The 63,791-nt window shown below is 43.1% G+C and overlaps 3 protein-coding genes across 5 annotated transcripts; 2 read left to right on the top strand and 1 right to left on the bottom strand.

The window, feature by feature from the left end:
- Nucleotides 1-3,392: 3,392 nt before the first annotated feature.
- Nucleotides 3,393-5,683, bottom strand: polr2k (RNA polymerase II, I and III subunit K). The gene is made up of 4 exons (XM_024405193.2): nucleotides 5,552-5,683; nucleotides 4,943-5,011; nucleotides 4,581-4,673; nucleotides 3,393-3,621 (listed from the first exon to the last, which is right to left on the bottom strand). The coding sequence occupies exons 2-4, from the start codon at nucleotides 5,001-5,003 to the stop codon at nucleotides 3,599-3,601; spliced, it is 177 nt and encodes a 58-aa protein (XP_024260961.1). The 5' UTR covers nucleotides 5,004-5,011; nucleotides 5,552-5,683; the 3' UTR covers nucleotides 3,393-3,598.
- A 1,029-nt stretch (nucleotides 5,684-6,712) lies between these two features.
- Nucleotides 6,713-41,889, top strand: LOC112236591 (serine/threonine-protein kinase 3). Of its 3 annotated transcripts, XR_006078536.1 has the most exons (12): nucleotides 6,713-6,880; nucleotides 8,761-8,841; nucleotides 9,140-9,268; nucleotides 12,729-12,843; nucleotides 12,989-13,153; nucleotides 14,588-14,755; nucleotides 17,324-17,461; nucleotides 25,776-25,895; nucleotides 31,538-31,733; nucleotides 33,385-33,569; nucleotides 40,684-41,419; nucleotides 41,457-41,889. XR_006078536.1 is itself a non-coding variant. In XM_042295045.1 (11 exons), the coding sequence occupies exons 1-11, from the start codon at nucleotides 6,858-6,860 to the stop codon at nucleotides 40,843-40,845; spliced, it is 1,482 nt and encodes a 493-aa protein (XP_042150979.1). In that variant the 5' UTR covers nucleotides 6,713-6,857; the 3' UTR covers nucleotides 40,846-41,889. The 3 variants fall into 3 exon arrangements, 2 of the variants coding, with proteins under 2 accessions (XP_042150979.1, XP_042150980.1); XM_042295045.1 differs by having other exon boundaries at nucleotides 40,684-41,889; XM_042295046.1 differs by having other exon boundaries at nucleotides 6,714-6,880; nucleotides 40,687-41,889.
- A 13,015-nt stretch (nucleotides 41,890-54,904) lies between these two features.
- Nucleotides 54,905-58,277, top strand: LOC112236597 (60S ribosomal protein L30). The gene is made up of 5 exons (XM_024405194.2): nucleotides 54,905-54,997; nucleotides 55,113-55,161; nucleotides 55,929-56,074; nucleotides 57,126-57,256; nucleotides 58,182-58,277. Exons 2-5 carry the CDS (start codon nucleotides 55,141-55,143, stop codon nucleotides 58,232-58,234), a joined length of 351 nt encoding a protein of 116 aa, XP_024260962.1. The 5' UTR covers nucleotides 54,905-54,997; nucleotides 55,113-55,140; the 3' UTR covers nucleotides 58,235-58,277.
- Nucleotides 58,278-63,791: the final 5,514 nt, after the last annotated feature.

Consider the following 63,791-nt stretch of genomic DNA (forward strand, 5'->3'; position numbering starts at 1 on the left):
CCTCAGACTCAGGAAAGTTAAAAGCACCCTCAGACTCAGGAAGGTTAAAAGCACCCTCAGACTCAGGAAGGTTAAAAGCACCCTCAGACTCAGGAAGGTTAAAGCACCCTCAGACTCAGGAAGGTTAAAAGCACCCTCAGACTCAGGAAGGTTAAAGCACCCTCAGACTCAGGAAGGTTAAAAGCACCCTCAGACCCAGGAAGGTTTAAACCGCCCTCAGACTCAGGAAGGTTAAAAAGCACCCTCAGACTAAGGAAGGTTAAAAGCACCCTCAGACTCAGGAAGGTTAAAAGCACCCTCAGACTCAGGAAGGTTAAAAGCACCCTCAGACTCAGGAAGGTTAAAAGCACCCTCAGACTCAAAAAGTTAAAACCACCCTCAGACTCAGGAAGGTTAAAAGCACCCTCAGACTCAGGAAGGTTAAAAGCACCCTCAGACTCAGGAAGGTTAATAGCACCCTCAGACTCAGGAAGGTTAAAAGCACCCTCAGACCCAGGAAGGTTTAAATGCCCTCAGACTCAGGAAGGTTAAAAGCACCCTCAGACTAAGGAAGGTTAAAAGCACCCTCAGACTCAGGAAGGTTAAAAGCACCCTCAGACTCAGGAAGGTTAAAAGCACCCTCAGACTCAGGAAGGTTAAAAGCACCCTCAGACTCAGGAAGGTTAAAACCACCCTCAGACTCAGGAAGGTTAAAAGCACCCTCAGACTCAGGAAGGTTAAAAGCACCCTCAGACTCAGGAAGGTTAAAACCACCCTCAGACTCAGGAAGGTTAAAAGCACCCTCAGACTCAGGAAGGTTAAAAGCACCCTCAGACTTAGGAACGTTAAAACCACCCTCAGACTCAGGAAGGTTAAAAGCACCCTCAGACTTAGGAAGGTTAAAACCACCCTCAGACTCAGGAAGGTTAAAAGCACCCTCAGACTCAGGAAGGTTAAAACCACCCTCAGACTCAGGAAGGTTAAAACCACCCTCAGACTCAGGAAGGTTAAAACCACCCTCAGACTCAGGAAGGTTAAAACCACCCTCAGACTCAGGAAGGTTAAAAGCACCCTCAGACTCAGGAAGGTTAAAACCACCCTCAGACTCAGGAAGGTTAAAAGCACCCTCAGACTAAGGAAGGTTAAAACCACCCTCAGACTCAGGAAGGTTAAAACCGCCCTCAGACTCAGGAAGGTTAAAACCACCCTCAGACTCAGGAAGGTTAAAGCACCCTCAGATTCAGGAAGGTTAAAACCACCCTCAGACCCAGGAAGGTTAAAACCACCCTCAGACTCAGGAAGATGTAAAACGTTCCTTTTTATTCTATGAGTTTTAACTGCCCATAAAGTCTGTTTTGACAGAGTATACTTTTTAAAGAATGTCTTCGGTGGGGTAATTGGTATTACCAAAAATAAAACCAAAACCTTTGTCAGCCATGCCGTTCTAAAGAGTTTTATTCTCCCTGTAAGATTCATGGAAGTTTATTCCTTTAATTAGATCTGCTTTCATGTGGTTGAGTAATGGAATAAAGTTATCTTTATATATTTGTTGGCACTTATTAAGAATCCTAAGTATTTTATATTTTTTGCGGACCACTTAAAGCACAGGTGTCAAACTCATTCCACAGAGGGCCGAGTGTCTGCGGGTTTTTGCTCCTCTCTTGTTCTTGATTGATGAATTAAGGTCACTAATTAGTAAGGAACTCCCCTCACCTGGTTGTCTAGATCTCAGTAAGGAACTCCCCTCACCTGGTTGTCTAGATCTCAGTAAGGAACTCCCCTCACCTGGTTGTCTAGGTCTCAGTAAGGAACTCCCCTCACCTGGTTCTCTAGGTCTCAGTAAGGAACTCCCCTCACCTGGTTGTCTAGATCTCAGTAAGGAACTCCCCTCACCTGGTTCTCTAGGTCTCAGTAAGGAACTCCCTCACCTGGTTGTCTAGATCTCAGTAAGGAACTCCCTCACCTGGTTGTCTAGGTCTCAGTAAGGAACTCCCCTCACCTGGTTGTCTAGGTCTCAGTAAGGAACTCCCCTCACCTGGTTGTCTAGGTCTCAGTAAGGAACTCCCCTCACCTGGTTGTCTAGATCTCAGTAACGAACTCCCCTAACCTGGTTTTCTAGGTCTTAATTGAAAGGAACAACCAAAAACCAGCAGACACTAGGAATAATGGAATAAGTTTGACACCCCTAACTTAGAGGATTGCTGTAGATCATGAGTTATGCTTTCTTTCTTTTTATCCACGTTAATTTCATATCCTGAGATTTTAGAACATTCTGAAAATATTTTTAGCAAGGGGGGTCGAGTTTTCAATATTGGTCAGGTATATGAGGGGGATCATCTGCAAATATGTTTAGTTTATATTCATGTTTATCAATACTGATATGTTTGTGTCCTGTCTAATTCTTTCTGGAAGCGGTTCAATTTCCAGTGCAAACATGAGAGTGGACAACATCCCTGTCTTGTTCCCCTTTCTAAAGCAATTTTATCAGATAATGTATTCTTTGTGTATATTTTTGATTTAGCACATTTAAAGAAATGTTTTTATTAAATGTATTATTTCAGCTGGAAAGTTAAAAGCTTCCAAAGTTTTGAATAGAAAAGGCCATTCAAGATAGCCGAAAGCTTCTTCGGCATCAACAGCCATTATTGATAAATCTAGATCTTGTTTTTTTAGCGTATTGTATTAAACTGAAATATGTTCTTGTATTTGTTTGTGTACATTTTTAATAAACCCTGTTTGATTGATATGTATCAAATCTGGTAAGACTTTTGCCATTCTATTGCTTATGAGCTTTGTTATTATTTTGTCACAATTTATTAAACTTATGGATCTATAATGAGCAGGGGACTCTCCAGATTTTAACATAAATGAAATAACTGTTTCATACAAGGAAGTAGGAAGTACTGAATTGGGCGGCAGGGTAGCGTCGTGGTTAGAGTGTTGGACTAGTAACAGAAAGGTTGCAAGTTCAAATCCCAAGCTGACAAGGTACAAATCTGTCAGTCTGCCCCTGAACAAGGCAGTTAACCCACTAGGCTGTCATTGAAAATAAGAATTTGTTCTTAACTGACTTGCCTAGGTAAAAAATTGTGTGTTGTCATATGTGTAAATAGGGGGGCTACTTTGTCCCAAAATGTTAATTCTATGAGAAAGCTGTCCATTCCTGGTGCTTTTCTCCATGCAAATGTTTTAACAGTGTCCAATATTTATTTTGGGTGATATCTATTTTTTGTGATTATTTTTTGTCTGCTGATAGACTCAACAACCCTGAAGCAACTAAGGCCAACTGTTGTTTAAATCTGATTTATATAGATTCTGTTGTTTCTAATTAACACATTTGCATTTCTTTGTATTTTCAAATGATAAAATATTGTTCAGTTTCATTTCTTGATGTGCAAAAACCACAAGTTCAATCAATCAGGATGTATTTTATAAACCATATCTATCATTGATTACAGTTGCAGGAACATAATCAACCAACTGGGCACCCATACTGGCACTGCTTCCCAAGCCTGTGGGATTTCCTATAAAGAATATGAAGTGTTGGTGACTTGGTGCAACACTGTGACACACTAAAAACTAACAGAACAAAAATGAGTCAATGTTGTAGTCGTCCACTTCACCGCGCGTCAAACACAACCACTGGAGTCTGGGAGTCGAGGAATAGCAACAAGAATGGAAAATATTATTTCATATAGTAAGTAGCCTTGCACGAGTCTTGGCTTGTGCGAGCCATAACGGCTAATATGAGCAGGAGCCTATCTCCTGTTTTTGTAGCGTGAGTCAGCTTGATGTACAAGTACACCCCCTGGACAGGATGTTAGTCTATCACAGGGCAATTTTCTATAATGTACAGTAATGATTGGGTGCATCCTAGAATTATTATGTAGAAGGACCGAAGATCCGTTCTGGTGACCTTTTAAAAGGTCATTCTACTCCAAAATGAATGACAATAAAATTATGCAAACACCATCTAAAATAGAATTTCCACCTCCAGAAATGAGCCCAATAACAAATTGGTAAAATTATTTGTTAGAATTCTTTTAACATTTTGGGGATATTTGTTTTTGCGACTGCAAGAATTGTTGTTCATTGACTGCTTGTCAGAATCCATATTCCCTAAGGCACTCATAAAATAAATTAAATATGTAAAAAAAAAAATTGTACCCCTTTTTCGTGGTATCCAATTGGTAGTGACAATCTTGTCTCATCGCTGCAACTCCTGTACGGACTCGGGAGAGCAGTGTGTCCTCTGAAACACAACCCAACCAAGCCGCACTGCTTCTTGACACAATGCCCTATGGCACTCATAACTTGAGCCATAATAGAATATTCCTTTTGCATAGAACACACAACAAGCCAACTAGGTAAATAGACCAACTATTCTACTATGGGCTTGTCAGAGTTTTCTATTAATCACTCATTTCATTTGCACAGGAAAAGTAAAATGTCTACTGTTCTAGCATCTTCAAAGTGTGCCTCAGCAGAAATATATTTTCACATTAAATTTTTTTTTTTTTGCTTGGCGGCAATGATTTTTCTGTGGAAAATAGCAGCGAACAGGAAAATAAGTGCAGCAGAAACACTATTTAAAAGGATACATCTCTTTGTTCTCTTCTTGTACATGATTCTGTATCCACACTCTCTGCATCTGATTGGATCACGAGCCTTAATTTCATTTTCAGTGTGGCATTCTGTTTGGAGAGAAAACAACATTTCAGCCACTACTACAGCAGACATACTGGTAAGCATTCTATAAGGCAGGAGCTGCAGTAGTACATCAACCACGTAGATACATGTATAGATATGGGTGAATAAAACAAGGGTAGACAACTGAGGGGGCATGTTATGAAAAGTTACTAATAGTCTTAGTTACAGTACAAAGACAAAGCATGGCTTTTTAGAAAAATAGCACCCCATGTACAGTATAATAGAATATTAGTTTCAGAACAGCAGACATTACCCCCACATATGTAGATCATAGGCTGTTGCTTGGGGGGTTGCACATCTTTTTGAGCGTCCATGCTTGAATCTGGAGAAAAATCAGATTAAACATCGTCAGTACCGTTTGGGAGTGTATTTGTATGTATTATGAATCCCCATTAGCTGTTGCCTTCCTGGTGTGCAGCAAAATTAAGGCAGTTATGCAATTTTAAAAACAATACATTTCACAATAAGTGTATGCCCTCAGGCCACTCCTGTACTACCACACAAAATAATTGTGAACATGTGTATAGTGTGTGTGTGTGTGTGTGTGTGTGTAGGCATTTGACACATTTCTGAAATAGCCGAACCAGCATGGCTTATAAATGAGATTGTAATGACTAGCTAACATATAACAGGTTTGCAAAGTGAGCCAAAAGCATAATTATCTCACAGCAATTTAGCCAAATATTATGATAACTAACCCCTTGTATCTGTGGTTTAGCCTTAGCTAGTTACCCTGCTATGAATGGTTTCCTGGCTAGCGTTAGCAGGCTAACTTCAACATAACAACTGAGAAATATCAATGCATATATCGCGTGTTTAAAACCAATTCAACTTGAAATAATTAGTCATTTAGGTAGCCTACCGGTTTAGAAAGTTGATAAATATGTTTTTTGTTTCTCTCATGCCAGCGTGCGTAGTCGAACTGGACGTCGCAACAACGTGATTCGTGATTGGTTACCTAATCCTCCATTGTAATTGGTCCATCAATGCTTGGCTAGATTTGATTTTTTATTGAACCTTTATTTAACTAGGCAAGTCAGTTAAAGAACAAATTCTTATTTACAATGACGCTTTATTCAATATATTTTCTAGCAGTTTGATGTCAAATTAAATATAACAATCGGTACATAGGAGTCTTTCTATGTTTGTCACAAGCCATACTTTTTCTCGATGGGACTTGGATGATTTTAGGTTCACAGATCCAGAACAGCAGAGGGCGCTGTTCGGTTCATGTAAGCGCCGTTACACACTGCAAATCCGAAGACGATATCGCCACAGATAGAACAACGAGACAGATATTTTACCGGATGTATAAATGTGAAGCATCCGTTTGGCGTTTCCACTCACTACCAAATATGGTGATGAGAAGAAGCCCAGTGGCGGGCAGTGTGGGAAGATGGGATGAGATGGAATTCTACAAAATGTTGTCATCGTTGAAACATTTGATCTCAATACAGTTTCTGTTCCCAAAACTAAAATATGTTACAAACAGAGTGGACTAAGTATTGTAGATTTCACCCTTTGCCAAAGTTTAAGACAAACGCAAAAGGCCTCCTGCGTTTGTCTTTTGGTAGTCCATCATTGTAAATAAGAATTTGTTATTAACTGACGTGCCTAGTTAAATAAAGGTTAAATCAAATAAAATAGAGTTATTGCACATGAACACTTCACAGAGCAGGCGTTCCCTAACGGAAAAAATGAAAATATATGCTAGAACACGCCAATAGGCTAACTCGTGCATGGCTCTGCCCCATCCTTGCGTGTTCTGCCCACTATGACTACTATGACTAGGTCTAAGAGAGTGGGAGGATGAGGGTACGCTTGAATCGGTTAAAAAAGGGAGATGGTATGTTTAAAGAAGAATGGTAGAAAGTGTAAGCAGAGTGAGCTGATGACAGGAGGAGAAATTGAAGTGAAAGCAGGGTGAAGTGTCGGAGGTGGTCGGTGTGGTGTGGCCTCACACTCCCGTACAGTAGGTGGCGTTGTATGCGCATCAGTTGGTTGCGATTCCCCCGATAAAAGTTAAAGAAGAATAAACCTTTGACACTACAGCTGACCGGACCTCTTGCCTAAAAACAACGACATAAACAGAAAATATCACAAATATTAGTTTGAATTTGTTATATTTTAGCGTTTTAAACAAGGGTGACTATTTGAAGTTGTAAAGCATGGAGCCGACAGCGCCCAAAAGGTGTGTGGGAGTTAGACACATTTAGCAAGTTTACTAACAATATTTGTCATGTTTTATAAGCTAGCCAGCTAGAGTGTTAGCTTCAACATTATGAATCAAAGTTTGACTTGTAGGTATCTAACTAGACATGTTATGCTTTACCTTAATGTAGTTACCGGCGGGCTAGTTGTCTAGTTAGTTACCGGCGGGCTAGTTGTCTAGTTAGTTACCGGCGGGCTAGTCGTCTAGTTAGTTACCGGCGGGCTAGTTGTCTAGTTAGTTACCGGCGGGCTAGTTGTCTAGTTAGTTACCGGCGGGCTAGTTGTCTAGTTAGTTACCGGCGGGCTAGTCGTCTAGTTAGTTACCGGCGGGCTAGTTGTCTAGTTAGTTACCGGCGGGCTAGTTGTCTAGTTAATTACCGGCGGGCTAGTTGTCTAGTTAGTTACCGGCGGGCTAGTTGTCTAGTTAGTTACCGGCGGGCTAGTTGTCTAGTTAGTTACCGGCGGGCTAGTTGTCTAGTTAGTTACCGGCGGGCTAGTTGTCTAGTTAGTTACCGGCGGGCTAGTTGTCTAGTTAGTTACCGGCGGGCTAGTTGTCTAGTTAGTTACCGGCGGGCTAGTTGTCTAGTTAGTTACCGGCGGGCTAGTCGTCTAGTTAGTTACCGGCGGGCTAGTCGTCTAGTTAGTTACCGGCGGGCTAGTTGTCTAGTTAGTTACCGGCGGGCTAGTTGTCTAGTTAGTTACCGGCGGGCTAGTTGTCTAGTTAGTTACCGGCGGGCTAGTTGTCTAGTTAGTTACCGGCGGGCTAGTCGTCTAGTTAGTTACCGGCGGGCTAGTTGTCTAGTTAGTTACCGGCGGGCTAGTTGTCTAGTTAGTTACCGGCGGGCTAGTTGTCTAGTTAGTTACCGGCGGGCTAGTTGTCTAGTTAGTTACCGGCGGGCTAGTTGTCTAGTTAGTTACCGGCGGGCTAGTTGTCTAGTTAGTTACCGGCGGGCTAGTTGTCTAGTTAGTTACCGGCGGGCTAGTTGTCTAGTTAGTTACCGGCGGGCTAGTTGTCTAGTTAGTTACCGGCGGGCTAGTTGTCTAGTTAGTTACCGGCGGACTAGTTGTCTAGTTAGTTACCGGCGGGCTAGTTGTCTAGTTAGTTACCGGCGGGCTAGTTGTCTAGTTAGTTACCGGCGGGCTAGTTGTCTAGTTAGTTACCGGCGGACTAGTTGTCTAGTTAGTTACCGGCGGGCTAGTTGTCTAGTTAGTTACCGGCGGGCTAGTTGTCTAGTTAGTTACCGGCGGACTAGTTGTCTAGTTAATTACCGGCGGGCTAGTTGTCTAGTTAGTTACCGGCGGGCTAGTTGTCTAGTTAGACAGAAACGGTCTGAAAATGTATAATATGTTCTTGTCATGTTTACATTTATGCCTGGAAAGCTAGCTAACTACTTTGACATAAATTACATTACAATCCATGTAGACCCAGTTCCACAATGCCAGTCATGTTCATGCTGTAGAAATTGAAATGAATAGAAAGATATTGAACCCTCTTAACTCTGGCAATTTGACGAGAAAACTAATGAGCCACTCTAATGGCTGCCTGGTGTTGTGATGCCATCATTTCCATGCTAATTAAACATCGCTTAAAACTGATGCTGGATTTGTCATGGTAACGTAGAATACTAATTCATATGATGCTAACTGATGTAGCTCATGGAATGTATTTTTTTGTTTGTTTAATCAACAAATCACAATGCAGATTGAATGGTACACTTCCTGCTTTTACTTCCAGGCATGGGTACACTGTGTGGTACTGGTTATAGTGTGGGGTCTGCCAGTCTGCCATAATTGACTTGAATAGGGACGCCTGTTCTATCCATTATATTTCTGTTGTTCATGCTCAAACTTCCTCCACAGCAAGCTGAAGAAACTGAGTGAAGACAGTCTCACAAAACAACCGGAGGAGGTCTTTGATCTTCTGGAAAAACTAGGTGAAGGGTGAGAATATTCATTCATTCATATATTTTCTTACAGCATTATAACTTGAATAACACTTATAATGAAAATAGATGTTCATGTAAATTGACATTATAATAATGACTAGATTATTTATGAAACAGCTGATGGAACCACTAATATGTATCTTAAGATATTGTTGAGGTATTACCCTTACAAACTATCTCATGAACTTCTTATTTTTTCTTAAGATGCTTACGTTTTCACATGTGTTTTGTGAATCTGGGCCCTGGTCTTTGGTACTTTCTGCATCATTTCCACTGTCTTTCTTAATCTCCAGGTCCTATGGCAGTGTGTTTAAAGCCATCCATAAGGAGTCAGGCCAGGTGGTGGCTATCAAACAGGTGCCTGTTGAGTCAGACCTCCAGGAGATCATCAAGGAGATATCCATCATGCAGCAGTGTGACAGGTATTCTGTATGTAAGAGAGGAGAGACTCTCTGGCCCAGACGTTCATCAGGCAGAGCTAGCATGGCTCCAGAGGCTAGTGAGAGGAGAACGGTCTCCTCCTCCACAATCACATAACCAGTACCCCACACTCTGTTACTATAACCAGTACCACACACACTACCCCACACTCTGTTAAATCAAATCAAATAAAATTTTATTTGTCACATACACATGGTTAGCAGATGTTAATGCGAGTGTAGCGAAATGCTTGTGCTTCTAGTTCCGACAATGCAGTAATAACCAACAAGTAATCTAACTAACAATTCCAAAACTACTGTCTTATACACAGTGTAAGGGGATAAAGAATATGTACATAAGGATATATGAATGAGTGATGGTACGGAGCAGCATAGGCAAGATACAGTAGATGGTATCGAGTACAGTATATACATATGAGATGAGTATGTAAACAAAGTGGCATAGTTAAAGTGGCTAGTGATACATGTATTACATAAGGATACAGTCGATGATATAGAGTACAGTATATACGTATGCGATGAATAATGTTGGGTAAGTAACATATAAGGTAGCATTGTTTAAAGTGGCTAGTGATATATTTACATCATTTCCCATCAATTCCCATTATTAAAGTGGCTGGAGTTGAGTCAGTGTCAGTGTGTTGGCAGCAGCCACTCAATGTTAGTGGTGGCTGTTTAACAGTCTGATGGCCTTGAGATAGAAGCTGTTTTTCAGTCTCTCGGTCTCAGCTTTGATGCACCTGTACTGACCTCGCCTTCTGGATGATAGCGGGGTGAACAGGCAGTGGCTCGGGTGGTTGATGTCCTTGATGATCTTTATGGCCTTCCTGTAACATCGGGTGGTGTAGGTGTCCTGGAGGGCAGGTAGTTTGCCCCCGGTGATGCGTTGTGCAGACCTCACTACCCTCTGGAGAGCCTTACGGTTGAGGGCGGAGCAGTTGCCGTACCAGGCGGTGATACAGCCCGCCAGGATGCTCTCGATTGTGCATCTGTAGAAGTTTGTGAGTGCTTTTGGTGACAAGCCAAATTTCTTCAGCCTCCTGAGGTTGAAGAGGCGCTGCTGCGCCTTCTTCACGATGCTGTCTGTGTGAGTGGACCAATTCAGTTTGTCTGTGATGTGTATGCCGAGGAACTTAAAACTTGCTACCCTCTCCACTACTGTTCCATCGATGTGGATAGGGGGGTGTTCCCTCTGCTGTTTCCTGAAGTCCACAATCATCTCCATAGTTTTGTTGACGTTAAGTGTGAGGTTATTTTCCTGACACCACACTCCGAGGGCCCTCACCTCCTCCCTGTGGGCCGTCTCGTCGTTGTTGGTAATCAAGCCTACCACTGTTGTGTCGTCCGCAAACTTGATGATTGAGTTGGAGGCGTGCGTGGCCACGCAGTTGTGGGTGAACAGGGAGTACAGGAGAGGGCTCAGAACGCACCCTTGTGGGGCCCCAGTTTTGAGGATCAGCGGGGAGGAGATGTTGTTGCCTACCCTCACCACCTGGGGGCGGCCCGTCAGGAAGTCCAGTACCCAGTTGCACAGGGCGGGGTCGAGACCCAGGGTCTCGAGCTTGATGATGAGCTTGGAGGGTACTATGGTGTTGAATGCCGAGCTGTAGTCAACGTTATCTGACGCAATACGAAACATATCCCAGTCCACGTGATGGAAGCAGTCTTGGAGTGTGGAGTCAGCTTGGTCGGACCAGCGTTGGACAGACCTCAGCGTGGGATCCTCTTGTTTTAGTTTCTGTCTGTAGGCAGGGATCAACAAAATGGAGTCGTGGTCAGCTTTTCGAAAGGGGGGCGGGGCAGGGCCTTATATGCGTCGCGGAAGTTAGAGTAACAATGATCCAAGGTATTTCCACCCCTGGTTGCGCAATCGATATGCTGATAAAATTTAGGGAGTCTTGTTTTCAGATTAGCCTTGTTAAAATCCCAAGCTACAATGAATGCAGCCTCCGGATAAATGGTTTCCAGTTTGCAAAGAGTTAAATAAAGTTCGTTCAGAGCCATCGATGTGTCTGCTTGGGGGGGGATATATACGGCTGTGATTATAATCGAAGAGAATTCTCTTGGTAGATAATGCGGTCTACATTTGATTGTGAGGAATTCTAACTCAGGTGAACAGAAGGATTTGAGTTCCTGTATGTTTCTTTCATCACACCATGTCACGTTAGCCATAAGGCATACGCCCCCGCCCCTCTTCTTACCAGAAAGATGTTTGTTTCTGTCGGCGCGATGCGTGGAGAAACCCGTTGGCTCCACCGCCTCGGATAGCGTCTCTCCAGTGAGCCATGTTTCCGTGAAGCAAAGAACGTTACAGTCTCTGATGTCCCTCTGGAATGCTACCCTTGCTCAGATTTCATCAACCTTGTTGTCAAGAGACTGGACATTGGCAAGAAGAATGCTAGGGAGTGGTGCACGGTGTGCCCGTCTCCGGAGTCTGACCAGAAGACCGCCTCGTTTCACTCTTTTTCGGAGTCGTTTTTTTGGGTCGCTGCATGGGATCCCCTCAGTTGTCCTGTTTGTAAGGCAGAACACAGGATCCGCGTCGCGAAAAACATATTCTTGGTCGTACTGATGGTGAGTTGACGCTGATCTTATATTCAGTAGTTCTTCTCGACTGTATGTAATGAAACCTAAGATGACCTGGGGTACTAATGTAAGAAATAATTCGTAAAAAAACTAAAAACTGCATAGTTTCCTAGGAACGCGAAGCGAGGCGGCCATCTCTGTCGGCGCCGGAAGTACGTTACTATAACCAGTACCCCACACTCTGTTACTATAACCAGTACCCCACACTCTGTTACTATAACCAGTACCCCACACTCTGTTACTATAACCAGTACCCCACACTCTGTTACTATAACCAGTACCCCACACTCTGTTACTATAACCAGTACCCCACACTCTGTTACTATAACCAGTACCCCACACTCTGTTACTATAACCAGTACCCCACACTTTGTTACTATAACCAGTACCCCACACTCTGTTACTATAACCAGTACCCCACACTCTGTTACTATAACCAGTACCCCACACTCTGTTACTATAACCAGTACCCCACACTCTGTTACTATAACCAGTACCCCACACTCTGTTACTATAACCAGTACCCCACACTCTGTTACTATAACCAGTACCCCACACTCTGTTACTATAACCAGTACCCCACACTCTGTTACTATAACCAGTACCCCACACTCTGTTACTATAACCAGTACCCCACACTCTGTTACTATAACCAGTACCCCACACTCTGTTACTATAACCAGTACCCCACACTCTGTTACTATAACCAGTACCCCACACTCTGTTACTATAACCAGTACCCCACACTCTGTTACTATAACCAGTACCCCACACTCTGTTACTATAACCAGTACCCCACACTCTGTTTGCTCACCTTTCATCAATAATTGTTTGTTCTGTCTCTCCTCCTGTCCAGTCCCTATGTGGTGAAGTACTATGGCAGCTACTTTAAGAACACAGACCTGTGGATAGTGATGGAGTACTGTGGAGCCGGCTCTGTTTCAGACATCATCAGACTACGCAATAAGACGGTCAGTATATTTACGACGTATGACAATGAAGATGACCTTTGGTGCTTCGGTAACCTTTTAACATTCATTGGTCGTGATTTTAATGTGTATTCGTAGACTACTGAATTATCAGAATGAATCATTTATACCATCTCCTCTTGTAAAGCTCACAGAGGATGAGATAGCCACCATCCTCAAGTCCACATTGAAAGGTCTGGAGTATCTGCATTTCATGAGGAAGATCCACAGAGACATCAAGGCAGGCAACATTCTCCTCAACACAGAGGGCCATGCCAAACTGGCTGACTTTGGAGTAGCGGGACAACTCACGGTCTGTCTACCCGTCTGTCTGTGTCTGCCTGTCTGTGTCTGCCCGTCTGCCTGTGTGAGTCTGTCTGTGTCTGCCCGTCTGCCTGTGTGAGTCTGCCTGTGTGAGTCTGCCTGTGTGAGTCTGCCTGTGTGAGTCTGCCTGTGTGAGTCTGCCTGTGTGAGTCTGCCTGTGTGAGTCTGCCTGTGTGAGTCTGCCTGTGTGAGTCTGCCTGTGTGAGTCTGCCTGTGTGAGTCTGCCTGTGTGAGTCTGCCTGTGTGAGTCTGCCTGTGTGAGTCTGCCTGTGTGAGTCTGCCTGTGTGAGTCTGCCTGTGTGTGTCTGCCTGTCTGTGTCTGCCTGTCTGTGTCTGCCTGTCTGAGTCTGCCTGTCTGAGTCTGCCTGTCTGAGACTGTCTGCCTGTCTGAGTCTGTCTGCCTGTCTGAGTCTGCCTGTCTGAGTCTGCCTGTCTGAGTCTGCCTGTCTGAGTCTGCCTGTCTGAGTCTGCCTGTCTGAGTCTGCCTGTCTGAGTCTGCCTGTCTGAGTCTGCCTGTCTGAGTCTGCCTGTCTGAGTCTGCCTGTCTGAGTCTGCCTGTCTGAGTCTGCCTGTCTGAGTCTGCCTGTCTGAGTCTGCCTGTCTGAGTCTGCCTGTCTGAGTCTGCCTGTCTGAGTCTGCCTGTCTGAGTCTGCCTGTCTGAGTCTGCCTGTCTGAGTCTGCCTGCCTGTCTGAGTCTGCCTGCCTGTCTGAGTCTGCCTGCCTGTCTGTCTGCCTGTCTGAGTCTGTCTGCCTGTCTGAGTCTGTCTGCCTGTCTGAGTCTGTCTGCCTGTCTGAGTCTGTCTGCCTGTCTGAGTCTGTCTGCCTGTCTGAGTCTGTCTGCCTGTCTGAGTCTGTCTGCCTGTCTGAGTCTGTCTGTCTGCCTGTCTGAGTCTGTCTGTCTGCCTGTCTGAGTCTGTCTGTCTGCCTGTCTGAGTCTGTCTGTCTGCCTGTCTGAGTCTGTCTGTCTGCCTGTCTGAGTCTGTCTGCCTGTCTGAGTCTGCGTCTGCTTGTCTGTGTCTGCATGTCTGTCTTCAACTCTCTCTGTCTCCCTAAAGTGAATTCTGACTGTCTAACGATGTAATCTGGTGTCAGTTTGATCAGGCGTTCTTATTATCCTTGTAGTGATTGTAGCAGTAAATCACAGAAGTCTATATATAGATTATCTTGACTTTATTGTCGTGATTGTAGCAGTAAATCACAGAAGTCTATATATAGATTATCTTGACTTTATTGTCGTGATTGTAGCAGTAAATCACAGAAGTCTATATATAGATTATCTTGACTTTATTGTCGTGATTGTAGCAGTAAATCACAGAAGTCTATATATAGATTATCTTGACTTTATTGTCGTGATTGTAGCAGTAAATCACAGAAGTCTATATATAGATGAGACTAATGCTCGTATTATTCTGTCCCTGTCTAGGACACGATGGCAAAGCGGAACACGGTGATCGGGACTCCGTTCTGGATGGCTCCAGAGGTCATCCAGGAGATAGGATATAACTGTGTGGCAGACATCTGGTCCCTGGGCATCACCTCTATAGAGATGGCTGAGGGCAAACCTCCCTACGCTGATATACATCCCATGAGGGTGAGTCTGAGTTTGGGCAGAACAGTTCAGTGTGGTTAGTCTACATGTTGATTATAATTCACCTAGCTGGTGACTATACCTGAAAAATAAGACATCTGGGATACTTCACAAACACCTGGATGTCTCAGAATCACAAATAAACATTCTTCCAAATATATTTTATAACCCTTTTTTGGTAACTACATGATTCCATATGTGTAATTTCAAAGTTTTGATGTCTTCACTATTCTACAATGTAGAAAATAGTTCAAATGAAGATAAACCCTTGAATGAGTCGGTGTCAACTTATGACTGGTCAAAAGTGTTTCTTTATTTGGACTATTGTCTACATTGTAGAATAATAATAGTGAAGACATTAAAACCATGAAATAACACACATGGAATCATGTAGTTACTAAAAAAAAGTGTTAAACAAATCAAAATATAGTTGAGATTCTTCAAAGTAGCCAAGCTTTGCCTTGATGACAGCTTTGCACGCTCTTGGCATTCTCTGAACCAGCTTCATGAGGTAGTCACCTGGAATGCATTTCAATGAACAGGTGTGCCTTAACTTCATTTGTGGAATTTCTTTCCTTAATGTGTTTAAGCCAATCAGTTGTGTTGTGCAAGGTAGGGTTGGTATACAGAACATAATCCTATTTGGTAAAAGACCAAGTCCATATTATGGCAAGAACAGCTCAAATAAGCAAAGAGAAACTACAGTCCATCATTACTTTAAGACATGAAGGTCAGTCAATACGGAACATTTCAAGAACTCTGAAAGTTTCTTCAAGTGCAGTCGCAAAAACCATCAAACGCAATGATTACATTGGCGCTCATGAGGACCGCCACAGGAAAGGAGGACCCATAGTTACCTCTGCTGCAGAGGATAAGTTCATTAGAGTTACCAGCCCCAAATAGCAGCCCAAATAAATACTTCACAGAGTTCAAGTAACAGACACATCTCAACATCAACTGTTCAGAGGAGACTGCATGAATCAGAAACCACTACTAAAGGACACCAATAATAAGAGATTTGCTTGGGCCAAGAAACACGAGCAATGGACATTAGACCTGTGGAAATCTGTCCTTTGGTCTGATGAGTCTAAATTTGAGATTTTTGGTTCCAACCGCCGTATCTTTGTGAGACGAGGTGTGGCTGAACGGATGATCTCCGCATGTGTATTTCCCACCGTAAAGCATGGAGGAGGTGGTGTGATGGTGTGGGGGTGCTTTGCTGGTGACACTGTCAGTGATTTATTTAGAATTCAAGGCACATAACCAGCATGGCTACCACAACATTCTGCAGCGATACACCATCCCATCTGGTTTGGGCTTAGTGAGACTATCATTTGTTTTTCAACAGGACAATGACTCAAAACACACCTCCAGGCTGTGTAAGGGCTATTTGACCAAGAAGGAGAGTGATGGAGTGCTGCATCAGATGTCCTGGCCTCTACAATCACCCAACCTCAACCCAGTTGAGATGATTTAGGATGAGTTGGACCGCTGAGTGAAGGAAAAGCAGACAACAAATGCTCAGCATATGTGGGAATTCCTTCAAGACTGATGTAAAAGCATTCCAGGTTAAGCTGGTTGAGAGAATGCCAAGAGTGTGCAAAGCTGTCATCTAGGTGAAGGGTGGCTACTTTGAAGAATATAAAGTATATTTTGATTTGTTTAACACTTGTTTTTGTTACTTCATGATTCCATATGTGTTTCATAGTTGTGATGTCTTCATTGCTATTCTACAATGTAGAAAATGGTAAAAAGAAAAACTCTTGAATGAGTAGGTGTGTCAACTTTTGACTGGTACTGTGTGTGTGCATAGAGTCCGTGGAAAAAAGGGTCAATGCAGGTAGTCCGGCTAGGCATTTGATTAGCTATTTAGCGGTCTTGTTTAGCAGTCTTATGACTTGGGGGTAGAAGCTGTTCAGGGTCCTGTTGGTTCCAGACTTAGTGCAGCAGTATCGTTTGCTGTGCGGTCACACACAGAACAGTTTATGACTTGGGTGGCTGGAGTCTGACACATTTTTAGGACCTTCCTCTGATACCGCCTGATATAAAGGTCCTGGATGGCAGGGAGCTCTCGGCCCCAGTGATGAACTGGGCTTTACTCAACACACTTTGTAGCGCCTTGCGGTCGGGGGCCTTGCACGTGCCGTACCAAGCGGTCTATAGACATTCATTAGGGTTACAGAGAGGTTCCGTACCAAGCGGTCTATAGACATTCATTAGGGTTACAGAGAGGTTCCGTACCAAGCGGTCTATAGACATTCATTAGGGTTACAGAGAGGTTCCGTACCAAGCGGTCTATAGACATTCATTAGGGTTACAGAGAGGTTCTGTACCAAGTGGTCTATAGACATTCATTAGGGTTACAGAGAGGTTCCGTACCAAGCGGTCTATAGACATTCATTAGGGTTACAGAGAGGTTCCGTACCAAGCGGTCTATAGACATTCATTAGGGTTACAGAGAGGTTCCGTACCAAGCGGTCTATAGACATTCATTAGGGTTTACATTGAGGCTTCTATACTACCTGCTTAACTAGGTGTTTTCTGTCTCTTCTTCCTCTGTATTACTGTCAGGCTATTTTCATGATCCCAACCAACCCTCCACCTACGTTCAGGAAGCCTGAGCTGTGGACAGACGACTTCACACACTTTGTAAAGAAATGTCTGGTGAAGAACCCAGAACAGAGAGCTACAGCCACGCAACTACTACAGGTGAGATACACACAACTACTACAGGTGAGAGATACACACACACAAACGCTGACACTACACATCCAAATATATCGAGGGACCAAATGATAAAAGACCAGAATTGTATTTTTGAATTCTGTAAAGTCAGTATGGACGAGGTTAAAAATGTATTGTTGATCAACAACGACAAACCACCGGGGTCTGAGAATTTGGATCGAAGATTACTGAGGGTAATAGCGGACAATATTGCAACTCCTATTTGCCACATCTTCAATTTAAGCCTACTAGAAAGTGTGCCCTCAGGCCTGGAGGGAATCAAAGTCATTCCTCTACCTAAGAATAGTAAAGCCCCCTTCACTAGCTCAAATAGCCGACCAATCAGCCTGTTACCAACCCTTAGTAAACTTCTGGAAAAAATGGTGTTTGACCAGATACAATGCTATTTCACAGTAAACAAATTGACAACAGACTTTCAACACCCTTATATGGAAGGACATTCAACAAGCACTTACACAAATAACTGATGATTGGCTGAGATAAATTGATGATAAAAAGTTTGTGGGGGCTGTCTTGTTAGACTTCAGTGCAGCTTTTGACATTTTCGATCATAGTCTCCTGCTGGAATAACATATGTGTTATGGCTTTACACCCCCTGCTATAATGTGGATAAAGAGTTACCTGTCTAACAGAACACAGAGGGTGATCTTTAATGGAAGCCTCTCCAACATTATTCAGGTAGAATCAGGAATTCCCCAGGGCAGCTGTTTAGGCCCTTTACTTTGTTCAATCTTTACTAATGACATGCCACTGGTTTTGAGTAAAGCCAATGTGTCTATGTATGTGGGTGACTCAACACTATACACGTTAACTATTACAGCGACTGAAATGACTGCAACACTTAACAAAGAGTTGCAGTTAGTTTCAGAATGGGTGGCAAGGAATAAGTTAGTCCTAAATATTTATAACACTAAAAGCATTGTATTTCAAATCAAAATCAAAGTTTATTTGTCACGTGCGCTGAGTACCACAGGTGAAATGCTTACTTACAGGCTCTAACCAATAGTGCAAAAAAGGTGTTAGGTGAACAATAGGTAAGTAAAGAAATAAAACAACAGTAAAAAGACAGGATATATACAGTAGAGAGGCTATAGAAGTAGCGAGGCTACATACAGACACCTGTTAGACAGGCTTATTGAGGTAGTATATACATGTAGATATGGTTAAAGGGACTATGCATATATGATAAACAGGGAGTAGCAGCAGCGTAAAAAGATTTGGGACAAATCATTCACTAAACCCTAAACCTCACCTCCATCTTGAAATGAATAATGTGGAAATTGAGCAAGTTGAGGTGACTAAACTGCTTGGAGTAACCCTGGATTGTAACCTGTCATGGTCAAAACTTATTGATACAACAGTAGCTAAGATTTTTTACATTTTATTTCACCTTTATTTAATAGGCCAGCTGAGAACAAGTTCTCATTTACAACTGCGACCTGGTCAAGATAAAGCAAAGCAGTGCAACAAAAACAACAACACAGAGTTACACATAAACAAACACAATATAATCATCTGTATACAGTGTGTAGATGGGGAGAAGTCTGTCCATAATAAAGCGCTGCTCTACCTTCTTAACAACATTATCAACAAGGCAGGTCCTACAGGCCCTAGTTTTGTAGCACCTGGACTACTGTTCAGTCGTGTGGTCAGGTGCCACAAAGAGGGACTTAGAAAAATTGCAATTGGCTCAGAACAGGGCAGCACGACCCTTGGATCTACACAGAGAGCTAATATTAATAATATGCATGTCAATCTCTCCTGGCTCAAAGTGGAGGAGAGATTGACTTCATCACTACTTGTATTTATGAGAGGTATTGACATGTTGAATGTACCGAGCTGTCTGTCTAAACTACTGGCACACAGCTCAGACACCCATGCCTACCCCACAAGACATGCCACCAGAGGTCTCTTCACAGGCAAAGGGAGTGTCATGTCTTTACTATCATTAAATTGAAGACTTCGTTTTTATCGAAGATACTCAAATTGATTAATCATGTTGATAATCAAATTGATTAATCATGTAGCTGTAATTAACTAGGAAGTCGGGGCACCAAGGAAAATATTCAGATTACAAAGTTATCATTTCCTAAAATAACTTTTCAGATATTTTATCTGATCAATTAGTCTTCGAATTAATGAATGATTTACTTTACCTCACGTTAGTCTCATTCCAAACGTCGTAAATTGTTGGTTATCTGCACGAACCCAGTCTTCACTATGAGTCATCCATACATCAATTGTCTTAAATCATTTTTTATTACTAAGTAATTCACAGAAATGCATAAACAAAACAACAAGGTAAATATGGTTACAAGAAATGATAGGGGAATGTGCCCTAGTGGGCTGAACCGGCATGGCGGCTTGTTAGACAAAAGGGGAAGTGGGTGTCGACTAAAGTCACTACAGAGTGATAATTATAACAATTGAAATGCTAATCCTTTGCACATGAACGCTCACTCATTCGGGAACAATTGCAATCAATATATATATTTACGCTCAGTGTGTCGTCTTGATCGCTGGTGAAAAGTTGTTTCTTTTGTAGAATTGTCCGTCTCTCTCTCTCCGTCGTGGTTAGAGGGGATAGTTCAGAGTGACATTCATTCATGTTGTAGGATGGATGTTTCGGCGGTTGTCGTTCTTCGCATTCAATGATACCGAATTCTTAGCTGCAGACTAGTAATTAATAACAAAGACTTGTTCTTATTCTGTCGGTATCAATAGTCTAAGAGTTTAACCACGTGGTATGGTTTAAAGATTCACCAATGGTCTACAACCTTTGTCCTCTCCTAATGGAGAAAAGCATGGTCTGGTGATAATTTCTCAAAGTTCGGTCTTATTCGGAATTTCAGAAAAGGGGCTGTCCCAGGATGCCTGACCCTAACTGGGCACAGGGGCGGTCCTCTGATTTAGTTCAAATCAAAAGGGAATTGGATTTTCCTTCATTAAACAGTTCAAAATCATATTACACAATTTTACAAACAGTATCATACTCATTCATTTTATACAACAATTAGATGTAAACCTCATATCTGAGACTATTATATAAACAGCGTTATGGTAATGTGGCCACACCATCTCCCATGAGCTTTCCCAAGTTGTAACAAACGGACCAGTTCGTAGCTGGATTCTTCACCGACCTTTTATACCTTGTCCGGAACATGAAATTTGTTCGGACCTCCAGTTCTGTGAGGTGGAAGAAATTCCTTTGTTCTCTATGAAACTTCACTCTCTCTCTATACTGTGTGGTCATGAGGCAGGGTCTTCTCAGGAATTTACGACCTTTCTCTGACCACAGCAGCCTAGTTGAAGGAGGCAGGGAGAGGGGGATGGGCTTGCTGTACCAAAAGAGGGCAACGTCATGACAGGAGGCACACAGTACTACATAGAGCCATGACTACATGGAACTCTATTCCACATAAGAGGAACTGATGCAGCACTAGAATCAGATTTAAAAAACAGATAAACACCTTATGGAACAGCGGGGACTGAAGCAACGCAACCATTGGCACAGACACATGATAACATGCGCACTATACACACACATACACATGGATTTAGTACTGTAGATGTGGTAGTGGTGGAGTAGGGGCCTGAGGGCACACCGTGTGTTGTGAGATTTGTGAAGGTATTGTAATGTTTTAAAGTTGTATAAACTGCCTTAATTATGCTGGACCACAGGAAGAGTAGATGCTGCCTTGGCAGGTGAGACACAGACAGACAGACAGACAGACGACTACCACAGGTGAGACACACACACACAGACAGATGACTACCACAGGTGAGACACACACGCGCACACACACAGACGACTACCACAGGTGAGACACAGACAGACAGACAGACGACTACCACAGGTGAGACACACACACACAGACAGATGACTACCACAGGTGAGACACACACACAGACAGACGACTACCACAGGTGAGACACACACACACACAGACGACTACCACAGGTGAGACACACACACACACACAGACAACTACCACAGGTGAGACACACACACACACACACACAGACGACTACCACAGGTGAGACACACACACACACACACAGACGACTACCACAGGTGAGACACACACACACACAGACGACTACCACAGGTGAGACACACACACACACACACAGACGACTACACAGGTGAGACACACACACACACACACACACACAGACTACTACCACAGGTGAGACACACACACACACACAGATGACTACCACAGGTGAGACACACACACACACACAGACGACTACCACAGGTGAGACACACACACACACACAGACGACTACCACAGGTGAGACACACACACACACACACAGACGACTACCACAGGTGAGACACACACACACACACAGACGACTACCACAGGTGAGACACACACACACACACACACAGACGACTACCACAGGTGAGACACACACACACACACAGACGACTACCACAGGTGAGACACACACACACAGACGACTACCACAGGTGAGACACACACACACACACAGACGACTACCACAGGTGAGACACACACACACACACAGACGACTACCACAGGTGAGACACACACACACACACAGACGACTACCACAGGTGAGACACACACACACACACAGACGACTACCACAGGTGAGACACACACACACACACACACAGACGACTACCACAGGTGAGACACACACACACACACACACAGACGACTACCACAGGTGAGACACACACACACACACACACACACAGACGACTACCACAGGTGAGACACACACACACACACACAGACAGACTACCACAGGTGAGACACACACACACACACACAGACAGACGACTACCACAGGTGAGACACACACACACACACACACACACACACACAGACAGACTACTACCACAGGTGAGACACACACACACACACAGACGACTACCACAGGTGAGACACACACACACACACAGACGACTACCACAGGTGAGACACACACACACACACACACAGACGACTACCACAGGTGAGACACACACACACACACACAGACGACTACCACAGGTGAGACACACACACACACACAGACGACTACCACAGGTGAGACACACACACACAGACAGACAGACGACTACCACAGGTGAGACACACACACACAGACAGATGACTACCACAGTGAGACACACACACACACACACACACACACACACGCGCACACACACAGACTACTACCACAGGTGAGACACAGACAGACAGACAGACGACTACCACAGGTGAGACACACACACAGACAGATGACTACCACAGGTGAGACACACACACAGACAGACGACTACCACAGGTGAGACACACACACACACAGACGACTACCACAGGTGAGACACACACACACACACAGACGACTACCACAGGTGAGACACACACACACACACAGACGACTACCACAGGTGAGACACACACACACACACACAGACGACTACCACAGGTGAGACACACACACACACACAGACGACTACCACAGGTGAGACACACACACACACACACACAGACGACTACCACAGGTGAGACACACACACACACACACACAGACGACTACCACAGGTGAGACACACACACACACACACACACACACAGACTACTACCACAGGTGAGACACACACACACACACAGACGACGACTACCACAGGTGAGACACACACACACACACACAGACGACTACCACAGGTGAGACACACACACACACACAGACGAATACCACAGGTGAGACACACACACACACACACAGACGACTACCACAGGTGAGACACACACACACACACACAGACGACTACCACAGGTGAGACACACACACACACACAGACGACTACCACAGGTGAGACACACACACACACACACAGACGACTACCACAGGTGAGACACACACACACACACACACACAGACTACTACCACAGGTGAGACACACACACACACACAGACGACTACCACAGGTGAGACACACACACACACACACACAGACTACCACAGGTGAGACACACACACACACACAGACGACTACCACAGGTGAGACACACACACACACACAGACGACTACCACAGGTGAGACACACACACACACACACAGACGACTACCACAGGTGAGACACACACACACACACACACAGACGACTACCACAGGTGAGACACACACACACACAGACGACTACCACAGGTGAGACACACACACACACACACAGACGACTACCACAGGTGAGACACACACACACACACAGATGACTACCACAGGTGAGACACACACACACAGACGACTACCACAGGTGAGACACACACACACACACAGACGACTACCACAGGTGAGACACACACACACACACACACACAGACTACTACCACAGGTGAGACACACACACACACACAGACGACTACCACAGGTGAGACACACACACACACACAGACGACTACCACAGGTGAGACACACACACACACACACAGACGACTACCACAGGTGAGACACACACACACACACACAGACGACTACCACAGGTGAGACACACACACACACACACACACACAGACGACTACCACAGGTGAGACACACACACACACACAGACGACTACCACAGGTGAGACACACACACACACACAGACGACTACCACAGGTGAGACACACACACACACACAGACGACTACCACAGGTGAGACACACACACACACACAGACGACTACCACAGGTGAGACACACACACACACACAGACGACTACCACAGGTGAGACACACACACACACACACACAGACGACTACCACAGGTGAGACACACACACACACACACACAGACGACTACCACAGGTGAGACACACACACACACACACACAGACGACTACCACAGGTGAGACACACACACACACACAGACGACTACCACAGGTGAGACACACACACACACACAGACGACTACCACAGGTGAGACACACACACACACACAGACGACTACCACAGGTGAGACACACACACACACACAGACGACTACCACAGGTGAGACACACACACACACACACACAGACGACTACCACAGGTGAGACACACACACACACACACACAGACGACTACCACAGGTGAGACACACACACACAGACGACTACCACAGGTGAGACACACACACAGACGACTACCACAGGTGAGACACACACACACAGATGACTACCACAGGTGAGACACACACACACACACACACACAGACGACTACCACAGGTGAGACACACACACACACACACACACACAGACGACTACCACAGGTGAGACACACACACACACACACACAGACGACTACCACAGGTGAGACACACACACACACACAGATGACTACCACAGGTGAGACACACACACACACACACAGACGACTACCACAGGTGAGACACACACACACACAGACGACTACCACAGGTGAGACACACACACACACACACACACAGACGACTACCACAGGTGAGACACACACACACACACACAGACGACTACCACAGGTGAGACACACACACACACACAGACGACTACCACAGGTGAGACACACACACACACACACAGACGACTACCACAGGTGAGACACACACACACACACACAGACGACTACCACAGGTGAGACACACACACACACACACACACAGACGACTACCACAGGTGAGACACACACACACACACACAGACGACTACCACAGGTGAGACACACACACACACACACAGACGACTACCACAGGTGAGACACACACACACACACACAGACAGACGACTACCACAGGTGAGACACACACACACACACACACACACACACACACACACACACAGACAGACTACTACCACAGGTGAGACACATACACACAGACAGACGACTACCACAGGTGAGACACACACACACACAGACAGACAGACAGACGACTACCACAGGTGAGACACACACACACACACACACAGACAGACGACTACCACAGGTGAGACACACACACACACAGACGACTACCACAGGTGAGACACACACACACAGACAGACGACTACCACAGGTGAGACACACACAGACAGACGACTACCACAGGTGAGACACACACACACACAGACAGACGACTACCACAGGTGAGACAGACAGACCGACTCCTATATACTGGTAGAACATCATAGTGTGGTCTTCTGTAGCTCATCAGAGCCTAGCACCTTGACAGTTATCTGTCTATGCTGTCCCTTCCTCTACCAACATGTTAAACCACTGGCAGGCATGTGGAGCTTCGTCAACTAACTGCCTTCCTCCTCTCGCTCTCTCCTGTAGCATCCGTTCATCACAGCAGCCAAGCCAGTCACCATCCTGAGAGACCTGATCACTGAGTCCATGGAGATGAAGGCTAAGAGACAACAGGAGCAGCAGAGAGAGCTGGAGGAGGACGACTCTGTACGTATAGTCCAAGGTGGCATAGCAGTTCAGATGTCTTTTGTCCTCTTCTTGTCGTGTCCTGTATATATATATTTACCACTTTTTTCACATACATTTTATTTTTATTTTCCATCAACTCATCTTCAAAACACTCTCCTGCAACCCGCCTCACCAATTTATATTTATAAAAAAGTATTATTTACCTCAAATCTGTAATCCTCCAAGAAGCTAGCCTGAAACTAGCCAGAAGCTAATCAGAAGCTAGTTCAGAAGCTAGTTCGCTTCTTTACTGGCAAATCGTTAGTATACAGCTAACCACGGTTTGTGGTCATCGGCTATCCTTTAGCTCGAAAATCTATCGCCAGTTCTGTATGGCGCAGCGCGGCTCGGAACGGAACATACCGGACCAATTTTTCTCTCCATGTCCCTGGATTTCGACTGCTCTCTGGACATTCATACCCGGATCTCACAGCTAGCTAGCTGCTATCCGTGTGACTATCGGCCTTCGTCGATTCTGGAGCAAACATCAATTATTCCGGAGCTAGCCAGCTTCGTCAATCACTCCTGAGTTCCATCAATCACTCCTGGGCTGCAGTCACCTATCCGGACCCGTTTTACTGCCTACGCGGAGCCCCACCGGGCCTTCACAACTGGACTGCCGACGTTATCTACCCGAAGGAGATCCGGCTGGCTCCTCCGTCGCGATGTTACCTGAACGCCGATCTCCGGCCTGCTAACCGTTAGCTGTCTTACCGGCTGCTATCTGAATAGACAATCGGACAATTTATTTATTTTTATTATTATTATGTTTTCTTCTTGGGCCTCTATAACTATATCTATTGTTTTTATTTTTGTTGTTGTGTGATTTGGATTAATCCCCTCTACCACACGGAACCCCACTAATGTACTGACGGAATGCAAGAGGTGGCTAACAACAGACCTCCATCCTATGCTAGCTTGCTACCGATGGCCTGGCTAGCTGTCTAAATCGCCGTGACCCCCAACCAACCTCTCCACTCACTGGACCCTTTTGATCACTCGACTAAGCATGCCTCTCCTTAATGTCAATATGTCTTGTCCATTGCTGTTCTGGTTAGTGTTTATTGGCTTATTTCACTGTAGAGCCTCTAGTCCTGCTCACTATACCTTATCCAACCTATTAGTTCCACCACCCACACATGCAATGACATCTCCTGGTTTCAATGATGTTTCTAGAGACACTATCTCTCTCTTCATCACTCAATACCTAGGTTTACCTCCACTGTATTCACATCCTACCATACCTTTGTCTGTACATTATACCTTGATGCTATTTTATTGCCCCCAGAAACCTCCTTTTACTCTCTGTTCCAGACATTCTAGACGACCAATTCTTTTTGCTTTTAGCCGCACCCTTATTCTACTCCTCCTATGTTCCTCTGGCGATGTAGAGGTGAATCCAGGCCCTGCAGTGCCTAGCTCCACTCCTATTCCCCAGGCGCTCTCTTTTGACGACTTCTGTAACCGTAATAGCCTTGGTTTCATGCATGTTAACATTAGAAGCCTCCTCCCTAAGTTTGTTCCATTCACTGCTTTAGCACACTCTGCCAACCCGGATGTTCTAGCTGTGTCTGAATCCTGGCTTAGGAAGACCACCAAAAATTCAGAAATTGTAATTCCAAACTACAACATTTTCAGACAAGATAGAACTGCCAAAGGGGGCGGTGTTGCAATCTCCTGCAAAGATAGCCTGCAGAGTTCTGTCCTACTATCCAGGTCTGTACCCAAACAATTTGAACTTCTACTTTTAAAAATCCACCTCTCTAAAAACAAGTCTCTCACCGTTGCCGCCTGCTATAGACCACCCTCTGCCCCCAGCTGTGCTCTGGACACCATATGTGAACTGATTGCCCCCCATCTATCTTCAGAGCTCGTGCTGCTAGGCGACCTAAACTGGAACATGCTTAACACCCCAGCCATCCTACAATCTAAACTTGATGCCCTCATTCTCACACAAATTATCAATGAACCTACCAGGTACCTCCCCAAAGCCTTAAACACAGGCACCCTCATAGATATCATCCTAACCAACTTCCCCTCTAAATACACCTCTGCTGTCTTCAACCAAGATCTCAGCAATCACTGCCTCATTGCCTGCATCCGTAATGGGTCAGCGGTAAAACGACCTCCACTCATCACTGTAAAACGCTCCCTGAAACACTTCTGCGAGCAGGCCTTTCTAATCGACCTGGCCGGGGTATCCTGGAAGGATATTGATCTCATCCCGTCAGTAGAGGATGCCTGGATATTTTTTTTAAATGCCTTCCTAACCATCTTAAATAAACATGCCCCATTCAAGAAATTTAGAACCAGGAACAGATATAGCCCTTGGTTCTCCCCAGACCTGAGTGCCCTTAACCAACACAAAAACATCCTATGGCGTTCTGCATTAGCATCGAACAGCCCCCGTGATATGCAGCTGTTCAGGGAAGCTAGAAACCATTATACACAGGCAGTTAGAAAAGCCAAGGCTAGCTTTTTCCAGCAGAAATTTGCTTCCTGCAACACTAACTCAAAAAGGTTCTGGGACACTGTAAAGTCCATGGAGAATAAGAACACCTCCTCCCAGCTGCCCACTGCACTGAAGATAGGAAACACTGTCACCACTGATAAATCCACCATAATTGAGAATTTCAATAAGCATTTTTCTATGGCTGGCCATGCTTTCCACCTGGCTACTCCTACCCCGGTCACTGCACAGCACTGCACCCCCAACAGCAACTCGCCCAAGCCTTCCCCATTTCTCCTTCTCCCAAATGCATTCAGCTGATGTTCTGAAAGAGCTGCAAAATCTGGACCCCTACAAATCAGCCGGGCTAGACAATCTGGACCCTTTCTTTCTAAAATTATCTGCCGAAATTGTTGCCACCCCTATTACTAGCCTGTTCAACCTCTCTTTCGTGTCGTCTGAGATTCCCAAAGATTGGAAAGCAGCTGCGGTCATCCCCCTCTTCAAAGGGGGGGACACTCTTGACCCAAACTGCTACAGACCTATATCTATCCTACCCTGCCTTTCTAAGGTCTTCGAAAGCCAAGTCAACAAACAGATTACCGACCATTTCGAATCTCACCATACCTTCTCTGCTATGCAATCTGGTTTCAGAGCTGGATAGTAGGACAGAACTCTGCAGGCTATCTTTGCAGTAGATTGCAACACCGCCCCCTTTGGCAGTTCTATCTTGTCTGAAAATGTTGTAGTTTGGAATTACAATTTCTGAATTTTTGGTGGTCTTCCTAAGCCAGGATTCAGACACAGCTAGAACATCCGGGTTGGCAGAGTGTGCTAAAGCAGTGAATAGAACAAACTTAGGGAGGAGGCTTCTAATGTTAACATGCATGAAACCAAGGCTATTACGGTTACAGAAGTCGTCAAAAGAGAGCGCCTGGGGAATAGGAGTGGAGCTAGGCACTGCAGGGCCTGGATTCACCTCTACATCGCCAGAGGAACATAGGAGGAGTAGAATAAGGGTGCGGCTAAAAGCAAAAAGAATTGGTCGTCTAGAATGTCTGGAACAGAGAGTAAAAGGAGGTTTCTGGGGGCGATAAAATAGCATCAAGGTATAATGTACAGACAAAAGGTATGGTAGGATGTGAATACAGTGGAGGTAAACCTAGGTATTGAGTGATGAAGAGATATTGTCTCTAGAAACATCATTGAAACCAGGAGATGTCATTGCATGTATGGGTGGTGGAACTAATAGGTTGGATAAGGTATAGTGAGCAGGACTAGAGGCTCTACAGTGAAATAAGCCAATAAACACTAACCAGAACAGCAATGGACAAGACATATTGACATTAAGGAGAGGCATGCTTAGTCGAGTGATCAAAAGGGTCCAGTGAGTGGAGAGGTTGGTTGGGGGTCACGGCGATTTAGACAGCTAGCCAGGCCATCGGTAGCAAGCTAGCATAGGATGGAGGTCTGTTGTTAGCCACCTCTTGCGTTCCGTCAGTACATTAGTGGGGTTCCGTGTGGTAGAGGGGATTAATCCAAATCACACAACAACAAAAATAAAAACAATAGATATAGTTATAGAGGCCCAAGAAGAAAACATAATAATAATAAAAATAAATAAATTGTCCGATTGTCTATTCAGATAGCAGCCGGTAAGACAGCTAACGGTTAGCAGGCCGCAGATGGGCGTTCAGGTAACGTCGCGACGGAGGAGCCAGCCGGATATCCTTCGGGTAGATAACGTCGGCAGTCCAGTTGTGAAGGCCCGGTGGGGCTCCGCGTAGGCAGTAAAACGGGTCCGGATAGGTGACTGCAGCCCAGGAGTGATTGATGGAACTCAGGAGTGATTGACGAAGCTGGCTAGCTCCGGAATAATTGATGTTTGCTCCAGAATCGACGAAGGCCGATAGTCACACGGATAGCAGCTAGCTAGCTGTGAGATCCGGGTATGAATGTCCAGAGAGCAGTCGAAATCCAGGGACATGGGGAGAGAAATTGGTCCGGTATGTTCCGTTCCGAGCCGCGCTGCGCCATACAGAACTGGCGATAGATTTTCGAGCTAAAGGATAGCTGATGACCACAAACCGTGGTTAGCTGAATACTAACGATTTGCCAGTAAAGAAGCAAACTAGCTTCTGGATTAGCTCCTGGCTAGCTTCTGGCTAGTTTCTTGGAGTTTCCGGCTAGCTTCTTGGAGGATTACAGATTTGAGGTAAATAATACTTTTTTATAAATATAAATTGGTGAGGCGGGTTGCAGGAGAGTGTTTTGAAGATGAGTTGATGAAAAATAAAATGTATGTGAAAAAAGTTGTAAATATATATATATATATATATATATACAGGACACGACAAGACGAGGACAAAAGACGTCTGAACTGCTATGCCATTAGTGTGTAGAGGTCAGTGTGTAGAGGTCAGTGTGTAGAGGTCAGTGTGTAGAGGTCAGTGTGTCAGTGTGAGAGGTCAGTGTATAGAGGTCATTTCGTCAAACTTGTGAGGCTCTCTCGTCTCCATGCTCATTCAACATACAGTGCATTCCGAAAGTATTCAGACCCCCCAGAAATACCTTTATGTAAATAAGGTAGTTTCAAAGTTACAAAAATGTCAACCTGTTTTTGCTTTGTCCTTACTGGGTATTGTCTGTAGATTGATTTGAAATCATTTCATCCATTTTAGAATAATGCCAGCTAGCTCATGTCCAAATGCCAGTCCTACATTCTTCCACAAAGAAGGTTTGAATCCTAAGCAACCTGCCTACATAGTGTTGAAGTACAATAGACCAACATAACTACTGTAGTAGGTTAAAGCTGTGTGTTGGAAAACCTTGGTAGAGCATGGGTGGATTACACATTAGGGCTTTTGTTGCTTAAGACCAATGCTTATTTTACACTTAAAAGGTTGTTTTTGTGTTAATAGATACCTAGTATGAAAGCAGAATAATGGGCCCTCACACATTTGAAATATTTGCAGTTGATACTTTGAACGTAACTTTTTATTTCCTGGGTAACATGTCCTTCTACACAGCTCAGGTTTGGGCCTGCACATTCCCCAGTTAGTGGGTATTTGTATGAATGAATCCCAGCACCTTACTGTCCACCTGCTGATGTAAAAAGGACTTTACAAGTTAGTTTGATTGACCTGACTGTCCTCTCTCTCTCTCTGTCCAGGAAGAGGAGGTGGAAGTAGACTCCCACACCATGGTGAAGTCTGGGTCAGAGGGGGCTGGCACCATGAGAGCTACCAGCACCATGAGTGACGGAGCTCAGACCATGATCGAGCACGGCAGTACCATGTTAGAGGCAGACCTGGGAACCATGGTCATCAATAGTGATGAGGAGGACAACGATGAAGGCTCAATGAGGAGTGAGTAGAGCTTGTCAGGATAGTACCGTAGGCTGTAACATAGTATATTTTGTGATCATTTAGTTATATTTATTATAGTGAGCTGTCAGCGTAGTACCCATTAGGCTGTAGCTGACATTATCTAGTTTTTGTGATAGATTTTTATTTGATTTGAGACTAGATGCACATGGAGAAAGACTTAAACCCCCAACCTCAGGACCTTCGTCCTGTAACTGTCTCTGTCTTTAGTATGGTAGTGTTGCTACTGTAAACAAATATATCAACGCAAAATACAACAATTCCTGAGTTACAGCTCATATAAGGAAGTCAGTCAATTCAAATAACTTCATTAGACCCTAATCTATGGATTTCACAAGACTGGGCACAGCCATAGGCCTACCCACTGGGGAGCCAGGTCCAGCCAATCGGAATTAGTTTTTCCCCCACAAAAGGGCTTTATTACAGACAGAAATATTCAGTTTCATCAGCTGTCCGGGTTTTTATTTATTTTATTTTACCAGGCAAATTCTTAAGAACAAATTCTTATTTGCAATGACGGCCTAGGAACAGTGGGTTAACTGCCTGTTCAAGGGCAGAACGACAGATTTGTACCTTATCAGCTCGGGGATCTGAACTTGCAACAGTCCGGTTACTAGTCCAACGCTCTAACCACTAGGCTACCCTGCCGCCCTGGTGGCTGATCTCAGAATATTCAGCAGGTGAAGAAGTCGGATGTAGAGGTCCTGGGCTGGCGTGGTTACATGTGGTCTGCGGTTGTGATGCCGGTTGGACGTACTGCCAAATTCTCTAACACGATGTTGGAGGCGGCTTGTGGTAGAGAAATGAACATTCAATTATCTGGCAACATCTCTGGTGGACATTCCTGTAGGCAGCATGCCAATTGCACACTCCCTCAAAAATATAGATATCTTTGGCATTGTCTTGTGACAAAACTGCACCTTTTTAGTGGCCTTTTATTGTCCCCAGTGCAAGGTGCACCTGTGTAATAATCATGCTATTTAATCATCTTCTTGATATGCCACACCTGTCAGGTGGATGGATTATCTTGGGGGGGAAAGGCTCACTAACTGGGATATAAACAAATTTGTGCACAGCATTTGAGAGAAATGAGCTTTTTGTGCATGTGGAACATTTCTGGGCTCTTTTATTTCAGTTCATGAAACACTTTACATGTTGCGTTTTTATATTTTTGGTCAGTATATTTTAAAACCTTATCTATTCCTCCTAGATATAAATCTTCACAGTTAGAAAATTATTATATTCAAGGGATACATCAGGATTTTGGCAATGAGGCCCTTAATCTACTTCCCCAGAGTCAGATGACCTCGTGGAAACCATTTTTATGTTTCTGCGTACAGTTTGAAGGAAGTTGCTAACTAGTGTTAGCGCAATCACTTGGAAGTCTATGGGAACAGCTAGCATGCTCGCAGATACCCATAATGCTAGCTGATACCCATAGGCTTCCAGTCATTGCGGCTCACGAAACTACCTCCAACTTCCTTCATACTGGAAACAGAGACATAATGATCCGGAAGTGTCCCTTTAACATGTGTTCATTACTCCAACATGCCTAGCTCTACCTCGCTCCACACCGTGTGGTTTTGTTATTCATTAGGAAGAGTAGAGTAAATGTTTCCTTCTCTCTGCCCAGGACACCCCACCTCCCAGCAGGCCCTGAGACCCTCCTTCATGGACTATTTTGACAAGCAGGACTCTAAGGTCCAACAGGGGAGCTATAACCATAACCGGCAGCAGGAACCAGGCTATCACATCAGCCAGGCTAAGAACGTCTTCCCTGACAACTGGAAGGTTCCTCAGGACGGAGACTTTGACTTTGTGAGTTACACCTAATCACCCTTCCATAAAACAACATATAGAACCATCCATAGAACAACAAAAATAACCATCCATGGAACTACATATAGAACCATCCATGGAACTACATATAGAACCATCCATGGAACTACATATAGAACCATCCATGGAACTACATACAATGCCTTGCAAAAGTATTCGGCCCCCTTGAACTTTGCGACCTTTTGCCACATTTCAGGCTTCAAACATAAAGATATAAAACTGTATTTTTTTGTGAAGAATCAACAACAAGTGGGACACAATCATGAAGTGGAACGACATTTATTGGATATTTCAAACTTTTTTAACAAATCAAAAACTGAAAAATTGGGCGTGCAAAATTATTCAGCCCCTTTATTTTCAGTGCAGCAAACTCTCTCCAGAAGTTCAGTGAGGATCTCTGAATGATCCAATGTTGACCTAAATGACTAATGATGATAAATACAATCTACCTGTGTGTAATCAAGTCTCTGTATAAATGCACCTGCACTGTGATAGTCTCAGAGGTCCGTTAAAAGCGCAGAGAGCATCATGAAGAACAAGGAACACACCAGGCAGGTCCGAGATACTGTTGTGAAGAAGTTTAAAGCCGGATTTGGATACAAAAAGATATCCCAAGCTTTAAACATCCCAAGGAGCACTGTGCAAGCGATAATATTGAAATGGAAGGAGTATCAGACCACTGCAAATCTACCAAGACCTGGCCGTCCCTCTAAACTTTCAGCTCATACAAGGAGAAGACTGATCAGAGATGCAGCCAAGAGGCCCATGATCACTCTGGATGAACTGCAGAGATCTACAGCTGAGGTGGGAGACTCTGTCCATGGGGCAACAATCAGTCGTATATTGCACAAATCTGGCCTTTATGGAAGAGTGGCAAGAAGAAAGCCATTTCTTAAAGATATCCATAAAAAAGTGTTGTTTAAAGTTTGCCACAAGCCACCTGGGAGACACACCAAACATGTGGAAGAAGGTGCTCTGGTCAGATGAAACCAAAATTGAACTTTTTGGCAACAATGCAAAACGTTATGTTTGGCGTAAAAAGCAACACAGCTCATCACCCTGAATACACCATCCCCACTGTCAAACATGGTGGTGGCAGCATCATGGTTTGGGCCTGCTTTTCTTCAGCAGGGACAGGGAAGATGGTTAAAATTGATGGGAAGATGGATGGAGCCAAATACAGGACCATTCTGGAAGAAAACCTGATGGAGTCTGCAAAGACCTGAGACAAATTTGTCTTCCAACAAGACAATGATCCAAAACATAAAGCAAAATCTACAATGGAATGGTTCAAAAATAAACATATCCAGGTGTTAGAATGGCCAAGTCAAAGTCCAGACCTGAATGTCGAGAATCTGTGGAAAGAACTGAAAACTGCTGTTCACAAATGCTCCATCCAACCTCACTGAGCTCAGAGCTGTTTTGCAAGGAGGAATGGGAAAAAATTTCAGTCTCTCGATGTGCAAAACTGATAGAGACATACCCCAAGCGACTTACAGCTGTAATCGCAGCAAAAGGTGGCGCTACAAAGTATTAACTTAAGGGGGCTGAATAATTTTGCACGCCCAATTTTTCAGTTTTTTATTTAAAAAAAGTTTAAAATATCCAATAAATGTCGTTCCACTTCATGATTGTGTCCCACTTGTTGTTGATTCTTCACAAAAAAAATACAGTTTTATATCTTTATGTTTGAAGCCTGAAATGTGGCAAAAGGTCACAAAGTTCAAGTGGGCCGAATACTTTCGCAAGGCACTGTATATAACTACATATAGAACCATCCATGGAACTACATATAGAACTACATATAGAACCATCCATGGAACTACATACAGAACCGTCCATGGAACTACATTTAGAACCGTCCATTGAACTACATATAGAACCATCCATGAAACTACATATAGAACTACATATAGAACCATCCATAGAACTACATATGAACCGTCCATGGAACTACATTTAGAACCGTCCGTGGAACTACATATAGAACTACATATAGAACCATCCATAGAACTACATATAGAACCATCCATAGAACTACATATGAACCATCCATAACTACATATAGAACCATCCATGAAACTACATATAGAACCATCCGTGGAACTACATATAGAACTACATATAGAACCATCCATAGAACTACATATAGAACCATCCGTGGAACTACATATAGAACCATCCATAGAACTACATATAGAACCATCCATAGAACTACATATAGAACCATCCATAGAACTACATATAGAACCATCCGTAGAACTACATATAGAACCATCCGTGGAACTACATATAGAACCATCCGTGGAACTACATATAGAACCATCCGTGGAACTACATATAGAACCATCCATGGAACTACATATAGAACCATCCATGGAACTACATATAGAACCATCCATGGAACTACATATAGAACCATCCATGGAACTACATATAGAACCATCCATGGAACTACATATAGAACCATCCATGGAACTACATATAGAACCATCCATGGAACTACATATAGAACCATCCATGGAACTACATATAGAACCATCCATGGAACTACATATAGAACCATCCATGGAACTACATATAGAACCATCCATGGAACTACATATAGAACCATCCATGGAACTACATATAGAACCATCCATGGAACTACATATAGAACCATCCATGGAACTACATATAGAACCATCCATGGAACTACATATAGAACCATCCATGGAACTACATATAGAACCATACATGGAACTACATATAGAACCATACATGGAACTACATATAGAACAACATATGGAACCACCCATAGAACTACATCCATAACTACATATAGAACCATCCATAACTACATATAGAACCATCCATAACTACATATAGAACCATCCATAACTACATATAGAACCATCCATGGAACTACATATAGAACCGTCCATGGAACTACATATAGAACCATCCATGGAACTACATATAGAACCATACATAGAACTACATATAGAACAACATATGGAACCATCCATAAAACTACATATAGAACTACAAATAGAACCATCCATAACTACATACAGAACCGTCCATGGAGCTACATTTAGAACCGTCCATTGCACTACATATAGAACCATCCATAGAACTACATATAGAACCGTCCATGAAACTACATATAGAACAACATATGGAACCATCCATAGAACTACATATAGAACTACATATAGAACCATCCATAGATCTACATATAGAACCATCCATGGAACTACATATAGAACCGTCCATGGAACTACATATAGAACCATCCATGGAACTACATATAGAACCGTCCATGGAACTACATATAGAACCGTCCATGGAACTACATATAGAACCGTCCATGAAACTACATATAGAACCGTCCATGAAACTACATATAGAACAACATATGGAACCATCCATAGAACTACATATAGAACCATCCATAGAACTACATATAGAACCATCCATAGAACTACATATAGAACCATCCATAGATCTACATATAGAACCATCCATGGAACTACATATAGAACCGTCCATGGAACTACATATAGTTAGGGTAGCCTAGTGGTTAGAGCATTGGACTAGTAACCGAAAGTTCAAATCCCCGAGCTGACGAGGTACAAAATCTGTCGTTCTGCCCCTGAACAGGCAGTTAACCCACTGTTCCTAGGCTGTCATTCTGCCCCTGAACAGGCAGTTAACCCACTGTTCCTAGGCTGTCATTCTGCCCCTGAACAGGCAGTTAACCCACTGTTCCTAGGCCGTCATTGAAAATAAGAATTTGTTCTTAACTGACTTGCCTAGTAAAATAAATAAAAAAAATATAGAACCGTCCATGGAACTACATATAGAACTACATATAGAACCATCCATAGAACTACATATAGAACCATCCATAGAACTACATATAGAACCATCCATAGATCTACATATAGAACCATCCATAGAACTACATATAGAACTACATATGGAACTACATATAGAACCATCCATGGAACTACATATAGAACCATCCATGGAACTACATATAGAACATTCCTTGCAACTACATATAGAACCATCCATGGAACTACATATAGAACCATCCATGGAACTTCATATAGAACTACACATAGAACTACACATAGAACAACATGTAGAGCGTTCTCTTGAACTTCATATAGAGCCGCCTATAGAACTACAGTACCAGTCAGAAGTTTGGACACCTACTCATTCCAGGGTTTTTCTTTATTTTGACTTTTTTCTACTCTGTAGAATAATATTGAAGATATCAAAACTATGACATAACACACATGGAATGATGTTGTAACCATAAAAGTGTTTGAGCTTCTTCAAAGTAGCCAAGCTTTGCCTTGATGACAGCTTTGCACACTCTTGGCATTCTCTGAACCAGCTTCATGAGGTAGTCACCTGGAATGCATTTAAATTAACAGGTATGCCTTGTTAAATTAATTTGTGGAATTTCTATCCTTAATGTGTTTGAGCCAATCAGTTGTGTTGTGACAAGGTAGGTTTGCTATTAAGAACAAAGCCCTATTTGGTAAAAGACCAAGTACATACAGTAGGGCAAAAAAGTATTTAGTCAGCCACCAATTGTGCAAGTTCTCCCACTTAAAAAGATGAGAGGCCTGTAATTTTCATCATAGGTACACTTCAACTATGACAGACAAAATGAGAATAAAATAATCCAGAAAATCACATTGTAGGATTTTTAATGAATTGATTTGCAAATTATGGTGGAAAATAAGTATTTGGTCACCTACAAACAAGCAAGATTTCTGGCTCTCACAGACCTGTAACTTCTTCTTTAAGAGGCTCCTCTGTCCTCCACTCGTTACCTGTATTGATGGCACCTGTTTGAACTTATTATCAGTATAAAAGACACCTGTCCACAACCTCAAACAGTCACACTCCAAACTCCACTATGGCCAAGACCAAAGAGCTGTCAAAGGACACCAGAAACAAAATTGTAGACCTCCACCAGGCTGGGAAGACTGAATCTGCAATAGGTAAGCAGCTTGGTTTGAAGAAATCAACTGTGGGAGCAATTATTAGGAAATGGAAGACATACAAGACCACTGATAATCTCCCTCGATCTGGGGCTCCACGCAAGATCTCAACCCGTGGGGTCAAAATGATCACAAGAACGGTGAGCAAAAATCCCAGAACCACACGGGGGGACCTAGTGAATGACCTGCAGAGAGCTGGGACCAAAGTAACAAAGCCTACCATCAGTAACACACAACGCCGCCAGGGACTCAAATCCTGCAGTGCCAGACGTGTCCCCCTGCTTAAGCCAGTACATGTCCAGGCCCGTCTGAAGTTTGCTAGAGAGCATTTGGATGATCCAGAAGAAGATTGAGAGAATGTCATATGGTCAGATGAAACCAAAATATAACTTTTTGGTAAAAACTCAACTCGTCGTGTTTGGAGGACAAAGAATGCTGAGTTGCATCCAAAGAACACCATACCTACCGTGAAGCATGGGGGTGGAAACATCATGCTTTGGGTCTGTTTTTCTGCAAAGGGACCAGGATGACTGATCCGTGTAAAGGAAAGAATGAATGGGGCCATGTATCGTGAGATTTTGAGTGAAAACCTCCTTCCATCAGCAAGGGCATTGAAGATGAAACGTGGCTGGGTCTTTCAGCATGACAATGATCCTAAACACACCACCCGAGCAACGAAGGAGTGGCTTCGTAAGAAGCATTTCAAGGTCCTGGAGTTGCATAGCCAGTCTCCAGATCTCAACCCCATAGAAAATCTTTGGAGGGAGTTGAAAGTCTGTGTTGCCCAGCAACAGCCCCAAAACATCACTGCTCTAGAGGAGATCTGCATGGAGGAATGGGCCAAAATACCAGCAACAGTGTGTGAAAACCTTGTGAAGACTTACAGAAAACGTTTGACCTCTGTCATTGCCAACAAAGGGTATATAACAAAGTATTGAGAAACTTTTGTTATTGACCAAATACTTCTTTTCCACCATAATTTGCAAATAAATGCATTAAAAATCCTACAATGTGATTTTCTGGATTATTTTATTCTCATTTTGTCTGTCATAGTTGAAGTGTACCTATGATGAAAATTACAGGCCTCTCATCTTTTTAAGTGGGAGAACATGCACAATTGGTGGCTGACTAAATACTTTATGCCCCACTGTATATGAGTCCAAATTTTAGTTTTTTGGTTCCAACCGCCGTGTCTTTGTGAGACGCAGGGTAGGTGAATGGATGATCTCCGCATGTGTGGTTCCCACCGTGAAGCATGGAGGAGGAGGTGTGGTGGTGCTTTGCTGGTGACACATTTTGATTTGTTTAACACTTTTTTGGTTACTACATGATTCCATATGTGTTGTTTCATAGTTTAGATTTCATCACTATCACTTCTACAATGTAAAAAATAGTACAAAATTGAAAAAGCACTTGAATGAGTAGGTGTGTCCAAACTTTTGACCAGTAGTGTACATACGTACATAACATATTCAGATAAATACATTTAAAAAGTGGTATTGGGTTTTTATTAGGATCTCCATTAGCTGTTGCAAAAGCAGCAGCTACTCTTCCTGGGGTCCACACAGAACATGAATCATAATACAGAACATTAATAGACAAGAACAGAACTACAAAACATATTTTAATGGCACATGTAACCTACATATCAATACACACAAACTACGCCAAATAGGGGAGATGCGTTGTGCCGTGAGGTGTTGCTTTATCTGTTTTCTGAAACCAGGTTTGCTGTTCATTTGAGCAATATGAGATGGAAGGAAGTTCCTAGCAATAATTGCTCTCTATAATGCTGTACGCTTTCTTGAATTTGTTCTGGATTTGGGGACTGTGAAAAGACTCCTGGTGGTTTGTAATAGCATGTCTGTGATCAATAGTCATGTGACATTATCTCAGTGATCAATAGTCATGTGACATTATCTCAGTGATCAATAGTCATGTGACATTATCTCAGTGATCAATAGTCATGTGACATTATCTCTGTCCATCCCTTGGTCTTTACTTCCTATCTGACACAGTGATTTAGGTTGTGCCGTGTTCTAAAGTTGCTTCTCTCCCTCTGTGTGTGTGTGTGTTCTCTGTCTAAGCAGCTGAAGAACCTTGACTTTGAGGAGCTGCAGCTGCGTCTGACGGCTCTGGACCCCATGATGGAGAGAGAGATCGAGGAGCTGCGCCAGCGCTACACCGCCAAGAGACAACCCATCCTCGACGCAATGGACGCCAAGAAACGCAGACAGCAGAACTTCTGAAGAGCCTGACCTGAGGAACACATTCTGACCTGGGCCCGTGTTCATACAGCGTCTCACATTCCAGAGTGCTGATCTAGGCTAAGGTCCACTTTCCATGTAATCGTATTCCTTATGATCTAAAAGGCAGAACTGATGCTAGATCAGCACTCTGGCAGCAGAACTGATGCTAGATCAGCACTCTGGCAGCAGAACTGATGCTAGATCAGCACTCTGGCAGCAGAACTGATGCTAGATCAGCACTCTGGCAGCAGAACTGATGCTAGATCAGCACTCTGGCAGCAGAACTGATGCTAGATCAGCACTCTGGCAGCAGAACTGCTGAGGACCTTAGAAAAGGAATTCTGACCTGGTGCTTTCTGTTAAGACCTGACCAAGGGAGAGGAGAGACCTGACCGCTGTCTGGAATTTAATTCACCCTGCTTCTGTGCTTCTAAATGTCCTCCATTTTGTCTCTCATCACCATCCCAGTAGTCAGTGTGACCTGGAGTTATCCTATCTTCCCATGGCTCTGCTGGCCCTCAGGACTATTTTAAACAATTATTAGCCTCCCCCTCTGTTAATTATGAACCTGTCGGTAGCCTTATACCCCTCTGTTAATTATGAACCTGTAGGTAGCCTTATACCCCTCTGTTAATTATGAACCTGTAGGTAGCCTTATACCCCTCTGTTAATTCTGAACCTGTAGGTAGCCTTATACCCCTCTGTTAATTCTGAACCTGTAGGTAGCCTTATACCCCTCTGTTAATTCTGAACCTGTAGGTAGCCTTATACCCCTCTGTTAATTATGAACCTGTAGGTAGCCTTATACCCCTCTGTTAATTATGAACCTGTAGGTAGCCTTATACCCCTCTGTTAATTATGAACCTGTCGGTAGCCTTATACCCCTCTGTTAATTATGAACCTGTAGGTAGCCTTATACCCCTCTGTTAATTATGAACCTGTCGGTAGCCTTATACCCCTCTGTTAATTATGAACCTGTCGGTAGCCTTATTTCCCAAAGTATGATTGATTAACATCTTCTTAAAGATACGTTTTCCCCTTTTAGAGCGTCCTCTGATAAACTGTCTGGGTTTATTTGCCTCTTGGGAAAGGACCAGCGATATGGAAAATAATGTTAAAGGAGGATACAACAACGCATTGTAAACTGCAGACTTTCTACTTGACAAGTAAAGCTAGTTTATGTTGTTAAGATGGGGAAGCTTCACCATCCTTACATCGGCGTCACTAAGAGGCATGGTCATCTCAACGAGAAATGGCAGATTGGGGGAAGCGGCCATTGTAGAAATGGCTGTCGTTTCCAGGTGATACAAAGAAAACAATAATGTGTTAGAAACCATCTAAATCGCTATAAAATATATTTTCAATAACAACTTTTTTTTACGGCTGTTGAAAGTTGGACGAAACTGAAAGTGAATTGTTATTTGGGGTCCTTTGGACGTCCACCATCATTGTCCATGCTATCCGGTATCCTTGTACAGTCTGTAGCCATAATGACAATTGGTCCTGAGAATGTAACTCTAACGTTACCCCATTGAAGTTGAAAATGGTCATGGTCAAGGTTAGGTAAGTGTTATGGTTTAGGGTAGGGACGTTCCCTGAAATCCAGATAGCACTAACCACCATGTTACAGGGAAATGGGATGCGAGGTGTAGGGGATTGGAGTTGTTTGGAATGGAGCCTAGTTGTTGCAGTTCCCCTAGCTTCCACACGGATGGGACATTCTACATGTACTGTCGCACCTTCAATATAGCCCCACTATTCATATCAGTTCCACTGTGGTAGTGGCAGCCAGCCTGGGGGATGATAGAGTAGTGCATCGATGGAAACCCTGTGGTGTGTATTTGATACATCATGATGTAATACTTTATATAATACAACTGTTGAGGTTTGTCAACTACCAAACACTAACTGGATGAGAATAAATGCCTTAAAAATATATATATATTTTTTTTTTAAAGCAATTAATTTATGTGATCTGAGTGGACAGAATCTTTTCTCCCATTAGGAACTCGATCTGAAAACCTAATGGAGGGGATGTGATCTGATGTGCACCAAGAAGTTAACCCCTGTTCATTGGAACGTCTGCCAGTTGTTTATCCTTTCCTGTTCTGCTTGATATTCTGAGCCAGTTGGTTACTATATGTTTCCCTGTAATGTAGACACAGGTTTTAGGTTTCCTGTACTCTTGGTGCTTCATGAGTCTTAACATGCGCTCACTGTCATAAGATTTCCATACTCTGGGTCTGTCCCAAATGGAACACTGTCCCCTATGTAGTGCATTACTTTTGACCCGGACCCATAGGTGCCACACAGGGTATCGGGTGCATTTGGAACACTGCCTCTGACTGTATATTCCCAGAGACAGAGAGCAGCTCCTGTCTGACTGTATATTCCCAGAGACAGAGAGCAGCTCCTGTCTGACTGTATATTCCCAGAGACAGAGAGCAGCTCCTGTCTGACTGTATATTCCCAGAGACAGAGAGCAGCTCCTGTCTGACTGTATATTCCCAGAGACAGAGAGCAGCTCCTGTCTGACTGTATATTCCCAGAGACAGAGAGCAGCTCCTGTCTGACTGTATATTCCCAGAGACAGAGAGCAGCTCCTGTCTGACTGTATATTCCCAGAGACAGAGAGCTCCTGTCTGACTGTATATTCCCAGAGACAAAGAGCAACTCCTGTCTGACTGTATATTCCCAGAGACAGAGAGCAGCTCCTGTCTGACTGTATATTCCCAGAGACAGAGAGCAGCTCCTGTCTGACTGTATATTCCCAGAGACAAAGAGCAACTCCTGTCTGACTGTATATTCCCAGAGACAGAGAGCAGCTCCTGTCTGACTGTATATTCCCAGAGACAGAGAGCAGCTCCTGTCTGACTGTATATTCCCAGAGACAGAGAGCAGCTCCTGTCTGACTGTATATTCCCAGAGACAGAGAGCAGCTCCTGTCTGACTGTATATTCCCAGAGACAGAGAGCAGCTCCTGTCTGACTGTATATTCCCAGAGACAGAGAGCAGCTCCTGTCTGACTGTATATCCCCAGAGACAGAGAGCAGCTCCTGTCTGACTGTATGTTATTTCTGTGAGTAGTGATTCTGTATGACGTTCTGTAGAGATGGCTGACTCTTTGCTCCCTGGGAGGTTGAATAATAAGGAAGGAAACCACTTGATGGACAGAGGAGGGAATCTCCTGTCAGTCATGTAATAATGGATCCTAGTAACTGCTCTTTTACAACCACATCAAAGGGTTTTTATCCAGGTGATGATTGAAGGCGTGGTGTGATATCTTACATTGTAGGGTTCAGACAGAGGCTTCGACAAGGAGTCAAGTCACTTTTATATTGAGTCTTTATTGTTGTGGTTAATTAATATTGTTTCCGTGCTTGATGAGAATCACTAAACCCAATAGGACCAGCATTGCTTTAGGTGGACGGTGAGAGTGAAGGATGGATTTACCTTGCATCGTCCATTTACTAAAGCTGTTCAGTCTATTGCCATAGCAACACATGAGTTATTGAATGTTGTGAAACATTTCTGGAAGACTTGTTGTGGTCATGTCAGATGTCTCTGGTTTCATGATGTTTGCCTAATACTAAGCATGTTGATCTTTGCATCAATCCGCTGTGTAGTGGGATATGTGATATACTATACAGAATGACAGTACTATCTGTATATAGTACTGTCATGGTTCACACTTCTCTTCCTCAGCTTTTAACAAACTACTTTACAGTACCATTACACAACCTGGAAGACCCTTGCCATAGATGGGAGATTCCCATATAACGTTTTTGTAATATGGAAAAACTCTTCAGCTTGTAATATTTTGCCATAGTTCCTCTTCATTTACTTCCTCAATGTACAACCTGTACGCAGTTTCTCCGGTCCCCTACAAGGTTGCAGTTGTCTGCCTGTGAAATCGATCCTAGGCTTTCTGTGGTGCCAGGGCACGTAGCCTAATAGCTTTGCTTTAGCTAATGGTTCAATATTTATTGGTTGTTTAAAAAAAAAAAAAAAATTCTATACTGTATATATCCTACATGAAGCAATATGCAGTGTTCCACGGGTGCCATTTATACTGCTGGCTGGCGGCAATAATGGAATTACTTGTTCAGTAATTAAAGTTGGAAATTCCAGTTTTTCAGGTTATATAATAGTTTTGTTTAAAACAAATATAAATATATATATATATATATACATACATACATACACACACACACACACACACACACACACAAACACACACAACTGTCCTGTACAGGCTACCCGAGTACAGGCTACCTGAACCTGCATGACATGAGATGTCCTCACACTCTGTCCCAGCTTGGATAGAAATTTGAGTAAAACCTGTCTATTAATGCCAATTAATAGTCAGTCCAACCTCAACACTAGTTAACTAGGGATCCTTATGCAGAGTACTATCAACACTAGTTAACTAGGGATCCTTATGCAGAGTACTATCAACACTAGTTAACTAGGGATCCTTATGCAGAGTACTATCAACACTAGTTAACGAGGGATTGTCTCATTATGCAGAGTACTTTCTATAGCTATATACAGTATTTAGCTGCTATTTATAAACTAGTAAAAATTACACATCAAATAGCCTATTAAGAGGAAAAAAGTAGTCGGCTTGAGGATAAATTCACTATTTATTGTTGAACTCAGTGGGGTTTGTCTGGCTAATAGCCTAAACAAATAGTCTGCAGTCAAGGTCAATGAAACAAGAGTTCTATGTCGAGGCCTATAGTAGCTACAGATGCTTTCATGCTGGCCTCTAGGTCCAGGTTTCTATACGGATTATTGAAACCCAGACTCTTTCCTGAGACATTGTGCATTATACAGTGCCTTCAGATAGTATTCACATCGCTCAACTTTTTCCACATTATGTTACAGCCTGAATTTAAAATGGTTTAAATTGAGTGGGGAGCGTATAGAGGCTGTAGGAGGGGAGAGGCTGTAGGAGGGGAGAGGCTGTAGGAGGTTATAGGAGTGGATAAGATTAGATATTCCTTTGTCTGATTTTCAGAGATGTTTACTTTACGTACTGGAAGATGCAGTGAGACATGACATAGGCCAGACATAACACATTCATGAAACAACTAAACATGAATGACAGCTTAAGAACTCTGACCCCTCTCTTGCACGTGCCATAGCTGTCCCTCCTATACCTAATGATACACACCCCCTTAATGTTCAAGGTCCCAGAGTGTTGCACATCATGTTATTGAAGAACCCTATAGTTTCAATGTCCATGATTATTTTATACAGTTTGTTTTATTTCACTATTTCCCATTCCGGAATGAGTGAATCTATCCCTGTGTCCGTGACCTCCTTATTTCAAATACATTTTATTAGTCACATGCGCCGGATACAACCTTACAGTGAAATGCTTACGAGCCCCTAACCAATAATGCCGTTTAAAAAAATTCAAATAAGAAATAAAAGTAACAAGTAATTAAAGAGCAGCAGTAAAATACCAATAGCGAGGCTATATACAGGGGGTACCGGTTAGTAATGAGACTATATACAGGGGGTACCGGTTAGTAATGAGACTATATACAGGGGGTACCGGTTATTAATGAGACTATATACAGGGGGTACCGGTTAGTAATGAGGCTATATACAGGGGTACCGGTTATTAATGAGACTATATACAGGGGGTACCGGTTAGTAATGAGGCTATATACAGGGGGTACCGGTTAGTAATGAGGCTATATACAGGGGGTACCGGTTAGTAATGAGGCTATATACAGGGGGCACCGGTTAGTAATGAGACTATATACAGGGGGTACCGGTTAGTAATGAGACTATATACAGGGGGTACCGGTTAGTAATGAGGCTATATACAGGGGGTACCGGTTAGTAATGAGGCTATATACAGGGGGTACCGGTTAGTAATGAGGCTATATACAGGGGGCACCGGTTAGTAATGAGGCTATATACAGGGGGTACCGGTTAGTAATGAGGCTATATACAGGGGGTACCGGTTAGTAATGAGACTATATACAGGGGGTACCGGTTAGTAATGAGGCTATATACAGGGGGTACCGGTTAGTAATGAGGCTATATACAGGGGGTACCGGTTAGTAATGAGGCTATATACAGGGGGCACCGGTTAGTAATGAGGCTATATACAGGGGGCACTGGTTAGTAATGAGACTATATACAGGGGGCACCGGTTAGTAATGAGGCTATATACAGGGGGTACCGGTTAGTAATGAGGCTATATACAGGGGGTACCGGTTTGGAGTCAATGTGCGGGGCGCCGGTTAGTAATGAGACTATATAAGGGGGCACCGGATAGTAATGAAGCTATATACAGGGGGTACCGGTTAGTAATGAGGCTATATACAGGGGGTACCGGTTTGGAGTCAATGTGCAGGGGGCACCGGTTAGTAATTAGACTATATACAGGGGGCACCGGATAGTAATGAGGCTATATACAGGGGGCACTGGATAGTAATGAGGCTATATACAGGGGGCACCGGTTAGTAATGAGACTATATACAGGGGGTACCGGTTAGTAATGAGACTATATACAGGGGGAACAGGTTACTAATGAGACTATATACAGGGCGAAGCAGTTACTAATGAGACTATATACAGGGGGTACCGGTTAGTGATGAGGCTATATACAGGGGGCACCGGTTAGTAATGAGGCTATATACAGGGGGCACCGGTTAGTAATGAGGCTATACACAGGGGGGCACCGGTTAGTAATGAGGCTATATACAGGAGTACCAGGTAGTAATGAGGCTATATACAGGGGGTACCGGTTACTAATGAGACTATAAACAGGGGGAACAAGTTACTAATGAGACTATATACAGGGGGTACCGGTTTGGAGTCAATGTGCGGGGCACCGGTTAGTAATGAGTCTATATTCAGGGGAGCACCGGTTAGTAATCAGGCTATATACAGGGGGTATCGGTTACTAATGAGACTATATACAGGGGGGCACCGGTTAGTAATGAGGCTATATACAGGTGGTACAGGTTATTAATGAGGCTATATACAGGGGGTACCTGTTATTAATGAGACTATACAGGGGGCACCGGTTAGTAATGAGGCTATACACAGGGGGTATCTGTTAGTAATGAGGCTATACACAGGGGGTATCGGTTAGTAATGAGGCTATATACAGGGGTATCGGTTAGTAATGAGGCTATATACAGGGGGTACTGGTTAGTAATGAGGCTATATACAGGGGGTACCGGTTTGGAGTCAATGTGCGGGGCACCGGTTAGTAATGAGTCTATATTCAGGGGAGCACCGGTTAGTAATCAGGCTATATACAGGGGGTATCGGTTACTAATGAGACTATATACAGGGGGGGGCACCGGTTAGTAATGAGGCTATATACAGGTGGTACAGGTTATTAATGAGGCTATATACAGGGGGTACCTGTTATTAATGAGACTATACAGGGGGGCACCGGTTAGTAATGAGGCTATACACAGGGGGTATCTGTTAGTAATGAGGCTATATACAGGGGGTATCTGTTAGTAATGAGGCTATATACAGGGGGTATCGGTTAGTAATGAGGCTATATACAGGTGGTACAGGTTACTAATGAGGCTATATACAGGGGGTACCTGTTAGTAATGAGACTATATACAGGGGGTACCGGTTAGTAATGAGACTATACAGGCTACTATTATAATTATTTTGGTGACAACCTGTTTTTTTATATATATAAATAAATGTGTGACACAATAGGAAGTGTAGAACACCATTGTCCATCTAATAACTTTCAAAAAATTGTTCCGAAGTTTGCCCCCAATAAATACATTTTCCTACGAATTAAGTCGCATAAAAGTGTCTTCACACGAATTAAGCCACACAAAACTCACGAAATCTGCTGAAATACTGTTTGTACATATGTGCACAAATTGACTGAGATTGTGTTGCAAAAACCTGTCACAAGAAAAATGTAACCATGATCAGATGATAGATCTACATGCATTGTGAACTGCACTCCATACTGAAATGCACTGTCTGTCCCCATCCTGAGCGTTGATTGATCATGCAGGTAGCAAATCAAAATCAAATCAAATGTATTTATATAGCCCTTCGTACATCAGCTGATATCTCAAAGTGCTGTACAGAAACCCAGCCTAAAACCCCAAACAACAAGCAATGCAGGTGTAGAAGCACGGTGGCTAGGAAAAACAGAGAAGAGAAGCCAGATTTAGACATTGCATATCATTTAAGTTCCATTTTACATCATGCTGTTCATATAAATAATGTATTATAATTTAATGGTTTCTCAGTTATTTATTCCTGGGAAAAGGAGTGGGTTTGGGTGGGAAATCTCGGTAACCCAGTACTACTATTCAACCCTAGTTACCATGCACTCCTTAAATATCTCAGTGTCAGTGAAGAGCTTGATGTGTTAAATTAAAACCAGGGCTCGAAGTGAGGGGGCATGTGAGGGTATTGTTAAATAATTGGACCTGGTTTATATAAAGCAATCTATAGCAACGCTTTAGTACACCATGTTTTATGCTAGAAACGAGCTGTAAAATGCCGGGGAAAGACGTGATCGATGCATATGGGATATCTTTAGTTTGTCTCTGATATTACTGAGGCTACGCTACAACCTTCTATAGGAGACAAAACTAATGACTTTGTTTGAAAAGTAACCTAATGTTGGATTCTTTCACTATCAGGTTTGAGGATCATATGGTGAGCTATGCATGACTAGTTTGTTAATTTAGCCTAGCATATGCTCTTATATTCCCATGTCCTAACCACAGTCAACACGCATCTAAACTCAGCAAAAAAAGAAATGGCCCTTTTTCAGGAACCTGTCTTTCAAAGATAATTCGTAAAAATCCAAAACTTCACAGATCTTCATTGTAAAGGGTTTAAACACTGTTTCCCATTGCTTGTTCAATGAACCATAAACAATTAATGAACATGCACCTGTGGAACGGTCGTTAAGACACCAACAGTTTACAGACGGTAGGCAATTAAGGTCACAGTTATGAAAACTTAGGACACTAAAGATGCCTTTCTATTGACTCTGAAAAACACCAAAAGAAAGATTCCCAGGGTCCATGCTTATCTGTGTGAACGTGCCTTAGGCATGCTGCAAGGAGGCATGAGGACTGCAGATGTGGCCAGGGCAATAAATTGCAATGTCCGTACTGTGAGACGCCTAAGACAGCAATAGGCTGAGAGAGACCCACCAAACCCACCATCGCTGGACCAGACAGGACTGGCAAAAAGTGCTCTTCACTGACGAGTCGCGGTTTTGTCCCACCAGGGGTGATGGTCGGATTCGCGTTTATCATCAAAGGAATGATCGTTACACCGAGGTCTGTACTCTGGGGCGGGATTGAGGTGGAGGGTCATTCATGTTCTGGGGAGGTGTGTCACAGCATCATCGGACTGAGCTTGTTGTCACTGCAGGCAATCTCAACGCTGTGCGTTACAGGGAAGACATCCTCTTCCCTCATGTGGTACCCTTCCTGCAGGCTCATCCTGACATGACCCTCCAGCATGACAGTGCCACCAGTCATACTCCTCATTCTGTGCGTGATTTCCTGCAAGACAGGAATGTCAGTGTTCTGCCATGGCCAGCGAAGAACCCGGATCTCAATCCCATTAAGCATGCCTGGGACCTGTTGGATCGGAGGGTGAGGGCTAGGGCCATTCCCCCCAGAAATGTCCAGGAACTTGCAGGTGCTTTGGTGAAAGAGTGGGGTAACATCTCACAGCAAGAACTAGCAAATCTGGTGCAGTCCATGAGGAGGAGATGCACTGCTGTACTTAACACAGCTGGTGGCCTCACCAGATACTGACTGTTACTTTTGATTTTGACCCCCCTTTGTTCAGGAACACATTATTCCATTTATGTTAGTCACATGTCTGTGGAACTTTTTCAGTTTATATCTCAGTTGTTGAATCTTATGTTCATACAAATATTTACACATGTTAAGTTTACTGAAAATAAACACAGTTGAGTGAGGACTTTTCTTTTTTTGCTGAGTTTATTTTGTAACAAAAATATCATGGAATAAATTAGAAAATGATAGTTTCCCAAATGATTTGTTTTGACAAGTGCATTTAGGCCTACCTGATGATATGTAAACAATGAATGGCTTTTTCTCCTATTCATTGATGATCAGGTACTTCAGTTGTAACTGGTTCTGTTGAGCTCCGTTTTTACAGTTGATAGACAACTTCAGCCCTGTTCCAAACTATCCTCTTTTTAACACGCTTCCAGTGTTGCGGCTCTTATAAAAGATTCTGTTTGTTTCCAGTCATGTAAAATAACCTAGAATTGCATGAAATGTGTTTATGAAAGGCAACCTTTTCTCAAATAAGATGATAGATTCATGCATTGCTTTTATTATAATGAAATTCTTTTCACACCCCCTTGTCTGCGGTGGACTGCGAATCCACAACCTTCTGGCTACTTTGCCATGTAATGTCTACAAAACTAAGAACAGTTTATAAAACTACTCTGGTCTGCCCTAGAAGTGAGGGTAAATGGTAGGAATGTTCTCTGATATTCACTTTGTTTTGATTATTATTTTGGGTAGTGGGTTCACTAGTTTTTCTTTTCAGGTATGGTAAAATATATTTCACTGAAGGGAGGGCCATCCATTTTCATTTCAGAGAGATCCCTCATTTGAAATAATGTAGTCCCTTACCAGTGAAATGTCCAAACTGCATCTACATGCCAATAATTTGATCTCAATCAGTATCATTGGAATATGGATGTAAATCTTCTTGAATTACTGTTAGTGAGCAGATGGTGTTAACTAGCTATATAGTTATTTTTATTTTTTATATCTATTCAGCTAACCATCCTAAAATATATTCAGCTAACCATCCTAAAATATATTCAGCTAACCATCCTAAAATATATTCAGTTAACCATCCTAAAATCTATTCAGCTAACAATCCTAAAATCTATTCAGCTAACAATCCTAAAATCTATTCAGCTAACCATCCTAAAATATATTAATCTAACCATCCAATTCGGCTAACCATCATATTCAGCTAACCATCCTAAAATCTATTCATCAAACCATCCTATTCAGCTAACCATCCTAAAATCTCTTGAGAAATTAGGTGGTGTTTTTGGTGTAACAGTAACGTTATGCTACGCTATAATTTTTGTTAGTCAACTTGTCTATAATTAGATAATATCTTCCAAGTATTCAGACTCTTTACTTTTTCCACATTTTGTTATGTTACAACCTTATTCTAAATTGGTTAAATTGTTCTTTCTTTTCAGCAATCTACACACAATACCAAAAAGCAAAAACAGGTTTAGAATTTTTTGCAAAAGTATTAAAAATGAAAAACAGGAAATATCCCATTTACGTAAGTTTTCAGACCTTTTACTCAGTTCTATGTTGAAGCACCTTTGGTAGCGATTACAGCCTCGAGTCTTCTTGGGTATGACACTACAAGCTTGGCACACCTGTATTTGGGGAGTTTCTCTCATTCTTCTCTGCAGATCCTCTCAAGCTGTCAGGGGAGTGTCGCTGCATAGCTATTTTCAGGTCTCTCCAGAGATATTCGATGAGGTTCAAATCTGGCCTCTGGCCTCTGGCTGGGCCACTCAAGGACATTCAGAGACTTGTCCTGAAGCCACTCCTGCGTTGTCTTGGATGTGTGTTTAGGGTCGTTGTCCTGTTGGAAGGTGAACCTTCACCCCAGTCTGAGGTCCTGAGCGCTCTGGAGCAGTTTTTCATCAAGGATCTGTATGTAATTTGCTCCGTTCATCTTTCCATCGATCCTGACTAGTCTCCCAGTCGCTGCTGCTATAAAACATCCCCACAGCATGATGCTCTCACCACTATTCTACACCATAGGGATGGTGCCAGGTTTCCTCCAGATGTGATCCTTTGCATTCAGGCCAGTTCAATCTTGGTTTAATCAGACCAGAGAATCTTGTTTCTCATGGTCTGATAGTTCTTTAGGTGCTTTTTGGAAACTCCAAGCGGGCTGTCGTGCCTTTTACTGAAGAGTGGCTTCCGTCTGGCCACTCTACCATAAAGGCCTGATTGATGGAGAGCTGCAGAGATGGTTGTCCTTCTGCAAGGTTCTCCCATCTACACAGAGGAACTCTGGAACTCTGTAAGAATGACCATCGGCTTCTTGGTCACCTCCCTAACCAAGGCCCTTCTCCCCCAATTGCTCAGTTTGGCTGGGCGGCCAGCTCTAGGAAGAGTATTGGTGGTTCCAAACTTCTTCCATTTAAGAATAATGGAGGCCACTGTGTTCTTGGGGACCTTCAATGCTGCAGAAATGTTTTGGTACCCTTTCCCAGATCTGTACCTCGGCACAATTCTGTCCCGGAGCTCTACGGACAATTCCTTCGACCTCATGGCTTGGTTTTTTCTCTGACATGTATTGTCAACTGAGGGACCTTATATAGACAGGTGTGTGCCTTTCCAAATCATGTCCAATCAATTCAATTTACCACAGGTGGACTCCAAGCAAGTTGTAGAAACATCTCAAGGATGATCAATTGAAACAGCATGCACCTGAACTCAATTTCTAGTCTCATACCAAAGGGTCTGAATACTTATGTAAATAAGGTATTTCTGTTTAGTTATTTTTATACATTTACAAAAATGTTTAAAAAAAAATGTTTTTTTGCTATGTTATTATGGGGTATTGTGTGCAGATGAATTAGTTTTAAAATAAGGCTGTAACCTAACAAAAATGTGGAAAACGGAAAGGGTCTGATACTTTCCGAATGTCAGACTCTCATATATATATATATATATATATATATTTTTTTTTAAATAAATGTGCAAAAAAAGACAATGTTTTTATCATTGTGGGATATTGTGTGTAGAATGGTGAGGAAAGTATGTTGTTCAATCCATTTTAGAATAAGCCTGTAACGTAACAAAATTAGGAAAAACTTTCTGCATGCATTGTATGTTATGTAGAATACTAATTAATCATTGTGATCTTCCAAGAAATTGATTTAGCTTTGATTTAACTTTACTAAATGAGCACCATTGTGAAATGTGGCGGATCGACGCTCTGGTGCACCCTGGGAGGCAGCACTGCACCCCTGCAGTCCGCTGCACCCAATGAACAATTCAATCACAACTCCTACTCTTTTTCCTCGCGCAAAATTTGGTGAAAATCTGGTAATATTTGGCCAAGGAAACTTTTTAATGGTTGGTCTCAGGGAATGTAAATCAGTTAGGGAGAATTTTAAAATGGGATTGAGTGGAGTGGCAGCAAATAATGAGGATGGAGAGCCTCACAAGTTTGAAGAAATTACCTTTAATTTAATATTTAATTTTTAATTTAATTAATTTAATTAAATTACCTTTTAGTTTAATACGGCTATGTAGTTACTGTTGTAGCTCTTAATCAGCAGCATGCCTTTTGTAAATTGTTAGGCCTCACTGTCCTCTCCAAATTCAGCTGGAATTTAGCCCGATAAGATGTGAGAAATATGATTGGTTGAGGATCGGCCTATTGATCTACATCTCTTGTCCTCGGCAGAATATCAGAACTCAAGTGTTTAACGTCACCTGTGGCTTAGTCTTCCACATCCTTATGATAGCCTATAGCTCCTTTCATAAGCTCAATGTGATTGCAAGAGACCAGTCAGAATGTCTGACTGAAATACGGGACAAATCAACTTTTTTGTTGTTGTGGTGTTTAAATGTGTTGATAAAATGTGGGACATGATTGTTTGGGCCAAAATGCGGGACTGTCCCGCACAATCCCGAGACAATCCAAAATCGACACTCTCATAGAGAGGGAGATATTTTCTGCCGAAGTGGGCCTTTCTCTTCCTTCTGTGCCATTATTATGACACAAACAGCAGACTCTGAAAACAGACCAGGATCAGTTTTGTGTTTTGTCCTCTAGTTGGTAAATAAACACTTTCCATTATAAAAGCTGTTTCTAGATCTGTAGTGTATTGGCCCTTGCTTTCTCGCGATAACATGCTCGGGCTGGGTAAGGGCGCAGTGTACATGATCTGATCTACAAATCACCTGAAATGGCGCACACCTGCTTTGGTTAACACGCATTCTGCACAGATCAGCGAGTCTGCGCAGTACCAGCCCAGGCGGTCCCACATGAGCAAGCCAATGGGCCGCAAAGCACCCTGGGACTTCCTTTCTTTCCGAGGCCATATTGGAGCGACATACTTGTAAGTTCAGCTCTGTGTTTATTCTTTAAAAATAAATATATTTTGGCCATTTTGGTGCGCATCACCCGGTTGATTACTAACGTAAGATTGTCCAATCTCTTAATGTTTTGTTCAGGTTGGCCAGAACGGACTAAATCGCAGCTATGGTTGCCGCAAAGAAGACGGTGAGTCGAGCTCTCATGAACGGTGGAAAGCAACTCACGTGGAATCGTGGTTTCTGGGCTAAACCATCACATGTGTTGAGCTAACTGGCAATGTTGACCGTATATATGTTTAATTTGCCCCAACATACAACTTTCTAATTCCCAGGACATGTCTAGTTTTTGCCAACTTGCCTAATCTAGCCATATAGCCAGCTCTCTCGTAACATTCGCCGACTCGCCAGTTAGCGACTAGTTAATGTTTTAACTAGTTGTCCAGACGGCAATTTGAATGATTGCATTGGGGTATTTTGAGTTGGCTAATCGAGAAACGCTATGTAACAGTACTGTTCTCGGATATCTATCTGATAAATCCAGTTAGCAGCTCTTCTGCAACACCATGTCGGCGTGTACAATTAGCTAACAGCCAAGCAGATTAAGAAATAAACGAGTATGCTATATGCACTCAAATCACATGTATTTTTGTAAAATGTATTTGACCTTTTATTTAACTAGGCAAGTCAGTTAAGAACAAATTATTTTCATTGATGGCCTAGGCACAGTGGGTTAACTGCCTTGTTCAGGGGGCAGAACGACAGATTTTTACCTTGTCAGTTCAGGGATTTGAACTTGCAACCTTTCGGTTACTAGTCCAAGGCTCTAACCTATAGACTATGCTGCAGCCCATATCTCAATTAGAAGACCGTATCATGTTTGGTTCAATGGATATGGGCTATATTCATAGTTCGCAAATGTTTGTCTCTAAACACCAATTGTTTCTTTGGTGGTAGAAAAAGTCCCTGGAGTCCATAAACTCTCGTCTCCAGCTGGTGATGAAGAGCGGCAAATACGTTCTGGGATACAAGCAGTCCCAGAAGATGATCCGCCAGGGAAAAGCCAAGCTGGTCATCCTGGCCAACAACACACCTGCCCTCAGGTAACTAGTTGGCCTACATCACAATTATGTAGCAGTATTTGCTAATGAAGTTAAAGCTATCAATAGTACACTTTTCACGCAAACTTGGTGAGCTAAAGTTTACTGTGCTAGCCTGAGTTGTGTTCATTAGTCGGATTCCGTTATAAAACATTTTGCAATGGAAACCGTTTGTGCCAAATGGAAACTATAGAGTTGCTGTTGGACATGTAAGTCCCTGGAGTAAATGGTTAACAGTTCCCGTTGCAAAGGGTTTTTCAATAGACATCACGTCTTGCACCGGAATCCGATTGAATGAATACGTGTCAGGGCCCTCATCCACCATAGTGTCTGGAACCATGTGGAACAGACCATGTGAATGGATTTTCAAAGCCAGCTGGGTAGTTAGGCTTGGTTTGATGGACTTACAATCTTCCTAATGGGGTCCCAGTAATCCTAGGAATAGTTCAATTTCTACTTCCATAAGTGTTTCAAATAGTTAGTCACATTGAATTAACCAAATAAGCATATAAAGTGTTGCTTGTGTGTTCTTATGGGTCATTTTATTTTTCTGTACTCCTACAAAGGCACACTTGTATTGGTCTGCTTGCAGGTGCGTAAGAACAGGAGGAACATTCAAATGAGGGCTGGTTGTGTTACTGGCTGCACCCGCAGTTGATCATTCAGCAATCAGACACCTTGAGAAAACAACTAGCCTTTTCTCTCTTTCTGTACCTTTTTATGTAACTAGACAAGTCAGTTAAGAACAAATTCTTATTTTACAATGATGGCCTACCCCTAACCCAAATGTACGCAACCCTATGGGATGCCCAATCATGGCCGGTTGTGATTCAGCCTGAAATCGAACCAGGGTCTGTAGGGGCGCCTCTAGCACTGCCATATACCGCTGCGCCACTCGGGAGCCCCAAACAACTACAGTATTAGACAGATGTGGATCACTGTTGCAGTGTACTTGTGTTCATGTTGCTTTCCCCATACACACACAGGATCATGTTTCATTCAGTAATATACACACGTGGGCATACTTTGATAAAAGGTATTTGTCCTTCCTCAGGAAGTCTGAAGTGGAGTACTATGCCATGTTGGCCAAGACTGGTGTCCATCACTACAGTGGGAACAACATCGAGCTGGGCACGGCCTGTGGGAAGTACTTCAGGGTGTGCACACTGGCTATCATCGACCCCGGTGAGTGTCCAATCAGACTGCATGTCCTGTTTACCACGCCTATTCTGTTGATGTATAGTCTGCAGACAATCCTTTAGTAGTGAGCAGTTTGATACGGTTCATTCAAACATTGTTTTCAAAGATCACATGAACGTCAGGAGAATGGTCAACACAACCTTATCAAACTGCTCTACTTTCACATGACATGAGTATGTTTGATTCAATAGTTTTTCACGAATGTGTAGATGTGTTTGTCTTACACCGTTGCGCACCAATTTTCCCATTGTGGATTTTTGCACCAGTTGGATATACGGTGGTCTGACTAGCTAAACACCCAATAGTGCATTTACCTGAACTGTCTGGGCGCTCTGCTCTAGTCAGTTACTTCCTGCCTCATTAGTGACGATGCACTATGCAGAAATTGCTCCACCATTTCCTGGTTGCTAAAATTCTATTAGTTCGCTAATTTCATTTTGTGACAAAACAAGTATAGTTTAGAGAATCATTGTACCATCTAAACCGATATGAAATGTTTTCTATAACCACAAATATTGTATTTTCTGCTGTTTGATGCAAAAACAACACTACAGGGTCTCAAAGTATTGGTACTTTTGATATAAGTGTAAATAATTGATAAAATTCCTTATATTAAGCAAAGCAGATGGCCACATTTTCTATTTATTTATTTGCAGATAGCCAGGGGCATGCTCCAACAATTTACAAATGTTTAGTGATTCTGCCAGATCAGAGGCAGTAGGGACGTTCCCTTTAATTGTGTGAATCAGACCGTTTTCCTCCTAAGTATTCAAAATGTAAAAAATACTGTTCTTTAGGAGTGAAACAGTCAAACATATTGATAAAGTACTTTACACCACTGGTTTTACCTATATCACCTGTGTTGTTGATTGGATCTTGTATGCTAAATGTAATATTGGTCTATTAACAGGTGATTCTGACATCATCAGGAGTATGCCAGACCAGCCACAGGGGGAGAAGTAGACATTTCACTCTTAATGTTACAAATAAACTTGGTCGAATGGTGTTTCTTTGGTCTGTCTTTCTTAGTGTGCACAAACATTTAGCTACTAGACCGCGTCAGAATACGACGACCTCCTCCCACAAGATAGAATACAACTACATTCTATAATGACACGGCCTACTGCCACAGGATAGAATACAACTACATTCTATAATGACACGGCCTACTGCCACAGGATAGAATACAACTACATTCTATAATGACACGGCCTACTGCCACAGGATAGAATACAACTACATTCTATAATGACACGGCCTACTGCCACAAGATAGAATACAACTACATTCTATAATGACACGGCCACAGTTTTCAAGTTGGCTGGATGGACGTCCTTTGGGTGGTTGACCATTGTTAATACACACAGGAAACTGTTGAACGTGAAAAACCCAGCAGCACTACTACCATAACCCCCTCAAAGACACAAATCTTTTGTCTTGCCCATTCACCCTCTGAATGACACAGATACAATCCATGTGTCAAGGTTTAGTAACCTTTAACCTGACTCTCCATCTACACTTAAGTGGATTTAACAGGTGACATCAATAAAGGATCATAGCTTTCACCTGGTCAGTCTGTAATGGAAAGAGCAAACCTACACATTGATGGGTTATTCTTTATTTGAACTATTTTCTACATTGTAGAATAATAGTGAAGACAAACTGAATCATGTAGTAACCAAAAAAGTGTTAAACAAATCACAAGTGTGCAAAGGGTGGCTACTTTAAAAATATATTAGCTTTTAACACTTTTTGGTTACTACATGATTGCATTTGTTATTTCATAGTTTTGACGTCTTCACTATTTTTCTACAATGTAGAAAAATAGTACAAGTAAAAACCCTGGAATGTGTTCGTGTGTCCAAACTTTGACTGCTAAAGTATATTATACTGATCAAAAATATATAAACTCAACAAATTTGAAGACTGCTGAGTTCATAAGGAAATTCATTAGGCCCTGGTCTATGGATTTCTTATGACTGGGAATACAGATATGCATCTGTTGGTAACATATCCCTTGAAGGAAAAAGGAAACTGCACACTGCTCTTGATAGTATCACTGATCTCTAAGCTTACGTATCGGGACACGGCCTTCGTCAGAGCTTTACGTATCGGGACACGGCCTTCGTCAGAGCTTTACGTATCGGGACACGGCCTTCGTCAGAGCTTTACGTATCGGGACACGGCCTTCGTCAGAGCTTTACGTACCGGGACACTGCCTTCGTCAGAGCTTTACGTACCGGGACACGGCCTTCGTCAGAGTTTCGTCAAAAACGCTGACGAAGGCCGTGATGCCGATACGTAAGCTTAAAGATCAGTGATACTATCAAGAGCAGTGTGCGGTTTCCTTTTTCCTTCATCTTGTTCATTTGTTGCCATGCACCTGCAAATTAGATTGCTCAGATGTGCGAGTGCCTTTTGAATTTGGTAACATATCCCTTAAAAGGCAGTGGCGTGGATCAGAAAACCATCTGATCTGGTGTGACCATCTGGTGTATCTGGTGTGACCATCACTTGAATCCCGACACATCAGCAAAGTTACTGGAACACACTGTTGTACATGTCGATCCAGAGCATCCCAAACATGCTCATTTTAAAAATGTATTTTATTTTTATTTCACCTTTATTTAACCAGGTAGGCCAGTTGAGAACAAGTTCTCATTTACAACTGGGACCTGGCCAAGATAAAGCATAGCAGTGTGAACAGACAACAACACAGAGTTACACATGGAGTAAACAGTAAAAACAACAAAAACAGTATGGGGATGAGGTAGGTAAATTGGGTGGGCTATTTACCGATGGACTATGTACAGCTGCAGCTGTCAGTTAATTAATAACAAGTCTGGTGAGTATCCAGTCCATGGAAGAACTGGGACATTTTCAGCTTCCAGGAATTGTGTACCGATCCTTGCGACATGGGGCCTCATGTAAGGTGGCGGATGAATGGCATGACAATGGGCCTCAGGTCTCGTCACGGTATCTCTGCATTCAAATTGCGAGTTGTAAGTAACTTATGCCTGCCCATACCAAAACCCCACCACGGGGCACTCTGTTCACAACATTGACATCATCAGCTGCCACCTGCCCGGTACAGTTGAAACCAGGATTCATCCTTCAAGGGCATACTTCTCCAGCGTGCCAGTGACCATTGAAGGTCAGCATTTGCCCACTGAAGTCGGTTACGACGCCAAACTGCAGTCAGGTCAAGAGCCTGGTGAGGATGACAAGTACGCCAAACTGCAGTCAGGTCAAGAGCCTGGTGAGGATGACAAGTACGCCAAACTGCAGTCAGGTCAAGAGCCTGGTGAGGATGACAAGTACGCCAAACTGCAGTCAGGTCAAGAGCCTGGTGAGGATGACAAGTACGCCAAACTGCAGTCAGGTCAAGAGCCTGGTGAGGATGACAAGTACGCCAAACTGCAGTCAGGTCAAGAGCCTGGTGAGGATGACAAGTACGCCAAACTGCAGTCAGGTCAAGAGCCTGGTGAGGATGACAAGTACGCCAAACTGCAGTCAGGTCAAGAGCCTGGTGAGGATGACAAGTACACAGATGAGCTTCTGCAACGGTTTGTGCAGAAATACTTTTTTTTAAACCTTTATTTAACCAGGCAAGTCAGTTAAGAACAAATTCTTATTTTCAATGATGGCCTAGGAACAGTGGGTTAACTGTTCAGGGGCAGAACGACAGATTTGTACCTTGTCAGCTCGGGGGTTTGAACTTGCAACCTTCCGGTTACTAGTCCAACACTCTAACCACTAGGCTACTCTGCCGCCCCAAACTGACATGCAGATACTGACTTTGGTTGTGTAAACCCACAGTTTCATCAGGTGGCTGGTCGCAGGCGATCTCACGTGTAAAGAGTCGGGTGTGGAGGTCCTGGGCTGGCATGGTTACATGTGGTTTGCATTTGTGATGCCGGTTGGACGTACTGCCATATTCTCAAAAACGATTTTTGAGGCAACCTATGGTAGAGAAAGGAACATTCAATTATCTGGCAACAGCTCTGGTGGACATACATCGTAGCACGGTAGCACATCCAGAGATCGGTTTATAGCCATTAAACAAACACTATCTGTTAGTCATAGATGTACAATATTAATGAGATGAAAAGTGAGTTCCTAACGAGTTCAGGAAGCAGAGCTTGAGCTCTGAGAGACATTGGGTCAGACGTTTTGAGACCTTTACAAAATATGCACATTTTCTCTAACATTAAAACATACAAATAAGTATTTTACAGTTATAAGGAAGTATAGTTAGTCTTTTTTATGATTTGACTATATTTAGAAAGCATATCAGTCATTTCAAGTCTTATTCATCCAGTTAAGTTGAACAGGAAATACATATCAAATATTCCATTTGTCCTGTGTACTGGAGCTCATGTCCTGTGTACTGGAGGAGCTCATGTCCTGTATACAGGGTGTTACGGTACAGAGTAAATGTGGGGGCTATATACAGGGGGTACCGGTACAGAGTCAATGTGGGGGCTATATACAGGGGGTACCGGTACAGAGTCAATGTGGAGGCTATATACAGGGGGTACTGGTACAGAGTCAATGTGGAGGCTATATACAGGGGGTACTGGTACAGAGTCAAAGTGGAGGCTATATACAGGGTGTTACGGTACAGAGTCAATGTGGGGGCTATATACAGGGAGTACCGGTACAGAGTCAATGTGGAGGCTATATACAGGGGGTACCGGTACAGAGTCAATGTGCAAGGGGGCCGGTTAGTCGAGGTAATATATACAGTTGAAGTCGGAAGTTTACATACACCTTAGCCAAATACATTTAAACTCAATTTTTCACAATTCCTGACATTTAATCCTAGTAAAAATTCCCTGTCTTAGGTCAGATAGGATCACCACTTCATTTTAAGAATGTGAAATGTCAGAATAATAGTAGAGAGAATGTTTTATTTCAACTTTTATTTATTTCATCACATTCCCAGTGGTTCAAAAGTTTACATACACTCAATTAATATTTGGTAGCATTGTCTTTAAATTGTTTAACTTGGAGTCAAATGTTTCGGGGAGCCTTCCACAAGCTTCCCACAATATGTTGGGTGAATTTTGGCCCATTCCTCCTGACAGAGCTGGTGTAACCGGGTCAGGTAATGTAGGCCTCCTTCTGCCCACAAATGTTCTATAGGGTTGGGGTCAGGGCTTTGGGATGGCCACTCCAAAACTTTGACTTTGTTGTACTTAAGCCATTTTGCCAGAACTTTGGAAGTATGCTTGCGGTCATTGTCCATTTGGAAGACCCATCTGCGACCACGCTTTAACTTCCTGACGGATGTCTTGAGATGTTGCTTCAATATATCCACATACTTTTCCTTCCTCATGATGCCATCTATATTGTAAAGTGCACTAGTCTCTCCTGCAGCAAAGCACCCCCACAACATGATGCTGCCACCCCCGTGCTTCACTGTTGGGATGGTGTTCTTCGGCTTGCAAGCCTCCCCCTTTTTCCTCCAAACATAACGATAGTCATTATGGCCAAACAGTTCTATTTTTGTTTCAACAGACCAGAGGACATTTCTCCAAAAAGTACGATCTTTGTCCCCATGTGCAGTTGCAAACTGTTGTCTGTTTTTTTTATGGTGGTTTTAGAGCAGTGGCTTCTTCCTTTCTGAGCGGCTTTTCAGGTTATGTCGATATAGGACTCGTTTTACTGTGGATATAGATACTTTTGTACCTGTTTCCCCCAGAATCTTTACAAGGTCCTTTGCTGTTGTTCTGGGATTTATTTGTATGTTTCACACCAAAGTACGCTCATCTCTAGGAGACGCATCTCCTTCCTGAGCAGTATGGCGGCTGCTTGGTCCCATGGTGTTTATACCTGCATTCTATTGTTTGTACAGATGAACGTGGTACTTTCAGGCTTTTGGAAATTGCTCCCAAGGATGAACCAGACTTGTGGAGGTCTACCATTTTTTTTCCTGAGGTCTTGGCTGATTTCTTTAGATTTTTCCATGATGTCAAGCAAAGATGCCCTGAGTTTGAAGGTAGGCCTTGAAATACATCCACAGGTACACCTCCAATTGACTCAAATGATGTCAATTAGGCCATCAGAAGCTTCTAAAGCCATGACATCGTTTTCTGGAATTTTCCAAGCAGTTTAAAGGCACAGTCAACTTAGTGTATGTAAACTTCTGACCCACTGGAATTGTGATACACTGAATTATAAGTTAAATAATCTGTCTGTAAACAATTGTTGTAAAAAATTACTTGTGTCATGCACAAAGTAGATGACCTAACCGACTTGCCAAAACTATAGTTTGTTAAGAAATTTGTGGAGTGGTTGAAAAATGAGTTTTAATGACTTCAACTGTAAGTCTCCAACTTAAGTGATTTTTGCAATTCGTTCTAGTCATTGGCAGCAGAGACCTGGAAGGAAAGGCGGCCAAAGGAGGTGTTGGCTTTGAGGATGACCAGTGAAATATACCTGCTGGAGTGTGTGCTATGGGTGGGTGTTGCTATGGTGACCAGTGAGCTGACATAAGGCGGAGCTTTACCTAGAA

Source organism: Oncorhynchus tshawytscha, linkage group LG13, assembly GCF_018296145.1.
Source record: "Oncorhynchus tshawytscha isolate Ot180627B linkage group LG13, Otsh_v2.0, whole genome shotgun sequence".
Taxonomy (NCBI): Eukaryota; Metazoa; Chordata; class Actinopteri; order Salmoniformes; family Salmonidae; genus Oncorhynchus; species Oncorhynchus tshawytscha.

Coding starts and splice junctions, on each gene's coding strand:
- polr2k (XM_024405193.2), bottom strand. CDS start 5,003: ATGGACGCTCAAAAAGATGTGCAACCCCCCAAGCAACAGCCTATGATC. Junction 4,674..4,942: donor TATGATCTACATATGTGGGG/GTAATGTCTGCT, acceptor CTCTCCAAACAG/AATGCCACACTGAAAATGAA. Junction 3,622..4,580: donor CAAGAAGAGAACAAAGAGAT/GTATCCTTTTAA, acceptor CCCAGACTCCAG/TGGTTGTGTTTGACGCGCGG.
- LOC112236591 (XM_042295045.1), top strand. CDS start 6,858: ATGGAGCCGACAGCGCCCAAAAG. Junction 8,842..9,139: donor CTGGAAAAACTAGGTGAAGG/GTGAGAATATTC, acceptor CTTAATCTCCAG/GTCCTATGGCAGTGTGTTTA. Junction 31,734..33,384: donor CGATGAAGGCTCAATGAGGA/GTGAGTAGAGCT, acceptor CTCTCTGCCCAG/GACACCCCACCTCCCAGCAG.
- LOC112236597 (XM_024405194.2), top strand. CDS start 55,141: ATGGTTGCCGCAAAGAAGACG. Junction 56,075..57,125: donor AACAACACACCTGCCCTCAG/GTAACTAGTTGG, acceptor GTCCTTCCTCAG/GAAGTCTGAAGTGGAGTACT. Junction 57,257..58,181: donor ACTGGCTATCATCGACCCCG/GTGAGTGTCCAA, acceptor GTCTATTAACAG/GTGATTCTGACATCATCAGG.